Below are 72,089 nucleotides of genomic sequence, written 5' to 3' on the forward strand. Positions count from 1 at the left end.
ACACAAGCTGAAAGTGAAAAGTTAGAAAAAGATATTTCGTGCAAATGGTAAATAAAAGAGAGCAGAGGTGGCTATATTTATATGAGATAAAATAGACTTTAAGTCAAAAACTGTCACAAGAGACAAAGAAGGACATTATATAATGATAAAAAGATCAATTAAGAACATGTAACAGTTATAAATATATATGTACCCAACATTAGAGCACCCAAATATATAAAACAAACACTGACAAACAGAAAGGAGAACTAGAACAGCAACACAACAATAGTAGGAGACTTCACTACCCCACTTTCAGCAACAGATGGAACATCCAGACAGAATATCAATAAGGAAAACAACAGACTTGAACATACTTTAGACCAAATGAACCTAACAGACATAGAGAGAGTGCTCCACTCAATAGCAGCAGAACACACATCTTCTCAAGCACACAGACAACATTCTCCAGCATAGAGTACATGTTAGGTCACAAAACAAATCTTAACAACATTTAAGACTGAAATGATACTAAGTGTCTTCTCTGATGACAAAGGAATGAATTACAAACCAGCAGCAGAAGGGAAACTGGAAAATTCACAAATATATAGACATTGAACAAGTTCTCTACAGGAGAGAAGGTAAAATGTATCAGATATTTTTGGAGCTGAGAGCTTTGGGCAACAATGGGCAGAGCGAATTATTAAAAATACAGTTTTCTAAGTCTTAGTAAATAGTCATGTGTATAATATGAATAAGTACAAGTCATACCAGAATGACCTCATATTCCTGGTAGTTTTATACTAATGTGTCTGAAAAAGACTCATAATAAAGTATATGTGGTGTTCATTGGGATATTTGACAAAATCTACCATAATACCAATCTGCACGAAAGAAGTTTTATTTAGGTTAGGTGTCATTAGTTGGGAGAGAGATCATTTGCTATATGCCAGATGCATTGTCTTTGGTCTCATCAGGTCCCACATTTTAAGAAAGAGAAAGACAAGTATCATATGATCTCACTGGTATGAGGAATTTAAGAAACAAGACAGAGGAGCATAGGGGAAGGGAGGAAAAAATGAAACAAGATGATACCAGAGAAGGAGACAAACCATACGAGACTTTTTTTTTTTTTAAAGATTTTATTTATTTATTTGACAGAAAGACAGAGAGAGAGGGAACACAAGCAGGGGGAGTGGGAGAGGGAGAAGCATGCTTCCCGCCGAGCAGGGAGCCCGAAGCGGGGCTCAATCTCAGGACCCTGGGATCATGACCTGAGCTGAAGGCAGATGCTTAACGACTGAGCCACCCAGGCACCCCAACCATAAAAGACTCTTAATCTCAGGAAACAAACTGAAGGTTGCTGGAGTGGTGGGGGGTGGGAGGGATGGGGTGGCTGGGTGATGGACACTGGGGAGGGTATGTGTTGTGAGCGCTGTGAATTGTGTAAGACTGATGAATCACAGACCTGTACCCCTGAAACAAATAATACAGTATATGTTAATAAAAAATTTAAAAAAAAGAATGCTTCAATTAACATAACGAATTTGTAGATGGCACACAACTTGGATAGCTAATGCATGGAGTGACAGAGTCATACACTCCAAACACTCTGAAATTCAGAGAAAATGAAGAATCTGACAAGATGAATCTTTTAAGTTTGTATTAAAATCTAAACTGAAAAAGTAATGGGGTAGGGAGAATTATCTTAATTTATAGAGGCTCAAGAAAGCACAAGGGGAGGTTCAGTGGCCACGTTCTTTACTTCCACAAATGATTTTTGTGTTTAGTGTAATTACTGGCTTCTAGTTCATCAGGAACTTGATAATGTTCCTTATTAGAACAGTCTTCTTTTTGGGCATTAGAAGCTCTACACCTAACAAAAACAAGATCTTGGGTGAAATAGGTGATGGGGATTAAGGAGCACACTTGTGATGAGCACTGGGTGATGTAAGGAAGTGTTGAATCACTATATTGTACACCTGAAACTAATATTACACTGTGTGTTAACTATACTGGAATTGAAATAAAAACTTAAAAAAAATAAAATGTAAAAAACCCCACCAAGACCTTGGGTAAAGGAAGCAATTTCTTCATGTGGATTTTAAGGTGTAATAATGGGAGGGGGGCACGTTGAAGTTGAATCCTAACTCCATGCTTTGATTCATAGACCTGTACATTCTGTCTATGGCACCAGCTGATGTCACTAGTGTGCCTTCAGAAAGTCATTTCAGCATCCTGCCCAGCAGGTTGCTTATGGATAAATAAATTCTGCAGGCGTGAACTGATTACCAAACTTTCTTTTCTGCAAAATGTCAAATGCAAGGATGTGTGGAAAATCATGACAACAAAGAAGACATTCTGTAACTTTGTGAATGGTGATGCTAGCAGAAGCATCGCAGGTAGAGAAGTCAAATCTCCTCCTAAAGTATGTGATTATTCCTGTGAACACAAAGCACTAGACAGTGCATGATGGAAGATTCTTAAGTAATAGATCTGCCATCAGGAGGTTGGCTGGTTTCCCTCTGAAATCGTGCTCTGCTTTGGTCTCTGCCTTTAACAGGTTGGGCATTTGGCAAGGTTTTAGCAAAATCAGCCATGATGGGGGAGGACCTTATTATCTGAGCTTATAACTTCCATCCTTACTGTCCTGGATCATTTTACAGGTGACCATTTAATAAGGTCCAGGATGTCTGAGATGTCTGAGGAAAGAGGCTGACTGACATCCACAAGATAGGTCACTGTGTCCACCCAGTTATTAATAAATACACCAAAAGTTGAAGACTCTTGGTGAAAAATGTGTAGCAGGAAAATAATAGAAAATTTTAGCCAAAATTGTGCTACTGTAACTGTGGAAGTATCAAATGTAATTATCATTAAGTCACTACTAAATTCAAAAGGCTGATTTTTGCACCTCCAGCTCTGCTGTCCACCTTCTACAGCTCATTCTCTGTCCTGGAAGATTGGCCTGTGGAGACAAACTTGCCCTGTGGCTTCCACATATTGATTTAGGGGCAGGAAAGCAGAGGAATGAGATAGGAGTCAGGCTAATGGGCCCCCGGCCCCCTCTGTGAATTCTGTAAATAAATTCTGCAGGCGTGAACTGATTACCAAACTTTCTTTTCTGCAAAATGTCAAATGCAAGGATGTGTGGAAAATCATAACAAAGAAGACATTCTGTAACTTTGTGAATGGTGATGCTAGCAGAAGCATCGCAGGTAGAGAAGTCAAATCTCCTCCTAAAGTATGTGATTATTCCTGTGAACACAACAGAACAGGACTGGCTGTTCCCAGGCAGGAGTGCCTCCTCCACTCAGCTCTTTCCTCAGTCTTCTGCCTCACCAGTGAAGTCTTCTGGTGGAAAGCTTTCAGTTTCTGTTCTCCATTTGCTACAATGACCAAAGATTTGGAATTTAAGTGTCAAACTTTTAAACTTTATCTCAACTTATAAAATTAGTATTTCCAGAATTATATTACTCTTTTTAGATTGGCCTTGAGGGAACTTTTTAGTGTGATAAGAAAGTGCCAAAACTGGATTTGGGTGGTGGTTGCACACATCTATATATTTGCTAAAAATCAGCTAATCATGTACTTACCATGAGTGAATTTTATGGTATATAAAGTAGACCTCCTTAAAGCTGAGAAAAAAAATCTGAAATTTCTGGTCTGTCTCGTGAATATTGCGCATTCTCTTCAAATACCAGAAAAAGTAATTGAAAAATATGGTTTCTTTCCCAAGTTCTCCCCACTCCCTGAATTTTTTTTTTTTGTATTTAAGATGTCTTTAGAATGCGAAAAATTGCCAGTGTTTATATTATTAAATTATTAGCATGATTTGTAATCAATGTTGTTTTAGGATCAGGAAATTTAACTGTTAGGTAATTACAAGTTATTATATTAAATCAAATATCACTATATTAAGAAGTGTAATTAAAAATTCACGTATTTTGGCTAAACCAAAAATGCCTATGTATCATGTAACTCAACTCTAAAAGGAGTACAATTTCCATTTCCATGACTTTATGGGTTAATCAGGAAACATTTTTTAAAGAACCACATATGATATTAAATTCAATATGTGGTGGACAGTTGAGAAATCATGTGTTATCTAGGTCATGAGAAATAAACTTAAAAAAAAAAAGAAAACATTTCCTCTGAGGTTTTCACCAATAGATGAAATTCTGCACCCTTGTTTGTACTCTGAGTGGACAATTTGAGGACTAGTTCTGATTAACAGCAGACTTATTATTTTTCTTATTACATATCATACTTAAAAAAAAACAAAACGTACATATATACACACATATATTCACCCACATTGAAGATGCAAGATGAAGAAAGATACATGACATTGAATTTACAATTGAAAAAAAGGAGTTCTAGCCAAACGCCGCAACTTAAATTTAAAGGTATGAAATTCAGTTTTTTTTTTAACTGGTGTGGGTTAATATGGGTATGGATTTAATATTGGTTAATATTAATACGAACATGAATGTGGACAGTAATTTCCAATATTCTGTTCTTTTCTGTTCTTGGACTATTTTATTTGCTTTTCTCTCTCTGTCTCTGTCTCGTCTTTCTGTCTGTCTCTCTGTTCGTCTATCCCTCTATTATTTATCAAGGCGAGGGCTAACAATTATTTGCTTATTTTATTTTATTTTTTAAAGATTTTATTTATTTATTTGATGAAGAGAGAGAGCACAAGCAGGGGGAGTGGGAGAGGGAGAAGCGAAGCAGGCTTCCCTCTGAGCAAGGAGCCCAAATTGGGACTCGATCCCAGGACCCTGGGATCATGACCTGAGCCAAAGGCAGACTCTTAACCCACTGAGCCATCCAGGTGCCCCAGATTATTTGCTTTTAAAGTAAGATTTTGTGTCATATAATTTCCTAAGGACATTCTCGGGAAAAATACACAATCAGTTAAAATTAATAAAATTAAAATTAATATTTAGTGCCAGTCATCAACCTTATCATTCATAAAAATGGCATCTTTAGTACTAGTTTTTAATTCAGCATGTCAAAAACGTTAAAATATGTTTTTCACTAGGTGGAAAATTTTGTTTTGGAAAGTAGAGATACTAACCTGAAAGACCACAAAATATAATGGCTCTTCTGTGTAAACTTTTTTTCACACTCAGTTTGTAGATGCCACTCTGAAACCAAAATGTGTTTTGGTTCAGGAAAGGAGCTCAGGAGGCTGCAAATAATAAATGTGCAACCCTAGCTATTTAAGTGGCATATTAATATTCATCCTTTACCAATGTATCCTCTGCTAATAGTAAAATTTGCTAATATTTAGTAAAGCTTACGGTATGATACACATTCGAATCTAATTGACAATTTAAACCCTGTCATTATACACAGGGCTTTTACTTAACTCTGTGACTATATATTTGTATATTTTTTCTCATGTCTTGGTGCTAATGAAAATAAGAAAGTACATTTTTTGCCACTATCTAAAGCTTCAGAATCACTATAGAAATAGTATTACTAATAATATAGCTACTTAAAGCAGATTGAAATGTTTTTGCAGGGGTTTTTTGTCCTTAGTATATATTCCATCAGGCAAGCACAGTCAAATTATGCTTTAAAATTGCTTGGGGGAGCCTGGGTGGCTCAGTCAGTTAAGCATCTGCCTTCAGCTCAGGTCACTATCTCAGGGTCCTGAGATTGAGTCTCCCCACCCTCCCAGTCTCAACAGGGGGTCTGCCTCTCCCTTCGCCTCTTCCCACCTGCTTGTGCGTGCACACGAGCTCTCTCTGTCTCTCAAATAGGTAAATAAAATCTTTTAAAAAAATTAAAAATAAAAAAATAAAATTGCTTGAAATACTTCCTTTCTACGGATTAGGACCCTTTACTTCATATTCCATTTCATTTTTAGGGATCACTTTTTTTTTTCATTTTGACTACTTATTTTATAATTATGTATAAGTATACATATTATGCAATCATCACAATATACATATGCCTATTATATATTAGAATCATTTTATAATTATTTAAAACATTTATATATTTTCAAAGTCAAACCTATATAGCAAGGTACTTCCAGACATCTCCAGCTCCCAAAGATCCAGCTTCTGTCTTGCTGTTTTCACCCTGCTCTCTCCTTCCCACACACTTTAATCCTATATACAGCCTAATATTTCTCTATTAAGTGGATGTACCATAGTTCATTCAACTAGTTTCATTACTGGACACTTAAGATGTTTGCATTCTTTTTCTATTATATCCCTATTACAAATAACATTGCAATGCTTGCACATATGTCTTTTCATATATTGCCAATATGTCACTGGGATGTATTCCTAGAAGAAAGATTGCTGGACCCAATGTAAATGCTTATGTAATTTTGCTAGTTTTCCCCCAAATATCCCTCCACAGGATTGTACCATTCTATGCCACGATAAACATGAGTGCAAACATCTTTTTGAAATACTGATTTCAATTCTTTTGGATATACTCAGAAATGCAATTGCTGGATCATATGGTAGCTCTATTTTTAATTTTTTGAGGGACTGCCATACTGTTTTCCGTAGTGACTGCACCATCTTACATTTTCACCAACAGTGTGCAAGGTTGAATATTCTCCGCACCCTCAACACCAGTTATCTGTTTTTGATAGTAGCCATTCTGTCAGACGTGAAGTTATATCTCATTATGGTTTTGTTTGCATTTCCCTGATGATTAGTGCCATTAAATAACTTTTCACATACTTGGCCATTTGTAGGTCTTCTTTGGAAAACTGTCTATTCAGATCCCCTGCCCATTTTAAAATAAGATTGTTTGTTTGTTTTTCTAATTGAGTTGTGTAAGTTGTAAGAGTTCTTTATATATTTTGGATATAGACCCTTTATCAGAGAGTTATATAATTTTCAAATATTTTCTCCCTCTAGTTTGCCCTTTTTTCTAGTTCCTTGAGGTTTAAATTTAGATAGTTTATTTGAGATCTTTCTTTTAATGTAAATGTAGTTATTTATGGCTATAAAGTTCTCTCTTACAAGTGCTTTTGTTGCATCCTCTAAGTTTTATGTTGTATTTTCATGTTTGTTTCAAGATTTTTTTAAATTTCCATTTTGGTTTCTTCTTTGACTTGTTTTTCAGGACTGTGTTGCTTTATTTGACATATTTGTAAATTCTCCAGTTATCCTGCTGTCTTGATTTGTAGTTTCATACCATTGTCATTGGGAAAAAAATCCTTGGTATGATTTCAATCTTCTTAAATTTGCCATGACTTGTTTTGTAACTTATCATATGATCTATACTGGAGAATGTTCTGTGTGCATTTGAGAAGAATGTGTATTCTGCTATTGTTGGATGGAATGTTCTCTGTATGTCTGCTAGGTCCATTTGCTCTAAAGTAATAGTTCAAATCCCAGATTTTTGTAGTGATTTTTTGTTTGGATGATCTATCGTTATTGAATGTGAGGTATTGAAGTCCCTTGTTATTAGTGCATTGCGATTTCTCCCTTTCACATCTGTTAATATTTGTTTAATGTATTTAGCTACTTTGGTGTTGGGTGCATATATATTTATGATTATTATATCCTCTTGATAAATTGATCCCTTTATCATTATATAATAACCTTCTTTGTCTCTTGTTACAGTTTTTGACTTAAACTCTACATTGTCTTATATAAGTATAGCTACCTCTGTTCTCTTTTAGTTTCCATTTGCATGGGATATCTTTTTCTATGCCTTCTCTTTGAGCCTACCTGTATCCTTAAAGATGAAATGAGTCTCTTGTATACAGCATGTAGTTGTGTCCTATTTTGTTTTTTTAATCTATCCAGCCACTCCATGTCTTTTGATTAGAGTATTGAATCCATTTAGAATTAGAATAATTCTTCATATGAAAAAAACTTACTAATGCCATCTTATTACCTGTTATTTGGCTGTTTTGTAATTCCCTTATTCCTTTCTCCTTCTCCTTCTGTCTTCCTTTGTGAATTGATTTTTCATAGTGGTATGCTTTGATTCCCTTTTCTTTTAATGTGTGCATCTGCTGTAGGTTTTGCTTTGTGGTTACCATGAGGCTTATATAAAACATCTTATAGATATAAGAGTCTATTTTACACTGATAACAGCTTAACTTCAATTGCATACAAAAATTCTACCTTTTTAATGCCTGCCTTTTATGTTTTTGATGTCACGATTTACCTCTTTTTATATTGTGTATTCATTAGCAAATTATTGTATCTATAGTTACTTTTAAGAATATTTTCTTTTAACCTTTATACTAAAGTTAATTAATTTTTTTCCAAACTTTTGTGGAAAACTTCCAGCGTTTCTCAATTAACTTAATTAGACAAAAAAAAAAAAAAAAACTCTTGTGCATATTGAACAAGTATTCATCAATTCCTGCTTTATTTTCTAACATAAAGTTGTTGGATTTTATCAATTGCACTTTCTACATCTATTGGGATGATGATACATTTCTCTCTAGCTCTATTAATAAGATAAAATGAATTTCTTACTACTGAACAACCCGTGTATTCCTAGAATAAACCCACCATGGTCAAGGTATGTTTTGGCTACTATTAGTATATTTAAGGCTTTTGTATGGACATTTAGGAGTGACTGATTGTAGGGCTTTTTGTTTTTAAATTATTTTTATTTTTATTTTCTGATGTTAAAAGATTGGTAAGTTAAATTCTGTACAGGAGAATTCTCTACAACTTCTCTACAGGAGAAAACACAGGTAATGAAAATGTTATTTCCTCCAAAATTGTAAGCCTTAATGTGCCTCAAATTCATACTGTAAAGCTCAATTCATGATACTTGGGAGAAATAATTGAGTCTGAATTGAATCTGAAACAGCTTCCACATCTTTTCTCCTAATGTTTTCTGATAATCATGTGTTTGATTTTTTTAAGTGAATAAATGACATTTTTTTACATGTGTTGAACACTTTGAATTTATTGATTATAAATTTAATATATTAAAATATTAGAAAATAATCTGGGAAATGCAGGGTAGTCATTAATTGAATTATAATAAATCTTATTTTACGATCTTTGTCAATACTATAAGATAAAAACTGTGTTCTCTGACATACTGTTTCATATGACTTATTATGCTTTTTCTTGACAGAGTTTAGCATCTTCAAATGTGGTTTTTTTAATTCCCACAGGTTTAAAGGGTATTTGGAACACAAATTTCAGTATTAATAACTCAATTTATTGACTGAACTCTAAGTTTAATCATAGTTATGGGGAGTGGTTCCTTATTAATTATTGTGATGCATTTATAAAAATTATCTTTGATGACATAAGCTATTATGCAAAATATAGATGTTCATTTACTCAGTATAAACTACTCATACAATTCCATAAGCTAAGTTCTTTTTATTTATTTTTTATTTTTTTTCTTTGTTCAATCTTTTTAACAACATGCACAACAAAAAATAAGTATAATTAGTGCCACTTAGCACTTGCATTAACAGTTATTTATCTTTAAGTTATAAAATCAATAGTTCATTCAAATTTAGTTTCCCTATACTTTTTGCCCAATTCACACAAAAACAATGTATTTTTTAAAAAGCATAATGACATAAAATTTTATCCAAGGTTGCAGTCTTCCATGCCGTCTTCTTCACACATCACATCTAGAAAATGAACTTCATACGCTTGATTCCATAAGTTTTGAAGAAAACCATTATAATGAGTGCCCACAATCCCAGAATAAAACTGCCAGGAGGATGCCAATCTTTCAGCTTTGGTTTCTGGTGAATTATCTGAGCTACAGGAAGTTGTTCAGCTTATTTCAGTGGTTCCATGAGTTCCTCATCCATCCAGTCTTTCTTATATCTGCTTTCCATGATTTCTAAATCTGGTTGCAAACTAATAGTCTCTCTTGTAATTTCCACTTTCTGTACGCTTCCAAAAAAATCAGTTATCAGGACATTTTTAGGATCCCTCTGAAAAAGATCAGTGCAATGTCCAGGGGTAGACACACAGAGACTTCGGACATAACTGAAAAAGGTCATTCATATTAGTTTGGCTAGCTGGATTAATTTCTTCCAAAAATTCCAAGACATAAAATGTGTATCTATCCATAAGGTGGACTCCAATTGCAGGATCAGGTTGATGCGAGAGTGAATCTTCTCCCACTTGGCTACTAGCTAAAGCCATTATGTTAGGAGAATAGAATCGTTCATACATGAATGCTCCTTGATAAGTATCAATAATAAACAGTAACTCCTTGTAGCGTCTTTTTTGCCACATTTGCTCAAAAGCATCTGCAAGTTCTATGTTGGTAATTTCTTCAGAATCTTGAAATTTCAAGAAACCATTTCCACCATGTCCTGTCATGTAAATAAGAATATTGCTTCTATCATCAGAAAGAAGACGTTTTGAGCGAGGAGTACTAGGTGGGATCCTGCCGGTTAATACCCATAAAAAATTCCCCACAGTTACCTCATAACTTCTATAACCCACTTCCACATCATCTCCATACACATTTAGTTCCATATTCTTGTGACTAAACACCGTAGCTGGTTTGGGATTTCTAGGGTTGCATGCCATATCGTCTGCAAGCATCAGAACAATGTGACTGTCAGGAATACCTCGCCTCTTGACACTTCTGTAAACAGAGAGAGTATCTGCAACATGCCGATAATTAAACCAGAACCGGGATGTACATACCAAAACAGCCCAGTTGTTTGTGTGGCCACTTCTAAAGAACTGTTCTGCTTGATCCTCGATCTGACTAGCGGCCAAGGTGCCGAAGGACAAAAGCAACAACCCTGCCAGGGTAGTCAAACCCTTGCTGAGAAAGCAGGCGGCCACCATGTTTCCCGGCTTCAGCTTCCCTAAACTAAGTTCTTTTTGATGAGGTTGAGAAAAATAGCAACATATATACTTGAGGCCCTGGGTGAGACTATTTACTTTCTCTATTATGATATCCTTTTGTTCATTAATAGCCATCACTGAATGCACATCTTATCTCTAACATAGCAGCGTAGGCATATGAACAATAAAACAGTTATCACTCTTAAAGAGTTCACCATCTAATGAGAAGCTGAAACGTCATTACTGCATTGGTTAGAAAAGATTTTAGGATTTTTTTAGGTTAAAAGAACAAGTATCAGGAGTCATATTTAGTTCTGATTTGTATTACATCCTTAGTAGATGAAATAGGTTGAATGACTTGTGAATATTACATTAAAGCAAATTATTAATTAGAAAGTATATACTTATGTGAATATATATGTGTGTATCTGCGAGGCGAACGTGATAACCACTACACTACGGAAACGGGACCATATATGTGTGTATCTGTAAGTGCACATGAGCATGTGTGTGTGCACGCGCATGCACGCTTGGGGAATTATTAGGTGTATACATTAAAATTCTTTATCCACTAGGTCTATTATGTAAAGTATTAGCAATTTCTTAAGATTCAATATAACGTGCATCATAACTGCTCTCCATATGCAGTATTACCATTACTAAATAAAATAGGTATATATTTTCCTATTTATTTAGGTTTTAAGCTTTTGATTGCCTACTACCCTATAAAATTCAAAACCAATATTATATGTAATCTTATTATTACAGTTGCTTTCACTTCTTGGAAATGTACTTTTCTGAGCTAATTCATGTGATTAATCTCTCAGATTGTTCTGTGATGTTGCACTGGTATAAAATCTTATTGGGGATATCTGGAACAGTAAATGGTATTCTGGTTTTGACTTTGATCTCCCTGTCTTTACTGGGTAAGTTAAAAGATCTTAAATAAAAATATAGAAAATGTTTACTATTTTCTTATGACTCTTTTCATATTCATTCATTCATTTGTTCATTTTTTTGTTAACAAAGTCTTAATAAGAAGCTACTATGTATAAAGCCGTATATTCTACTCCATAGCAATGTATTTAATATGTAGGCAAATCAGGTATCTTGTCCTCAAATGGCATACAATCTAAAAGGAAGAAAATTGTGTGTGTGTGTGTGTGCGTGTGTGTGTGTGATGTGTATTGGGAAACCACATTTTTGGATTTCTTAGAAACCTGTGAATAGAATTTCATGATTTTTCTTAAAAATGTTTACATGTTGTATCTAAGATTGTATTTAGTTTATACTTTATCCTACTATACCCCAAGCATTACTACAAATTTCTGAAATTAAAAAAAGCCCTCAAAACCAAAAAACCAAAAAAGGAATAATCATGGTGATAAATCCCTAGTGAAAGAAATAGACTTTAAATAAGTAATTATGGTAGAATGGGCTAAGCACAGTGTTGTTGATTTCAGCAAAATCATGACATTAAGAAGGCATGGAAAGAGCATGTATACTCCCTAGAGTGGAAATTTTGCTTCATTTACTACTGTTTCACCAGTTCTTAGCATGATGCCTGGCACAGAACAGATCCTCAACAAATATGTATTCTATAAGTGAATTAATTATGTAGTATTTGAAATTATTTTTCATTAAATAAAATGAAAATAAGAAACTTTCTAGTTATCCCTTCAGTTGTTTCTTGTTCCAATCATCAGAATCATTCCAAAGAATCTGTGTCTGGAGCACTGCCCAGGGAGGAGATATTTACCCAATGCTAAAATAATTCTGTTTTTAAGTTTCTCAGGGAATATTGCTAAAATGCCAAGAAGCAAAGAATTCAAGTATCACCCAACATGATGATATTGGAAACCTGAAAATGAACAGTGGCACAAGAGGAAATATAAGTAATAAGGACACAAGCTACTGTGGTTCAAAAGCTACAGACCATTCAGGTATCTCTAGAGACTTTGGTCCCATAAAATTCTTTTGGCTTTCTAAGTTTGAAAAATCCTATTTAACAGTTATGCAGATTACATTAACAAATAAAGATTTGATATCAATCTACTTTTCATTCAAAACTTCATATACACATATAATTTATTACTCTTTTTGTGGTGGGAGGATAGTATCAGTGAAAAGAACATAACAAAGAGGCTCTTCCCTTCAGGAATTTAAAATCAAATTGAAACACACAAATACGGAAAGTTAATTGTGATTATAAGGCAGTATTTTAAATACTGCTATTTTTGTCTCTTATTTATTCAGTTTTCAAGTACAAAATGAATAAAAGTAATTATACACAATGAATGATTCATTATGATTTTATGCTTATAACTTCCAATTATACAAAATTTTAGAAAACTGTCCCTTCTACTTCCAATTTTGTTTTAGTTTAACTTTAAAGTGCTTAACTTTTTGGGTCTTCAACAATTTGTTTTATAGTATATGTGAGAAATGTGCAGATTAATTTATTTTATAATTATTTATCAAAGGATTTTCTCTAGGGGCGCCTGGGTGGCTCAGTCGGTTAGGCATCGGACTCGTGCTTTCAGCTCAGGTCATGCTCTTGGGATCCTGGGATAAAGCCCAAAGTAGGGCTCAGCACTCTGTGGGGAGTCTGCTGGAGTTTCTCTCTCTCCCTCTCTCTTTGCTCTTCCCCTGACTCTAAATAAATAAATAAATAAATAAATAAAAAGATCTTTTAAAAAAAGGATTTTCTCTAATCCACTAGTTTGTGTTGTTCTCTTTATCACATATGAAAATGTCATATATATTATCGTTTACTTATTGATACTCTTTTCTTTTGGATTATCTATCTGTTTTACAAGTCCCAAACTAATTGAAATACTGTAATTTTAACACTTATTTTAGACTCTGACTAGCTAATTCGTCATTATGTTGGGTATTATAATGGAACTTTTTCAGAAGTAAGAAAGCTTTGATAAGTAAACGTGGAATCATATAGACACCATTAAACTTTTATTAAAATGTCTAAATACTGTATATCAGGTTGTAAGATATTAATTTCTTATTACTTTTTTCTTCTTTTTTAATTGAGGAAATATCCACAAACATGAAGTTAACCATTTAAAATAAAACAATTCAATGGCATTAGGACATATGAATGTTCAACGACGATATCTAGTTCCAAAACATTTTCATCACCCAAAAAGAAATCCTATTCCCAGTAAGCAATTCCCCATTCCCTCTCCCCCAGCCTTTAGCAACCACTAATCTGCTTCCTGTCTCTGTGGATTTACCTATTTTGGACTTTCATATAATGGAATCATACAATATTTCACTTTTTGTGTCTTGCTTCTTTCACTTAGCATAATGTTTTCAAGGTTCATCCATGTTCTATCATATATCAGCATTTTATTCCCTTTTCTGACTGAAGAACATTCCTCTGTTTGTATAGGTCCACAATTTGTTTAAGATGGCAATACTAATCAAAGTGCTCTGTAGATTCAAAGAAATTCCTATCAAAATTCCAATGGCCTTTTTTTGTGGAAATGGACAAGGTGATCCTAAAGTTCATGTGAAATTGGAAGAAATCCTGAATAACAAAAATAATCTTGAAAAAGAAGAATTAATTTGGAAGATTTACATTTTCCAGTGTTAAAACTTAATGGGATGGGGAGAATGAATAATGATTGCTTAATATTTACAGGGTTTCATTTTGGGGTGATGAAAATATTTTGGAATTAAATAGTAGTTATGTTTGCACATTGTGGGTGTAATAAAATCCATGGCATTTGCACCTTAAGGTGATTAAAATGGTGAATTTATGTCACATGAATTTTACTTCAATAAAGAAGGGAGATTTTTCGGGGCACCTGGGTGGCTCATTCATTAAGCGTCTGCCTTCAGGTCAGGTCATGATCCCAGGGTCCTGGGATAGAGCCCTGCATTGGGCTCACTGCTCAGCCAGAAGCCTGCTTCTCTTTCTCCACTCCCCCTGCTTGTGTTCCCTCTCTCGCTGTGTCTCTCTCTGTCAAATAAATAAATAATATCTTAAAAAAAAAAAAAAGAAGGGAGATTTTAATGGCCATAAGTTTGAATAGTTATACTGACCTGAACTCATATTTATTCATACAATTTACTTTCTCTCGTTATTATTCCAAAGTCTCAGATATTTTCAATTGAAGACCTCAGTTTAATTTAATTTAAGAAAATCAAAGAACTTCAACTTGTAATTATATAGGGGCTGGAAAACTATTATTTTCGATACTATTTAATATCAAAAAAAAGTTATTAAGGAAAGATTTATGCACATAAGACAAGGAGAGAAATCTTAAAGCTTTATATGATTAAATTCTAAGAGAATGGTATAAATAATATTTAATTTCACAAGTAGCATTAATGCAATTTACAGCTTAAATGGTTCATGTTATTTTAGTAATTACATTAGAACTGGGCATGAAAAAGAAATCCTCTTTTGTCTAAGTTTTGCTTCATCTTATGAAATTAATTTCTTAATTCCCATGAATTATCATTTGTAATTTGGACATCTTTTAAATCTGAGCACTTCGTTAGAGTGATTTTATCGTACAGCTCCACTCTTATTTATACGACACAGAAGTATTCAATTTTCATTGAATACACATGTAACTTAATTTTCTTTGTTTCCTCCATTTCCCTATAGGGTTGTGCCCATCTGAATGGCTCAAATATCAAAAAAAGTGTTATTGGTTCTCTAATGAGATGAAAAGTTGGAGTGACAGTTATGGGTATTGTTTGGGAAGAAAATCTCATCTACCAATCATTCAGGACCAACTTGAAATGGTAAGTGGTTTAGTGTCAGGGTTATGACATTAATCTCTGTGCAGTTAAAAATGGTATTCCTCAAGACAATTATCATATGATCTCACTCATATGTGGAATTTAAGAAACAAAACAGAGGATCATAGGGGAAGGGAGGGGAATAAAACAAGACAAAATCAGAGAGGAAGACAAACCATAAGAGACTCTTAATCATAAGGAACAAACTGAGGGTTGCTGGAGGGGAAGGGGGTTGGGGGTGGAGTAGCTGGGTGATGTATATTAAGGAGGGATTTAGTATGGATTTAGTATGGATTTATACATTTTTTTACTGCTTTGTTGATGTAATGAGCACAGGGTGTTTATGTGCAACCGATGAATCACTAAACTCTACCTCTGAAACTAATAATACACTATATGTTAATTACTTGAATTAAAAAAAATTATGCTAAATGAATGAAAAACAAATGGCTTTCCTCAAGGGTGCCTGGGTGACTCAGGCAGTTAAGCATCTGACTCTTGATTTCAGCTCAGGTCATGATCTCAGGGTTATGATCTCAAGGTCCTGACATCAAGCTCCACACTCAGCACAGAGTGTGCCTGGGATTCCCTCTTTCCTTCCTCCTCTGCCCCTCCCCTCTCTCACACACTCTCTCTCTCAGGCTCTCTAAAATCAATCAATGAATAAATGAAATCTTTTTAAAAAATGGCTTTTCTCAAATTTCTTCCCACCCTTCCATTAAATTATCATTTATCTCAATCACTGAGTTTTTGGCACCCTCCTAATTTTTGTGCTCAATGCCAGTGCTTCACTTGACTCATGCTAGTCCTGGGCTGAATATTCTTATTCAATTTACAAGTGATATATATGTATGTGTATGTATGTAATAAATATATAGTGTGTGTAAATAAGTTATGAATTGATTAGTATAAGAATATTCATGTAGGATGCTAATTGTCCAATAAAATTCTAAATCTTAATTAGTATGTCTACATTATTAAAATATTCTGTTCACTTAGTTACTCGTTACTCACTTTTTAGGCTTTTATACGGAAAAATCTAAAACAAACAAACTATGTGTGGATTGGGCTTAACTTTACATCACTGAAGAGGACATGGACCTGGGTGGATGGTTCTCCATTTGATTCAAAGACGTGAGTCCAAAAACACTGTCTGATTTACTGTCTATTGTAGAACTTATCTCCATAAAACACCTCTAAGTCCACCAAAATCAACTCTGAAATAATTTTTGATACTAAGGAATTTGAAAGGATGAAAATTGATTTAATGTTCACTGGAATAATGATGGATATTTTGGTTTTGTTTTCAAAGCAAAAAGATTTGAAAACAGTAATCATTGTGCATTTATTGTTTAAAGACTACACCATATAAAAAAATGGAAAGAAGACTAGAACAGAGATATGGACACAGATTTACTCTTAGCTCTGTCATTTCTAACAGACTCTCTGGGAACTCTGTGCAAATCACAGAGAATAAGACTAAGTTACAGAGATATTGTAACTTTTAGTGAATCAAGGGATTTGAAAATGCCCTAAAATCTGAATGGCCTTTCAATTAAGGGAGGGTATTAGTTGAAAACACAAATGGATATCTTTGGCCACAATGATTAACAATGAATTTATCCCTTCTTCTACAGATTTTTCATAAAAGGACCAGCCAAAGAAAATAGCTGTGCTGCCACCAAGGAAAACAAAATTTATTCTGAAACCTGCAGCAGTGTTTTCAAATGGATTTGTCAATCAATCAATAATCAATGATCAAAGTTTTTTGCCAATTAGGTTCTAATATTAATCTTAAGGAGTAAGAATTTAAAACTACAATTAAAAAATAGAACTGCAATTAAACAACAAAATGTCTTCTCCATTTTCCCTCCATCATCTACCTTGGTTCTAACCTTAGAGTACACCATGTAAACAATCTAAAATATTCCCTTTCAATGTTTTACGTGGTAATATAATCCAGTGTGAGTCCATGCATTCATACTCAAGATTTTTATTCATTTTTCATTTTACAACAAATGTGATCAAATTATATCTGCTTTTCTGTATTGTGCTTGTTTAATTTGTAACAATATCCTATGCAAATTTCATATAATTCTGAGTTGTGCTTTAGTATGGATTTATACATTTTTTTACTGCTTTCTTGATGAGCATTAACTTTGTTCTCAAGTTTTTTCTACTGTAAACTATGCTGCAGTAAACGTTCTGAATATCTTTTTAAAAAGTAATACCTGTTATTTCTTTGATATAAACCTTAAAACTGGATTTTATGACTCAAAAGCATTAAATATGTTGTTTTCTTTAGATTTTATACAATTTTAAACTAAATTTAGAAACTATCATAAACTTATAAAATTACAGGTACAGCACAAAAGCACTTTCCTTCTTCCTGAACCTCTTGAGAATTACTTGTCAGATTGATACATTTTATTATAAAATTTCAAGTATCATTGGATACTTTTGTGTATATTTTCTACAAAAAAAATCCCTTACTTAATCACAAATAATGATCAAAATTAACAAACTAGCATTGACACAGTGCTACCATCTAATTCTCAGACTCTCTTTAAGGTTTGCCAATTGTCTCTAGAGTAAAAGATCCAGCTCAGAATCATCTTCTGCGTTTAGTTATTATGTCTCTTTAATCTCCTTAAATCTAGAAGAGTTCTTTAGCCTTCCTTGCTATTCACAACTTGACACTTCTGAATACTACAGCCCGGTTATTCTGCAAAATGTTCTTCAATTTGAATCTGTCTGATTATTTCTCATGGTTATATTCAACTGCTCCTTGGCAGAAACAGTGAGAAGTTCTCACTGCATCCTTTCTGACGGCACACACATTTATTTGTTCCATTGTTGATGCTATTGACTTTGTTCACATGCTTAATCTGATGTCTATCAGACTTCACTGTAAAGTTTCTCTTTTCCCTTTGTAATTAATTAATATTTTGTGGACAGTGACCAAGATGGTTTTAACATTCCCTTCAGCTTAACTAAATTTTAGAAAAGCTTTGTTCTTCCTGACCTCCTCATTTTTAGACCATTTACTTGAGGAAACTTGTAATTGGAAATTCTGTCTCCGCTTCTTTGAGATGCAAATCTTTCAAAAAGCTTCTTAAAGGCTTTTCAACCCAGAATTGTCTCTCTTAAGGACCAGAGAGTCATTCCTTTGAAATGTAATCATCAGGAAAAGTAGCACCTCTATTTCTGTGGGAAGGTAGGAGGCTAACTTCAGTGGGCATCTAGATCCAAGTTGTAAAACTGTCTCCTATCATGAAGACCTGAAAAAGTTTAATTTGCCTCTGGGTACAGCTGTTTAGCAGACACAGATGGTGTATGATCTCCTCCCTCGCCCCAGCTCTGCAAAACCTTGCTGTCCTCTGTTTCAGCAGATTTTAGTTCAGACCGAGTTTTCGCCTATGTCCCTATTGTCATAACATTGAATGAAGTCTTTTCCTGTGTAATATTGTTTGGTGCAATTTTTGCTTTGACAGAAGGTACTTTTAGATTTTGTAAATATCCCATTCTTCATCAGAATCTCAATGTATTCATTTTTGTATTTGTATCTTTGTGGACTCTCATTTTCATATTTTGTTCAATTTGTATACTCTATTTGGACTCTCAACTTGTTCCAGACCTAGTCGTAAAAGTTACCCTTTGAGGTGACATTGGTATCCTTGATCTCCATGATCCTTTGCTGGTGTGTAGTGTTGTTTATTTGTTTTGTGGTAATAACCTTAGCAGAATGCCAGTAACCATTTTCGCCAATGTTTGAACTGGTCATTATGTTCGAGTCTGATTTCCCGTGACTCTCAAAGATTGGTGCTGGGGTACACTGATGATCACAAACCTAAATCTAATCTAAAATATGCACAAAATGTGAACAATAATTAATTTTTTAGACATATTAAACTTACCATTCACAATTTTATACCATAAATGTAAAACAACACATCTTTATTGAATTATTGAAACAATAATCCCAATAATCCCCCCAGAGAAAATTTTAGGGCAATCACATTAATGAATTTAGGCATAGGAATATTAAAAAATAAGTATCAGAATAAATCAACTTAGAATAAATATGATATAACATCATAGCCAAGTTGAATTTGATCTAGGAATTCAAAATAGTTATTTAATATTAGAAAACTTGTGTCATTTACCACATTGAAAGATTAAGGAAGAACATCAAAATAGATGAAGGAAACAAAAACCTATAAGAAAATTCAAAATCTCTTTCTATTGAAAATTTTTTTTTAGGAAACAGGAACAGAAAAGAACTGCCTTAACTTAAAAAAAGTGCATAAAAATGAAATAAAAGACTGATAATGTTGAAATGTTAGAAGTGGAGTGCCTAGGTGGCTCAGTCAGTTGGGCATCTGCCTTTGGCTCAGGTCATAATCCCAGGGTCCTGGGATTGAGTTCCATGTCAGGCTTCCTGCTCAGTGGGGAGCGTGCTCCTCCCTCTCTCCTTATTGTTCTCTCTCTCTCTCTTAAATAAATAAATAGAATATTTTAAAAAAGAAAATGTTAGAAGAATTTTCTTTAAAATGTGAGACAAATTAATAATGTTCACTGCCAATATTCTTGGCAGTTCTACACATTTTAATTATACAAAAATTAAGTAATAGTTCTAAAAAAAAACTTATTATTAGGTGCTATGTTTTACAATATTTAAAAGAATCCACAAATTATTAGAATTATGAGCTTTCAGAATGTATGTTGAACAGGAGAAGAATAACACAAAGAATTACATTTCCATATATAAAAGTAACTATTATAAAAAATAATAAAATTACATAATTACAACAGCATAAACATCAGATACATTTAATAGGGACACATATAATAAATAACATGCAGTGACTGGTTAGAAAAACTATAAATCATACAAGAAGACAAACACCAATATAAGATATATATTATAAACGAATAATAAATAATATTATAAATACAACACTTTCCAAATTGATCTATAGATCCTGTGAAATTAATTACAGGAGTCTTCTAAAATTGATATAGAAAAGATCCAGGCCTTGAAAAGTAGAAAAATAAGTTGAAGGAAATTATTTTGACAATTATCAAGATGTATTACCAGGCTAGAACATTAAAGCAGTGAAGTGTTGAAAATTAACTTATACAGAGGGAAAGAAAGAAAGAATTACAAAAATCATGGTACCCATGTTGCAATTCCACTATGGAAACATTAAGTTAGTGCATTTTCCTCCTGCAAATCCATTTTCTTTCTGTGTAGCATCTAGCTGTTGCTGCACCATCATCATCGAGGTAAGCACATTTTTCATTTCCTCTCACAGAAAACCTACGATAAAGGGATTAAACACCATGTACCAAAAAAATCCTGTGATTTCTCATTTGCCCAATGACCCCATTTTAAAAAATATCTGTCCAGAGTCCTGAAAAAGTGTGCTGTGGCACAGTCCTCTCTTGCTAAGGGGAAGATATCTACCAAATCAGACCATAAGAGTTCCTCTTTCAAGAATTTATACCTGTTAAACTGACATTAAGATAGCTATGTGTAATCAGTGGAACTACCAGTTTATATAAACCAATAGTTCTTAACACAAGGCGATTTTGCTTTGTGTTCCCCGCCCCACCCCCCAACACACACTTGGCCACATCTGGAGACATTTTGGGTTGTCATAAGTGGAGCTGGGGGGGAGGACTGCCTAATAGGTAGAAGCCAGAGATGCTGCTAACATCCTAAAATGCACAAGACAGCATCCCCTCCCCACAACAAAGAATTATTCAGCCCAAAATGTCAGTTGTGTTGCTGTTGAGAAATTCTATTATAAACTAAGTGGCTAAGTGGCTGGCAGTCACCATTTAGGGTGGTTATGTGGAGGTCATTTGTGCAGTAAATGTTGCAAAGTGGAAGATATGAAGGCCAAATAAAATCAGGTTAAAATGAACAAGTTTAACTTGAACTGTAAAAGATGTAAACAAACAGGTAGCATGAAGTTTGAAGAATAGATATAAATTGGAGAATATAGGTTTAAATCAGGCAAATGTTTTTTGGATTTTTTTCTTTTTTCTTTTGGTCTGTGTTTATGAATCACCGGTCTTTATTTTCAAAATAACCAACTAAGATCTTCCCTCTTATATCCTGATTTCCAACCTCCCTGGTTGATTCTTGGAACTAATCTCAATACATGATACTGTTTTCCCTCTCATTTTTCCCACACACACCCAAACCTTGGGCTCTAGAGAAATGCAGCTAATGCAAAGGTTCTGGAGAAGGCTGTGCTATCTAAATTTAAATAATCCCCCAAAGAAAGAAACTCACCATTTGTTAAATATGGTTCCATTTACCCATCGTCCTGCTTGATTTTCTGTCATCTCCAGCCCAATCCAGTGATCAGAAGTGCATTTGTATCGCTTAAGAAATGCCTTTAGAGATGAAATAAATTTTATATATTTTTTAGTTTTTACTACAACCTATTGTGTCCCCCTTGCTTTGCAGGTTGTGAGGAGCAAGGCAACAAATGCTCAACTCCTGCTTCACCAGAAAATAGCAACGGGATTTTGAAAAAGCATTTTACCTTCTGACCCTTAGTTTTCTTACTTGTAAACAAAGATGTGAGATAAGTTTTCTTTAAGATACTTTTTGATTCCAAACTGATAGATATTCAATATGCAAATCTATTCCTCCAGGATTTTAATACCGTAAACTCCCGGAAAGCCAGCGTTTGCAACTGACTTCTTACATAGCCTTTCTAATCATCAGATACTTATTATAATGTTTTTCTACTTCCCAGTAAATACTATTATACTGATTTTAATGTTATATTTTACTTCAAATTCTCTCGCAAAAGGATCACATGGGCACGCACACAGACACACACCCTCCATATATCCAATTCCTTTAGAATTTAATTCTCAAATTTTATTTTTCTGCCCCAAAATTTCTATTTCTAAAGAGATCATTCAGGGGAAAAATTAATTTTATCTTCATATTTCTCCTTCTCTCCTTATTCATTCAGTGTTGAAATTTCTTGCTGCCTTGGAGCCTTTTTAACCATACAATTATATACAGAAAGTCATTGAGTCTATTATGCCACTAATATCTGGGAAACCACAAACTTGACATTGTATCACTCCATGTTTCAATTTTATGATAAATATAAGGGATAAGTTCACAACATTATGGTCCATTCCTGTCTATAACAGTGACACTAATAATAACTTTTGACATTTTAATATACCATTTTCTGCAGCATTTCATAAATTTATTTGAAAAAAAATTTTAACTCATCGAGCTAAGCTTTGGGTTTATAAAAGAACAGATTAATTAAACACTGTCCCTGGATTCACAGGGTTTCATTTATAGTGAAGAAACTTATGTAAACATAGAGTTAGAAAATATCCTCCTGGATAAGGAGAAGAATGTGACTGTAATAAATACAAAGTGAAATTTTAGCTTATAAGACAGAAGTATCTGAATCTTTATAAGGCACTTGCATATAGGATGTGCTCTAAGAGGTGTATCTGGAGGGGAAGAATAGAATATTACATAATAAATACAGACAACAAGAAAGAAGAGGACAATTCATATTCTAGGCTTAGGGAAGAGCTTGCTTGAAGGCAGAAAAAAATGTGAGAAAGGATAAATTTATTGACAACCAACAGTATATATGTTATTGGATAACTGGGAAAATTGGATGAGTTTCAGTAGTTGTGGTCTTAGTGACAGGGAACAGGGATGTAAGTTTTCTAAAGCCTGTCCTAAGAAAAATGTTAATTATTATTAGCTTACTAAAAGAATACCCATGTGGCTTCTTGTTAAAGATGCAAGATAACTTTACATAAGTGGAAATAAATATGAAAAATATTTCATGAAACAAGCTATATCCCATTTTAACTAAGGAAAACATTTTGTAATTTAAGTAAACATATATAATATTTTAATTAAGCTGTTTTAAATAAACAGTCCTTTAAAATTCTTCTATATATTATTTTTATCACTCCTTCACAGATAGCTTTTCCTCATTTTGTTTGTCACTTAAATTTTGCCCAGATTATGTAGTAATATAGGAATCTATGACTTCCAAAATATATCAGGAAATTGTAGGATCAAAGTCTCTTTTCTTGATTCAAAGAGTACAATCATTCTTAACTGATATGTTTAATGACTTCTCTTAAGTTCAAAACTAATTATTTTGGTATGCTTTGATCTTTGTGTTCTCTGATATTCACTATTTTTGTCAGCCTTTGCTGACAAGATTCTTATAAGTGAAGATTTTTAAAATATTTGCCTTGTTAATTCTTTACCTCTCAAAATTTTTACTAGCACTCATTATTTTTCCATCTTGTTGCAAATTTAGACATTTTTCCCCAAGAGGAACTATAAAGGACAATTTAAGAATTTCTCAGAATGTTCATTGCAAAAGTCTTGCAAAATTCAGCAGTGAAACTACTGACTACATACAGAAGATCTTCCTATTAATTCGAGTCTGCATCTTCCTTGATTTGCTGTGTCTACTGTTCACATACCTAGTTTTTTGTTTTATTTGGATTTCTATACCTTTTGTTTTAACCAAAATAGTTGAGTTTTCTTGCACTATAAATTGTCCCTGTCTGGTTCACATCCATTTAAATTTGAACCAATCTTCGCGCAGATTACATAAATGTATTTTATTGACCCCAGAATTAAGAGAATTCTCTTTTAACAATTTTAAATGCTGTGCTGTGCTGCTTAACATTTTAAACACTTAACTGCAAATTATTCAAGTTATCTTACCGCTTATATTGACCCCTTACCTATTTTTTTTTTATTTGAGTATAGATGATGTACAATATTACATTAGTTTCACGGATACAACATAGTGATTCAACAAATTTATGCATTATGGTACACTTATCACAAGTGTAGCTACCATCTGTCACTATACACGGCTATTACAATATCATTGACTGTATTCCCTATGTTGTGCCTTTTATTCCTGTGACTTATTCTTTCCATAACTGGAAGCCTGTAAATCCCACACCCCTTCACCCATTTTGCCCATCCTATCACCGCTTTCCCTCTGGCAACCATCAGCTTGTTCTCTGTATTTCTAGGTCTGATTCTGCTTTTTGTTTGTTTATTCATTTGGTTTTTTTAGAGTCCACATATGAGTGAAATCATATCTTGACCCTTAACTTTTAAAGAGACTATACAAGAGTAAAAATGTATGTTTATCACATAAGTGATTCAGGGGAAGAACAGATTTCACAAGTGCAGAAGTATGTAGTTTCACAATCCTTTGTTAAAGTTCTAGGATATTTCCTTTACTTATATAGGATTTTTGCCATGTAAATCAATATTTATTTTAAAAAGGGCCATTAAGCTTTTAATTTGTACCTGCCTTTATGGTATAGCAAATGTGGCAACTTCAAATAAAACATAGTGTGTGTTCAGTGGAAGCTCATGCTTCAGTCTAAGACTTTCAGTTACATATCTATTCAATTACTGGTAGTGAGTGCTCTGATGGAAGCTGCTATGGGACTCAGAGAGAGCAAAGCAGGACTAAGTCAGAAGAAGTTTCCTCAAAGGGGGTAGATTGGAGAATCCCATCCTTCCTAAAACAGTTGTCTTTATGGAGTACTGACTTTTAAAAGGATTCCAAATATTATCAAGTTCCTCTATTTATACTCCTTAAAATACAAAGATACCTGTCAAGTCTACTACTTGATAAAAGTCTTACACTATTCAAACCAAACATCAAGTTTTTCAATTGCATCTCACATGGCATGTTCTAAAAATCTTCTGCATAGACAGACGTGAAAAATTTTAAAAATCATATTACCATTTGAATATTCCCAATGCCCCTACTTAAGAAATTGCATAAGAATTGCGTATCAAGTTACCATTTCTTCCTCAGTGTCAATCATAGTTAGGTCAGCATGTTGAGTGACACAGTTGTGTCTACTTGAATTCCAATCCCCTTCTTCTTTAGAGAAATGATAGCATTTGTTTTGGAAACTAATCCAATCATCTGGGCAGGAATCCTGAGTACTCGTAAATACTAAAAGTGGAAATGAGACAAACACATACATTAAGGGCCAGATGAAATAATATGCCTCTGTATTTTGAGATCAATGGGGAAAGACAAGATTGTGATGTAAGTTTTTGATCATGACCAGAATTACATATCTATCATGCAACAAGTTGAAAGACAAATTTCATGTTAGGTTAAATGACAGCAGTTCAGGATTTGACAGGACACTGATATTCCTTTCAACTCCAACTTGTGATACATCATCCTTCATAGGGCTACCAGTGTGATTTTACTTGTGTTGTCACCTATATCACTTTTGGGTAAGTGAAATATAACAAAATCCTAGCATTATCTGGGGGTAATAAAAATACTAATTTATATTAGACTGTTATAATCTAGGACACATGTTTTAATTTCTAAGGAAGCAATTAAAAGAATAAAACAGAATATATAATTAACAATATGTGTGTTTGATTGCTTATTGTCAACTAAGTACCACTATCACTGTATGGCTCTGAGTTAGATGCTGAAAAGAACCCACATGAGATTTTGAAGGTGGAAGTAAAGCAGAAACTTTTATCCTGGGAGACCTAGGGCATAGGAACTTCACAGGCCTTTTAATGAGTTTGCCTTTGGTAGTCTTGGCAGCTAGATGTATTTTTAGACTTTCCTTTAATCTTTGGTTCTACAAACTCATTAACACTTTAAGCCAAAATCATTAGTGACTATTTCTCCTCCAGCTACACAGCTTTCCAGACCATCACTCCTCAACTACTTCCACAGTGATGTTATTCCTAAATCCCATATTAAAGTCCTATTCTTGTAACATTTTTCAGTGTCTATTTTCCTGAAGGCACCCAGAGTGAATCAGTTTTGGGTACCAAAAGTGGGTCTAAAGGAGCAAAACCTTAAGGATGAGATATGGTATTTATTGTCCACATGATTCACTTTAAAGGCATTGACTCAAACACCAGTCATAAATGGGATGCTGGTGATCTATGGTATGTGAAGATAAAACAAATTATCACCTACAGTCATCTGATGCCAAGTACCTATAGAAGGTAAAACCTTTAACACCTTTTTCTTTTTTTCAATTTTAATTCCAGTTAGTTAACATACATTGTTATATTAGTTCAGGTGTACAATATAGTGATTCAACACTTCCATGTATCCCCCCATGCTTATCACAAGTGCACTTCTTAATCCTCATCACTTATTTAACCCATGCCCCACTTCCTTCCCCTCTGATAATTATCAGTTTGTTCTCTATAATTAAGAGTATGTTTCTTGATTTCTCTCTCTCTCTTTTTTCCCCTTTGCTTGTTTGTTTTGTTTTTTAAATTCCACATATGAGTGAAATCATATGGTATTTGTCTTTCTCTGACTGATTTCACTTAACATTATACTCTCTAGCTCCATCCACCTCATTACAAATGGTAAGATTTCATTCTTTGTCATACTGAATTATATTCCATTGTGTATATATATATATTACATCTTTTTTATCCATTCATCTATCAATGGTTCACAAGGGCTACTTCCATATCTCGGCTATTGTTAATAATGCTGCTATAAACATAAGGGTGCATGTACCCTTTGAATTAATGTTTTCATATTCTTCAGGTAAATACCCAGGAGTGTGATTGCGGGATCATAAGATAGTTGTATTTTCAAATTTTTGAAGAACCTCCATACTGTTTTCCGAAGTGGCTGCATCAGTTTGCATTCCCACCAACAATGCATGAATATTCCCTTTTCTCCACATCCTCACCAACACCTATTGTTTCTTGTGTTGTTGATTTTAACCATTCTGACAGGTGTGAGGGCATATCTCATTGTAGTTTTGATTTACATTTCCCTGATAAGTGATAATGAACATCTTTTCAGGTGTGTGTTGGCCACATGTATGTCTTCTTTGGAGAAATGTCTGTTTTTGTCTCCTGCCCATTTTTAATTGGATTATTTGTTTTTTGGGTGTTGAGATTTATAAGTTCTTTATATATTTTGGATACTAACTCTTAATTGAATATGTCACTTGCAAAATATCTTGTCTCATTCCATAGTTTGCCTTTTAGTTTTGTTGATTATTTTCTTTGCAGAAGCTTTTTATTTTTTATTTTTATTTTGATGTAATTTGACACCTTTTTCTTTTTTCTTTTTTTTTTTTTTTTAAAGATTTTATGTATTCATTTGAGACAGAGAGATACAGAGAGAGAGAGCATGAGCAGGGAGAGAGGCAGAGGGAGAGAGAGAAGCAGACTCCATGCTGAGTGAGGAGCCCCAATATGGGGCTCAATTTCACTACCTGAGATCATGACCTGGGCCGAAACCAAGAGTTGGTTGCTCAGCTGACTGAGCCAGCCAAGTGCCCCTACAAGTAACCATTCTTAATGGAAAAATATTTAAAAACTTTCTCATGGATTTAAGAAAGAGATAAGGATGCAACCCTAACTACTTCTCTTCAACCTTGTACTGGAAGTTCAATCCAGTAAAATAAGGCAATACACTGAAAGTTATAAAGATTTCAACAGAATAAATAAAAGCATTTCTATTTGCAGATAATCTGAATGCTTACATATACTTCTAAATGAAGATTGGCAAGTTATTTAAATTAATAATTAACATAAAACTCACATTAACAAATTTAGAAGAAAAGAAATCATATGATGTTTGCTTTCAGATCACAATGGAATTAAACCAGAAGTCAATAACAGAAAGATAGATGAAAGATTTCCCAAAACATGTAGATAAAACAACAAAGGTCTAAATAGCACATGGACCAAAGACGAAATCTCGAGAGAAATTTTAAAATGTTTTGAACTAAAGAAAAATAAAAACACAACTTATCAAAACTTGTGGGATGCAGCGAAAGCAAAGCTTACAGGAAAATATATAGTATTGAAAGCATACTTTAGAAAAGAAAAAGATCTAAAATCAATCATCTAAGTTTTCATCTTAAAAACTAATAAGAGAAAACTAAACTAACTAAACAGAGGAAAATAAATAATAAGGATTACAGCAAAAATAAATGAAATTGAAAGTAGGAAATTAACAAAGAAAATCAACAAAATCAAAAGCTTGTTTTTTGATGAACAATAAAATCAGCTAGCTTCTACCCAGGTTAACTATGAAAAAAAAAAAAAAGAAAAGACTCAAATTAATAATATCAGAAATGAAAAGAGGACATCACTACAGATCTTACGGAAATCAAAAGGATAATAAAGGAATACTATGAATAACTTAGTGACCCAAAATTTGATAACCTAGATGAAATGGACCAATTCTTCGAATAACACAATCTTCCAAAACTCAAATGAGAAGAAACAGACAATATGAATAGGCTATTAAAGAAATTGAATGAATAATTAGTCCTATCCCAAAACAGAAAGCACCAGGCCCAGATGGGTTCACTGGTGATTTCTACCAAACATTTAAGGAAGAAATTATACTAATCCTCTACAACCTTTTTCAGAGGATAGAAGCAGATGGGCTACTTCCTAACTCAATCTATGAGGCAAGCATTACCCTAATACCAAAACCAGACAAAGATATAAGAAAGGGAAACCACAGACCAGTATCTTACATGAACATAGATACAAAAATCCTCAACAAAATATTAGCAAATTGAATCCAACAATATATAAAAAGAGTTATATACCATGACAAAGTGGGATTTATCTCAGATCTGCAAGGCTGGTTCAGCATTTGAAAATCAATTAATGTAATCTATTACATCAACAGGCTAAAAAGGAAAAATCACATGATTCATGATCCTATGAATAAAATACTTGACAAAAACCTAACACTCGTGACACAAACTCCCAGTAATCTAGGACTAGAGGGGGAACTTCCCCAACTTGATAAAGACTATTTACAAAAATACACTACAGTTAATATAATACTTAATGGTGAGAAACTGGAGGCTTTCCCACTAGAATGAGCTTTCCCTTCTCACCACTACTTTTCATTATCATATTAAAAGTTCTGTGTAATGCAATAATGCAAGAAAAGGAAATCATAGGCATACATATTGGAAAGGAGAGATGTTCAGAGATGACATGATTGTTCTATAGAAAATCTGAAAAAACTAAAAAACAAAACAAAACAATTCCTTTGTTCAGAGATGACATGATTGTTCTGTAGGAAATCTAAAAGAAGTAAAAAAAAAACCCAATTCCTTGAACTAATAAATAATCATGGCAAGGTTGGAGGATACAGGTTAACATGCAAAAGTCAATTGTTTTCCCATGTACCAGAAATAAAGAAGTGTAATTTAAAATTAAAAAAATAAAAATAAAAAATAAATAAATAAATAAAATTAAAAATAAAATATGATTTACATTAGAACCCCCAAAATTGAATACTTATGTATAAATCTAACAAAATATATACTATATTATCTATATGAGGAAAAGTACAAAACTCTGATGAACAAAATCAAAGAAGAACTAAATAGTTTTTAGAGAGACATTCTATGTTCATAATTAGGAAGACACCATATTGTCAACATGTTAGTTCTTTCTGGACTTGAGCTATAAATTTGATGAAATCCCAATCAAAATCTAGGCAGGTTATTTATGAATACCAATAAACTAATTCTAAGATTTATATTGAGAAGCAAAAAGTACAGAATAGCCAACTTAATTTGGGAGAAGATAAAATTGGAGGACTGATACTACCCAACATCAAGACTTGCTATAAAGCTACAGTAATCTCTAAGACAGTGTAGTATCAATGAAAGAATAGACAAATAAATCAATGTAATAGAGAAGAAAGATCAGAAATAGACTCACACAAATGTAGTCACCTGAACTTGGACAAAAGAGCAAAGATGATATAATGGAGCTAAGACAGTCTTTTCAACTAATGGTGCTAGAACAACTGGACATTCACATGCAAAAAAATGAGTCTAAACACAGACTTTACATCCTTCACAAAAATTAACTCAAAACATATAAAAAACCTAAATGTAAACACAAAACTAAAAAATTTCTAGAAGATTTCATAGAGGCAAACCTTAATGACCATGGATATGGTGATGACTTTTTAGATACAACACCAAAGTCACAGCCTATGAAAGCAATAATTGATAAGCTGTACTTCATTAAAATTAACCGCTTTTGCTCTGTGAAAAACAATGTCAAGCAAATGAGAAGACAGACCACAGACTGGGAGAAAGTATTTACAAAAGACTCATCTGATGAAGGACTATTATCTAAACATATAAAGAACACTTAAAACTCAACAATGAGAAAAGAAACAACCTAATTAATAAATGAATAAATGGTCAAAAAGCCTGAACAGACACCTCAGCAATGAAGATATATAGATGGTAAATAAATATAAGAAAATATGCTCCACATCACATGTCATCAGGAAAATGCCAATGTAAACAATAATGGGATACTACACACCTATTAGAATGGTCAAAATCCAGGACACTGACAATACTGAATGCTGGCGAGGATGTGGAGTAACAGGAACTTCCATTCATTGTCAGTGGGAATGCAAAACAGTACAGGCACTTTGAAATACAATTTGGAGGTTTCTCACAAAACTAAACACATTCTTACCATACAGTCCAACAATTGCACTCCTTGGTATTTACCCAAAGGAGTTGAAAACTTCTGTCCACACAAAAACCTACATATGGTTGTTAATGCAGCTTTATTCATGATTGCCAAAACTTGGAAGCAATCAAGATGCTCTTCAGTAAGTGAATAGATAAATAAACTGATACATCAGACAATGGAATATTATTCAGTGCAAACAAACAAACAAAAACCTCTCAAACCATAAGACACAAGGGATCCTTAGATACATATTACTAAGTGAAAAAAGCCAGTCTGAAAAGACTACATACTATATGATTCCAACTGTATGACATTCTGGAAAAGTCAAAACAATGGAGACAGTAAAAAGATTAGTGATTGCCAGTGGTTGGGGTTTGAGGAGAGATGAATACATGGGGCACAGAAGTCTTTTGGGGCAGTGAAGATGCTCTGTAGGATAACATAATGAAGGGTACATGTCATTATACATTTTTCCAAATTCAGGATGCACAACACCAGGAATGAACTGTAAAGTAAACTATGGACTTTTCAATAAATTGTTTCAGATCAGAAGACTATTTGAATGAAGAAAAATACATTTGACATTATACCCAAACACTTACAACAATCAATTTCAAAAGCATTATAGTTCTGGATGTGAAATTAGTAAAAATATAATAAATGTTACAATGGAAACTCTAGAGTAATATCTTCATGCATGTGGAGTACAGTAAATTTCTTAAACAGGATGTAAAACATAGTAAAAATAGAGAAAAAAATTTAAAAAATTAAAACTACCTAAAAATTAAGAACTTCCCTTTATTGAAAGACATCATATAGAAAATAAATGTAAGCTTCATAAAAATTTTTTACTATACTTATATTTACATAGTAGAAGATATTTACAATAGAAATACAAAACAAAAAACAAAGAGTTAGCTCAATAAAAATATGGACCAAGTATTTGAATATACCCATCACAAAATACTGTGACTAAACTATAAATACAACAAGGAGCTTAACAGTATTGGTCATCAGGAAAATGTCAACTAAAGTCACAATAAGGTATTAACACACACTCATCAGAATGGCTAAAATAGGTAAAACTGACAACAAAGTGTTGACCCAATGTTAAACAACCAGTATGTCATAAACTTCAGGCTAGATTATCTACAATCTATGGAATTATTTACTAAAGCTGACCTATACATACTCCATGGTTTACTAATTCTTCTCATAAGTATATCTCAAACGATACCCACTATTCACTAAAAGTCTAAAAGTATGAGGATGTTCAAATCAGCATAATTTGCAGTAGTCAAAATGTGTCCAAATGTCCATCAAAAGTAGAGTGATTAATAAATTAATATGTAGCATGAGATACTCTACAGCAAGGATCTGAAAACTACACCCCGAGGCCAAAATCAGAGCTAAAAATGTTTTTATATTTTAAAAATAATCGACACAATAATAAATAATAGAAAATCAAAACAATTAAAAGAGGAGTAATATTTTGTGACACATGAAAATTATACAATATTCAAATTTCCATGCTTAATTTTAGTGAAACACAGCAAGGTCAAGTGTTTACATATCACGTGTGGCTCTATTTTCACTACAAATGCAGAATGGAGTACTTGCAACACAGATTGTATGGCTGACAAAGCCAAATTTATTTACTATCTGGCTCTTTGCATGAAGTTTTTTCAACCCCCTTCAACAATGAGTCAATGAACTTTTGCTACATGTTATGACATGGAAGAATCATACAAACATGATATGGAACAAAGAAAAGATGCAAAGAATATATAAAATTGTATGATCTTACTTATGGAAAAATTTTTAAATGGGCAAAACTAACCTATGCAACAGAAATCAAAGTAGTGATTGCCACTGCTTTGGGAATGTTGGGTGGAATGGGAGATTATCAGGGTGAATGATTTTTTCTTAATCATTTTTGCATCTCCCAATGCTTTACATAGGTCATGTAATTCATAATAATCCATTCATTGATACTCATTAAATCACGAATAATGGGAAAAGAGTAAGAATAATAAGAAAAAATCATGATTGAGGCAGAAAAGAAAATGATCATTCAAAAGAAAAAAATAAGTAAAGAAATAAAAAGTGTAATTTACTCACCTAATACAGTAATTAGAATAATATTAATAATTAAAGATATTGCAAATGTAATACACATGCAAGTTGTCATCTTACACTTGTCCTTTACACCTGAAAAAAATTAAATTTAGAAACAGGTAAAAGAAAGACTAAATTTGCATTCATAACCATAACTAACAAACTTCTTTTGGCAATTTATTCCGATATTTCATAAGATAACACAAACATATTATTTGTTTGATATATGGGAAAAAAACCAACCCTATTTTTTTGAAATTTCTCAGTTCATCTTTACATTCAATCTAAGTGTTACCATTGATTTTACTGTCATAGTCCAAGAAATCAAATATGTATAATTCTTTAGGGTAGAATTTCTTAAGACCTGGAGCTACTTTACCCCCAGGCCTTCAGTATCCTTTTTCTATGGTACAATATCAGTACATCCTAACACTCCTTGAATATTTTTAAGAAAATCTACTTTCTAACTAATGAAAAATTTATTTTAAAGGATAGATAGTATAGCATAAGTTCATAAGTAATCAATCCAAAGATTTGGAATTGAGACTTTTTGCTACAAACGAGCAAAGGAATTTGAACAAGACACTTTTTTTTTTGTTTTTTTCTGGCCTGGTATTATTAGTGTCCATTTGGGGAAAAAATGGTACATAAGTTTTTTTGAAATAAAACTCTTTTGTTATTTTATGTGATTATAAACATCCTTAATGTAAAATTTTATGAAATTTTAAATGTTACAGGAGGTACTTATAGACGATAAACTTATTGAGGGCATTTATCATTCCTATCTTTTTCCTAGTGAAGAGCTATTCTTTTGTTGAATAAACATTTTTCCTTTGTGGATGTATGAAAGATATTAAATTTAAAACACATCTAAGGGCACCTGGGTGGCTCAGTCATTAAGCGGCTGCATTTGGCTCAGGTCATGATCCCAGGGTGGCTCCCTGCTCAGTGTGGAGCCTGCTTCTCCTTCTCCCTCTGCCTGCTGCTTCCCCTGCTTGTGCTCTCTCTCCATCAAATAAATAAATCAAATCTTTTTTTTAAAAGAATTTATTTATTTAATTGAGAGAGAGAGAAATGAGAGAGAGCACATAAGAGGGGGGAGGGTCAGAGGGAGAAGCAGACCCCCTGCCGAACAGGGAGCCCGATGCGGGACTCGATCCAGGGACTCCAGGATCATGACCTGAGCCGAAGGCAGTCACTTAACCAACTGAGCCACCCAGGCACCCATAAATAAAATCTTAAAAAAAATAAAACACATCTAAATTTCTACTACTTAGACATAACCAGCACTATCATTTGGGTTAACATCCTTCCATCCATATATCTCTCTAATCCTATTTTCACACATATAACCTCCCCCACAAATACACATGATTTTAAATGAGTACAATCATCACGTACCCACTGTTTTATATTCTGTTTTCAGTTAACAGTTTGTTTTTCTCATGTGTGGTTGACTGTTAAGAATGGTCCCCAATGAATCATGCCCCCCTGTGTCCACCACCCCTTTGACACATGATCCTGCTCCTCCTCCCATCAAGAGATCTACTGTATTCCCCACCACTTGCATATGAATCACCTTGTGCCTTGCTTTAACCAATAGACTGGTAGAAGTGACACTGAAACTTTAGAGCCCAAGCCTTAAGAGACCTTTAATTCCTACTTTCACTGTTCTGGAGCCCAACATAACAGAGGAGACATGAGCCATTCCTCTTGAATCTGTCCTTATCCCTAAACCTTAGAACCACAAGCAATACAACGATTGTTGTTTTAAGCCACTAAAATTTGGAGGTGCAACACCTGGATTTATACATCATGTTAAAGAATAATTTGACATTATAAATTTAATGACTGATAATACTTTTATGTAGCTATACTGTTTAAAAAAAATCCTTTTCTGATGGGTATTTAGGTTGTCCCACCCTTTTTAGTTTTTTTTTATTTAAAAGATTATTTATTTATTTATTTATTTGTAAGAGACAGAGAGAGAGAGAGAGAGAGAGGCAGAGGGAGAAGCAGGCTCCCCGTTGAGCAGGGAGCCCGATGTGGGACTTGATCCCAGGATCCTGGGATCATGACCTGAGCCGAAGCCAGACGCTTAACCATCTGAGCCACCCAGGCGCCCCGACCACCCTTTTTAGTTTTAACCAGAATTAGAACTATAGTTTAAATGTCTTGCATGCTTATCTAATTATCCTGTTAAGAAAAAAAATTTCAAAGATAAATAAATTGGCATATATTGATTAGATGTTCTTCCAAAAGTATGGAGCTATCTACACTATCATGCGTAACATATGAAAATATTGGTACTTATAAAAATTCATAATAAAGTAATTTTTAAGAAGTACCATAAGGAGGGAGAGGGAATGCAGCAAAGAGACAACTAGCATTGTTTTTGAGCCACCAGACTGTTATTATTTCAACTATGTGAGAAATATAATTAGGAATTATGTCTAACCTGTGTGTTTCTGCCAAATTTCTGAAAAGTCCTGTCATTAGTTCTGCATTTCTTCTGACCGTCTGGAATTTCAAAGCTACATAATAAGCATCAACTGCAATGCTTCACTTGTGTACCAGCATTGTGTTTATTTGTTCATTCTTTGACAAATATTTACTGATCACCTACTATGTGCTAGTTTCCATAAATATAATAATAAACAAAATGACATAATCTGTGCTCTCCTGGAATTTGCATTTGGTGGAAAAGACATAGTCAACTGAAAAAAAAAATTTAAAAATCACAGATTGCAGCAAGAGCTGGAAGGCAATAAGCAGGGTGATAGATAAAGGGAAAATGACCAGAAAAGATAGCGTGTGGGGGGGGGGAGGGGAATTGGGTGGAAGCGACATTAAAACCAAAACATAACAGTGGCCATTTATGTGAAATAAACCAGAGAAAGCATTTTAAGCAAAAAGAACAGCAAGTTCAAGTGCCTTAAATCAGGAAGGAATTGAAAAGAATGTGGCCAAGTAGAACAAGTTTGATAAGGTCGGAAGTAGCATGGATTAGTGACTAGCTAGGAGCAAAATGATGCTAAGCTTTGAAGGCTCTGGGAAAGAACTCGACATCCTTCAAAGTATAATGGAAGCCACTGAATTGTTTTAGGTGGGTGTTTGGCACTGCTACATTTATGCTTTTAAAAGTTCCCTGTGATTGGGACACCTGCGTGGCTCAGTCGTTAAGCGTCTGCCTTTGGCTCAGGTCATGATCCCAGGGTCCTGGGATCAAGCCTTACATCGGGCTTCCTGCTAGGCGGGAAGCCTGCTTCTCCCTCTCCCACTTCCCCTGCTTGTGTTCCTTCTCTCGCTGTGTCTCTGTCAAATAAATAAATAAAATCTTTAAAAAAAATAAAAAGTTCCCTGTGACTAGTGAGTGGAGAGACTATTTAGGGAGCTATAACTCTAATCAATTGAATTATGGGGATCTCGTAACAAGGGTGGTAGCAGTGGAGGTAGAAAAATCTAATGGAGCACTTGGAGGCCACTGATATCCTTGATAGAATGGTTTCAGAGTCACACAGAACAAGGGCATATTGCTGGAAGTAAGGAAGTAAAATCAGCATGTAGACTCAGAGAACTTGTGCTGTGTGTATGAGAGCAAGCAAAGAAGTAGTTAGTTAGAATGAGATGGGTGGTTATTATAGGTTTGTTTTTTTTTTAAGATATAACACATAATGTTTCTTTTATGAATTTGGGGATGATTTAATATGGAAGGGATAGATTGCTAATGCAGGCAAGAAAGGGAGGGAATAATTAAATTAAGAAGAAGAATTCTTGCACAGGCTACAGGGGTTGTGGTCTGAAGTACAAATGGAGGGGGTATTCCTAGGTAAGAGAAATGACCCTCCCTCAAATGTACCAAAGACATAAAGAGGAGAAACAAAACATACACCTGTGTTTTCAGCCTTTTATTTCTGTATATGCCTCAGTTCCAAACTGTAGTCCAGGCTCTGTCTAATGGGGTTTTAATCACCTTTCAAGTGCCACCTTATTAATTTCTCCAATTCCCTATTAGTTTTCTTCAAATATCAGGTATCAAGAGAACAAGTACTTTTCTCCTTTTTCTATATCATCAGTCAAGTCAATGTGTAATGGTGTGTAACACCATTACAATGGTGTTTATAAGTTCAAATTATATATCTATGTATGCTATATATAATATACATATACTTAATATTACTTCGTAAATTACAGACTATATTTGTAATATATATCATTTATTCATACATAAAATATATAAATTCATATTGATGAATGTATACAACACCAGACTCGGTAAGATGCCCGTGCCATGAATGTGGCAGAGAAACAGCATGGCATGCTACGGTGAGTGTAGCACAGAAACAGCGGGACTAGAACCAAAAGGCTAATTGATGTTGGGCTATATCTTTTCACAAATAACCAGAGAAAAGAGATGACTGAAGACTCTCTCGATGCTTCATTGCCACAATAAAGTTAGGAAACGTCATATAACCCAGAAGAACCCTCCTCCCCCACACTCTCAATACCACCAAACAGCATAGATTAAATGTCCTGTCAGTTCCGTGGGATGGCGACTTGGAGGGACTTTTAGTTTGATATACGACACTAATGAATTGGACATTTACTGCACTTCTGATATGCAGATACATATTTAAGCACGATACATGTTCATTCTCTAATCTGTCCTGAGCCCTAAAATCTACTTTTCTACCTTCAGTATAAATGGCTTTCATTTTATAAGTTCCTTCTCTTTATCCTTATACTCAATGATCAATACCTGCACATGCACAAATTATCCAAAAAACAAACAAACAAAAAAACCAGAAAATATTGGTTTCCCACTGTGAATTTAGTAGTGAGAGATGAATTTCAAAGAAGTTGCTCAGCCCTTATAATGTGTTCAACAAAGGAAAGTAAAAACAGATAACATCCCCGGGCAGCTCAATAAAAACCTATTAATAATGTAACTAAAATAGTTCTAAATTCATCCCTATCATAATCTAAACAGTTAAGGATTCCAATTACTTTCCCCATAGAGCTGACTCAAGTAATTTCTCTCCGTTTCTGGTACTGATCTCCTCTGTGTTTGATTCCGCAGCACATATTCTAAAATTGACAATGATCTCCAAGTAGAGATAAGAAGAGAAATCCAGGGTGACCAGTGAATTTAAAACTAAATAAAATACACTTTTTCTTAGCTGACAGCTATGGGGAAAAAAATTAACAAATTACTAATAAGAGAGAATAATATAAAAGAAAATATTAAAAAATAAATTATATCATGCACTAAATTAACTATTACAATGGTGTTTATAAGTTCAAATTATATATCTATGTATGCTATATATAATATACATATACTTAATATTACTTCGTAAATTACAGACTATATTTGTAATATATATCATTTATTCATACATAAAATATATAAATTCATATTGATGATTGGTATTTAGGGTAGAAATTAACATTGATTTTATGAGTGGCTAGAAAGCATTCTTAAACTTTTGGTTCTGATATTTTCATATTATCATATAATATTTGATCCCATTGTCCCCAACCCTTTTTGATCTAACCTTAGACAGAATTATCAAAAAAATGAGGAGTAATTATTTATGCATTCTAATATGAACTGCAGTAACAATAACTTTTGACTGTTGCATGCACTAGTGGACTGAAAAGAAATTAAATGGCAAATGCTTAAAACTAACCAGAGTCCCTAAAATGATTATTGTATTTAATGGATTTAGCCTCTCTTCTTCACCATATTTTGACTATGAAGACCCTTGTTGAAATACCTTTGAGAGATTTTTCTGCTAGATATCAAGTTTGGATCTTACATATTCTGAACTTGCTAGTTAGTATGTCCAAAGCTACCAAGTTGTTTTCTAGTTTCTAGTTTTAGTTTTAAAGTGCATTTTCTTTTCTTATCTTTCTTAAGGTTGCCAGAGACATCTTCAAGGACATCAGAGTACTAGTGATTGTTTAGATAAGAGGAGGATAGGGAGATAATCTTTCTGCTATTAAGTACCCCAAAATCTGGCTTATCGTGACTCCACTCACTGTCCATAAACAATCTTTTAAGACATTAGAAATATTGGCCAAATTTTTCATATTGTGTCTGCATTCTGGGCCTTGAATGAGTCTGTGGATCAAATTTAACATTTTCTCCAGTATTAGTTTTATTAAATACTTAGTAAAAATGAAATTAAATCTTGAATAGTTTTAAACTGTGGTTAATCCCTCTCCACTATCAGTTAAAATAATCTCCATTCATAAGACAAAGTAGCCAATTACAAATCTGAATTTTATTGTCACAATTTTCATTTTATGGAGATGCTAACTCAAAGAAGGTTTTTTCTGCCTTGATGAAAAAAACAACAAAACCCATCCCATACCTTGGAAGGCTTTTAACATAATGTCATAATTTCCATCTATAACTTTCATTCTGAACAACTGTAAATATCCTTACCTTGTTTCTTTTCATGGGTTCCTTGATTCCTGTGATCAGTCTGGGTGGCTATCTGGGGGCTTTGTGTCATCTCTTCCAAAACCTCTCTTCAAAATTTTAAATTGAATGTAAAAATGTTATTAGTATCTTTAATAGAAGCTCCAAACTAGAGTTATTCTACTTTAGAAAAACAAAGCGACATTAAGCAGTATTTCTCAAAATGAAAGTAACAGTGTGTCTGATAGAGTCAAACTATTGTCTAAACACAATTACTTCCTGTAAAATGAAAAAAAAAGAAAAAGCACCATCTGCTGAAGAAAGAGGAAGTTCACTAAAATGTAAAGAAGTAACAAGCTCATAGATTCCTATTTTCTCGATAGAGGATACCCATCAAACAAAAAAAATATTCAAGAGGCTATTTTTTCGATGGTTTCAAGAGTAATACATAACTAGTGTCCTTCCAGGGCCATAGAAGATAAGAATATTAATTAATTAAAAGACATGATTTAAGACATGTGTTTAGACATGTGCTCAGACACAACAATCCTATGTTTAGAAAGACAAACTTAAAGGTGATGAAATCAAAGATAAGAAAGCTATGTTTCAAGCTGGCTACTAAAACAAGAACAAAAACAATTTTCTCTCTTTCTCAGACGCTATCATGGCCATATGCACACCTACACAACCCTAACAAACAGAAAACAGAAAGAGAAAAAGGAAAATAAAGTTAAAAGGTACTCAGAATATTATCATCAATATTCAAGATGGTAATGCTATTAGGCTAGAGTTAGATTATCAGGAAACAATTTTCTTTTCAAATCTGTACTCATCAGAATTTTCAAATGATTTGATATTCTCTTTCAATAAATACATTAAAAATCTACAGAGAGGCAGCTGATGTCCTACAAGCTGCTTCAGGATTAACACCGTATTTGTTCTGACAGGGACACTGTGAAGGGAAAAGGAAATGAGAATGGAGAGGAAAGTAGAAGACAAAGAAATGAAAAGAAAAAAAAATGTGAACAGAATAATCCCATTTAATACAGGATTAAACTCTCCTAGATGGCCTTGAATATATAGCTCCAGTCACTACTACCATCACTCAAAACAAAATTATGCAAGATAAAATGCAGATAACAAAATCATTCCTTCCATTTTGGGACAGAAAGAATACTAAAAGTTTGGGGAGAAATGAACATTTCTACCTATGTTATCATCAAAATATTCTATCCATAAGACTATTAGAAATGCATATATAGGAGGGGGGAAAGATGGTGGAGGAGTAGGGGACCCTATTTCAACTGGTCCCCGGAATTGAGCTGGATATCTACCAGACCACTCTGAGCACCCACGAAACCAGCCTGAGATGTAAGAAGATCTGGATCTCTACAAACAGAATATTGCGGGCGGTTGGTTTTGAGGTACAAAGTGGGGAGCTGTGATTCCGTGGGCAGATATCGGAGGATAAACGGCAGCGGGAGGGTGCCTGGCCGTGGGGATCCTACACCGCTGGTGAGCGACAGTCTCGTGTACTGGGGACGGGCACAGACTCGCAGACCGGTAGTGGCGGGGAAAGGACTTTAGGACAGCCCCCAGGGTGGAAACCTGGAGTGGCGGGGTCGCACCTGCGAACTGCAGCCCCTGGGGCGGAAACCCGGAGCGGCGGGGTCACGCGTGCAAACTGGGAGCAGCTGGCAGTTTTAGAAGCACAAAGGGCAGAGACGTGCCCCAACCTGGAGGCAGGACTGGGAGCGCTGCTGAGGGGCGCACAACCCAGGACGCTGCAGTTTATAGCAGCATGGACAGAAACGGAGACAGTGTGGCCTGGAGAGCTCACTGAAGAATAGACTGCGGTCTCTCTGCTCTGAGGCAGAGGGTTGGAAATGGTCTCTTCTGCTCTGACTCGGGAAAAGACGCGGAAAGCCGCCAGGGAAAGCCACCAGGGAAAGCCGCCAGAGAACAAAAGCCCCAAAAACTGATTCCCGCTGAGCCCATCCCCCGCCACAGGGGCACAGGGCAACTCCGCCCAAACAGGGTTGCCTGAGTAACAGTGCAGCAGGCCCCTCCTGCAGAAGACAGGCTGGGAAAACAAGAGGCCAGCAACCTAAGGTCCCAAGAAAACAGGTGCATCTTGCTTGGGTTCTGGTCAATAATTTGGACTCTATACATTCCCTCAAACACCCATCAACAGAATGACTAGGAGGAAGAGCCCCCTAAATAGAAAAGACTCAGAGATTATGACTTATGCTGCAGATTTACAAATGGATGCAGATATAACCAAGATGTCAGAGATGGAATTCAGGCTAACAATGGTGAAGACAATGGCTAGAATGGAGAAATCAATTAATGGCAACATAGAGTCTCTAAGGGCAGAAATAAAAGGTGAACTGGCAGAACTTAAAAATGCTATCAGTGAGATCCAATCCAATCTAGATAATCCAACAGCTAGGGTAACTGAGGCAATAGAAAGAATAAGCGACTTGGAAGACAATATAATAGATAAAAAGGGAAAAGAGGAGGCCAGGGAAAAACAACTCAGAATCCATGAAAATAGAATCAGAGAAATAAGTGACACCATGAAGCGTTCCAGTGTCAGAATAATTGGAATCCCGGAGGGAGTGGAGAGAGAGAGGACTAGAAGATGTATTTGAGCAAACCGTAGCTGAGAACTTCCCTAATCTGGGGAATGAAATAAACATTCGAGTCCTAGAGGCAGAGAGGACCCCTCCTAAGATCAAGGAAAACAAGCCAACACCCCGGCATGCAATAGTAAAACTTGCAAATCTTAGAACCAAGGAAACCATCTTAAGGGCAGTTAGGGGGAAGAGATTCCTTACGTACAGAGGGAGGAACATCAGAATAACGTCAGACCTATCCACGGAGACCTGGCAAGCCAGAAAGGCCTGGCAAGACATATTCAGGGTACTAGATGAGAAGAACATGCAGCCAAGAATACTTTATCCAGCAAGGCTATCTTTCTGAATGGATGGAGAGGTGCAGAGCTTCCAAGACTGGCAGAAACTGAAAGAATATGTGACCACTAAGCCAGCCCTGCAAGAAATATTAAGCGGGGTTCTATAAAAGGAGAAAGACCCCAAGAGTGATATACAACAGAAATTTACAGGGACAATCTATAAAACCAACATCTTCACAGGCAACATGATGACAATTAATTCATATCTTTCAATAATCACTCTCAACATGAATGGCCTAAACACTCCCATAAAATGGCACAGGGTTGCAAATTGGATAAAAAGACAGGACCCATCCATATGCTGTCTACAAGAGACTCATTTTCAACCTAAAGAGACATCCAGACTGAAAGTGAAGGATGGAGATCCATCTCCATGCCAGCGGACCTCAAAAGAAAGCTGGGGTAGCAATTCTTATATCAGACAAATTAGATTTTAAACTAAAGTCTGTAATAAGAGACACAGAGGGACACTATATCATTCTTAAAGGGTCTATCCAACAAGAAGATCTAACAATTGTAAATATCTATGCCCCCAACATGGGAGCAGCCATCTACATAAGCGAACTGTTAACCAAAATAAAGAGTCATATTGTGAGATGGCTTAGGCTTGTAAGCCCCTTGCAACCGAGGTTATTTGAGAACTGCAGTGGGCTTAAGGAAAATCAGGCAGGCCTGGTTTAGGAGGAGAAAATGTTCTCTTCCCCTTTAACTCACATTGCAAGTTCTGAATGCCCGGTTTTGCAGGGAGCGGCTCTTGCGTATACTCTTTCATAGGAGCGTGTTGTTCCCAGAAGGAGGGTGGCCAGAATCGTTCCGGGTTTAGGCTTGATCAAAACAGGATATAGTTTGTTCTTGTTTCTTCTTGCATGTCTTAGATTGTTCTCGCTGTGCCTCGTGTGCTTTCTTTCAAAGATATTGATGTGATCATTTTTCTTAGCTAAAAGTACATATTGTCATGTTTATTTGATTACTGCAAGTATATAGCTGTGTGGGAAATAAACGGCAGCATGCAGTTGCAAGTGCTGCCTTTGCTCTGCATCCCCTGTGTCCTGGTTCTTTCGCGACCCTTACCCAGGGACCCCAACGCACTAGACGTTGACAATATTGATAACAATACGTTAATTATAGGAGACCTCAATACTCCACTCTCAGCAATGGACAGATCATCTAAGCACAAAATCACTAAGGAAACAAGAGCTTTGAATGATACATTGGACCAGATGGACCTCATAGATATTTACAGAACATTCCACCCTAAAACAACCGAATACTCATTCTTCTTGAGTGCACATGGAACTTTCTCCAGAATAGACCATATACTGGGTCACAAATCAGGTCTCAACTGATACCAAAAGATTGAGATTATTCCCTGCATATTCTCAGACCACAATGCTCTAAAACTGGAACTCAATCACAAGAAAAAATTTGGCAGAAATTCAAACACTTGGAAGCTAAAGACCACTCTGCTCAAGAATGTTTGGGTCAACCAGGAAATCAAAGAAGAACTTAAACAATTCATGGAAATCAATGAGAACGAAAACACATCGGTCCAAAACCTATGGGATACTGCAAAGGCGGTCCTAAGGGGGAAATACAGAGCCATCCAAGCCTCACTCAAAAAAATAGAAAAATCCCGAATTCACCAACTAATTCTACACCTTAAAGAACTACAGAAAAAGCAACAAATGCCTAAGCCACGCATTAGAAGAGAAATAATTAAAATTAGAGCAGAAATCAATGAATTAGAAACCAGAAACACAGTAGATCAGATCAACAAAACTAGAAGTTGGTTCTTTGAAAGAATTAATAAGATTGATAAACCACTGGCCAGACTTATCCAAAAGAAAAGAGAAAGGACCCAAATTAATAAAATTATGAATGAAAGGGGAGAGATCATGACTAACACCAAGGAAATAGAAACAATTATTAGAAATTATTATCAACAACTATATGCCAACAAACTGAGCAATCTGGATGAAATGGAGGCCTTCCTGGAAACCTATAAGCTGCCAAGACTGAAACAGGAAGAAATTGACAACCTGAATAGGCCAATAACCAGTAACGAGATTAAAGCAGTGATCAAAAACCTCCCCCAAAACAAGAGTCCAGGGCCTGATGGATTCCCTGGGGAATTCTACCAAACATTCAAAGAAGAAATAATACCTATTCTCCTGAAGCTGTTTCAAAAAATAGAAACAGAAGGAAAGCTTCCAGACTCATTCTATGAGGTCAGCATTACCTTAATCCACAAACCAGGCAAAGACCCCATCAAAAAGGAGAATTTCAGACCGATATCCCTGATGAATATGGATTCCAAAATCCTCAACAAAATCCTAGCTAATAGGATCCAACAATACATTAAAAGGATCATCCACCACGACCAAGTGGGATTTATCCCCGGATGCAAGGGTGGTTCAACATTCGCAAATCAATCAATGTGATAGAACACATTAATAAGAGGAGAGAGAAGAACCATATGGTCCTCTCAGTTGATGCAGAAAAAGCATTTGACAAAATACAACATCCTTTCCTGATTAAAACTCTCCAGAGTATAGGGATAGAGGGAACATTCCTCAAATTCATAAAATCCATCTATGAAAAACCCACAGCGAATATCATCCTCAATGGAGAAAAGCTGAGAGCCTTTCCCTTAAGATCAGGAACACGTCAAGGATGCCCACTCTGGCCACTATTGCTCAACATAGTACTAGAAGTCCTAGCAACAGCAATCAGACAACAAAAACAAAAATAAAATGTATTCAAATTGGCAAAGAAGAAGTCAAACTCTTTCTTTTCGCAGATGACATGATACTTTATGTGGAAAACCCAAAAGACTCCACCCCCAAATTACTAGAACTCATCCAGCAATTCAGTAATGTGGCAGAATACAAAATCAATGCACAGAAATCAGTTGCTTTCTTATATACTAACAACGCAACTGTGGAAAGAGAAATTAGAGAAACGATTCCATTTACAATAGCACCAAAAACCATAAGATACCTCAGAATAAACCTAACCAAAGAGGTAAAGGATCTATACTCTAGGAACTACAAAACACTCATGAAAGAAATTGAAGAAGACACAAAAAGATGGAAAAATACTCCATGCTCATGGATCGGAAGAATAAACGTTGTTAAAATATCTATGCTACCCAGAGCAATCTGTACCTTCAATGCCATCCCGATCAAAATTCCAATGACATTTTTCAAAGTGCTGGAACAAACAATGCTAAAATTTGTATGGAATCAGAAAAGACCCCGAGTTGCCAAGGAAATGTTGAAAAAGAAAAACAAAGCTGGGGGCATCATGTTGCCCGATTTCAAGCTATATTACAAAGCAGTGATCACCAAGACAGCATGGTACTGGCACAAAAACAGACATATAGACCAATGGAACAGAATAGAGAACCCAGATATGGAACCTCAACTCTATGGTCAAATAATCTTTGACAAAGCAGGAAAAAACATGCAATGGAAAAAAGACAGTCTCTTCAATAAATGGTGCTGGGAAAATTGGACAGCCACATGCAGAAGAATTAAACTGGACCATTCTCTAACACCATTCACAAAGATAAACTCAAAGTGGATGAACGACCTCAATGTGAGACAGGAATCCATCAAAATCCTAGAGGAGACCATAGGCAATAACCTCTTTGACATCGGCCACAGCAACTTCTTTCAAGATACATCTCCAAACGCTAGTGAAACAAAAACAAAAATGAACTTTTGGGACTTCATCAAGATAAAAAGCTTCTGCACAGGAAAGGACACAGTCAACAAAACAAAAAGGCAACCCACAGAATGGGAGAAGATATTTGCAAATGACACTACAGATAAAGGGCTGGTATCCAAGCTCTATAAAGAACTTCTCAAACTCAACACCCAAAAAACAAATAATCAAGTCAAAAAGTGGGCAGAAGATATGAAAAGACACTTCTCTGAAGAAGACATACAAATGGCTAACAGACACATAAAAAAGTGTTCATCATCATTAGCCATCAGGGAAATCCAAATCAAAACCACATTGAGATACCACCTTACACCAGTTAGAACGGCAAAAATGGACAGGGAAAGAAACAACAAATGTTGGAGAGGTTTTGGAGAAAGGGGAACCCTCTTACACTGTTGGTGGCAATGCAAGTTGGTACAGCCACTTTGGAAAACAGTGTGGAGGTTCCTCAAAAATTTAAAAATAGAGCTCCCCTATGACCCAGCAATTGCACTCCTGAGTATTTACCCCAAAGGCACAGATGTAGTGAAAAGAAGGGCCATATGCACCCCAATGTTCATAGCAGCAATGTCTGCAATAGCCAAACTATGGAAAGAGCCGAGATGCCCTTCAACAGATGAATGGATAAAGAAGATGGGGTCCAAATATACAATGGAATATTACTCAGCCATCAGAAAAGATGAATACCCAACTTTTACATCAACATGGATGGGACTGGAGGAGATTATGCTAAGTGAAACAAGTCAAGCAGAGAAAGTCAATTATCATATGGTTTCACTTATTTGTGGAACATAAGGAATAACATGGAGGACATTAGGAGAAGGAAGGGAAAAATGTGGGGAGGGAATTGGAGGGAGAGATGAACCATGAGAGACTGTGGACTCTGAGAAACAAACAGGGTTTTAGAGGGGAGGGGGGAGGGGGGATTGGTTAGCCCGGTGATGGGTATTAAGGAGGGCACGTACTGCATGGAGCACTGGGTGTTATCCAAAAACAATGGATCATGGATCACCACATCAAAAACCAATGATGTATTGTATGGTGACATAATAATAAACATAATAAAATTAAAAACAAAAAAAAGATTGGCAGAATAGTCCATTGGAAATGAGAGAAGGGCAAAATAAAACTAACCATCGCTACTTAGGGCTGCCATATTTGGGTCAAGCTTTGTTCTATTTGCTTGTTTTCAGATCTGTCCTAGGTTCTATAGATATGTTTAATAAACAACATACTGATGTCTAAATTCAGTCTGTCTAAAATGAATTTGTAAAGCAATCCTGTTGAAATAGCCATGATCTAAGCTGGGATGACATGGGCCAGGAATTTGAAATTGCTGATCACAACCACAGCTCTGCCATCTAGACTTTTGCTGAACCTCTTCATGTACTATTTGTTTCCAAATATCAGGAAGCAAACACATCCTTTTTCATTAGTAACTTAGACTGATGTAGTAAAAAACAGACAATTGGAGTCAAGTTGACTAAATTGGACCCTAAGCCCCACAGACTAAATGCCACCGCTTTGGGGGAAATCTTTTCATCTTCTTAAATCTCATAATTTTTACTTATAATAAAGCCAACCTCCCTTGTGGTTGGTTATGTGGATATTAAACTAATTACTATCTTTTCTTTAATTTCTAAGCCACCTTATAATAAAATGAGTAAAAATATATAGAGTCTATGTAGATAAAATATGAAATAAACATCCATTTAAATTATGAGTGAAAGGATAGGACTAGAAGCATAAATTAGGCCTGCAATTAAACAAAAAGTATGTAATATCAACATATTTGTGCTTGTTACAAATTTGTTTCTAAGCTTCTTTTGATGAGTAAGAGAAACATTGCTAATTTTTCAGCTGCATTGTAGTTACACCTATGCTTAAGACAAATATGAATTAATCCTGGTACTAAATCCAAAAAGAAAATTTTCCATCATAAAGCAGATATAAATAACACAATAGTGTTCTTGCAGGAGCAATAACACGTTTCACAGAGTGATTGCTTAATATTACCCCACTTAGGCCAATGGCAATTCCAGAATGGACCAGGGCAATGCACTCTATGTACACAGCTCTCTGTTCACCTGACTTTATATATGTATGTATATTTTGATTTATATTAAAAAAATATTGATTTTTAATTTATAACTATAATCTTATTTTGGAATGAGTTTTAAATTTCCCTTCCTAGCAAATATGGAATCAGTAAACTGCAGATCTGTATGCCTAGGGTTGGTGTCCCTCATAAAACTGCAGAAATGTATTTTGAGGATTTTCAGCTAAGTGGAGGTCTTTTTACTTTTGCTTAAGCAGAAGGAATAACCATAGGCAAGAAAAAAAAACTTATTTTGGATTTATTCTGTAATACAGACAATTAGTAAATTTCAAAAGTTTTACTACATACAGGACATTCTGTAAGTGTGTACTATACATATAATCAGATGCATTAAGTCCATAAAAATGAAAGTAAAACATACACATATTACCCAGATTTGAGAAACAGCACTTTTTATTATGACTTAGAAGATAAATTATATGTGAAATGCGCAACCAAGGTTATGGTATTAAGTGATTGTTTATTTATAAGCTAATAAAAACTGGGGAATAATTATCTGAGTATCAGATTATTTGACTTTCTCTTTGGCCACTAGGATGACAAATTGGCTAGAATGGCTAGATTGAAATAATATTCCTATGGTATCTGCATGTAAAAGGATATCTGTGTTCATTTTGTTTGTGGAAAGAGTGTATATATCCAACTTATTCAGAAGTGCTCAGATGTGGAAGCAAATACATAAAATTGAAAGAGAAAAATAATATATGTATAGACCTGTTCAATGTCTTTGGATGCTCCCTGTTTCCTCCTCTGTGAAGAGATCATTCCTGCCAACTCTCATCCAAGAGAGTACTATGGCATAAATTCTATATAAGCACCATTAATCAGAGATCTATGATGCTTAGATTGACACTGATTCCTGTCCAAGAGATCTATGATGCTTAGATTGACACTGATTCCTGTCCAAGAGATTTATGATGCTTAGATTGACACTGATTCCTGTCCAAGAGATCTATGATGCTCAGATTGACACTGATTCCTGTCCGAAAAGTCAAGCAGGAAAGTACAATATATCATATATACAAGTGAAATAACATGAATATTACCAGTATAGTGATTGGTACATAATAGAATTTCAATAAATGTTTTTTCCTTCTTTTATTTCTAACAGTGGATCATTAAAATAAATAATACATATAACATATATGTGCTTGGCAATGAACAATCCAAAAATAAAATTAAGAAAAACAATTCCATTTACAATAACATTGTATATATTATATTTAGAATTATTCTGTATAGAATTATTCTATATATAATACATGTATACAATATATGATATGTTCATATTATATAATATGTAGTATTCTATATAGGCAATATGAAAATATATTTCTATTATATTTTATATATTAATACAAATACATATAATATATAACTCTACATTATCAATTATGTACACTATTTATATAATATAATACATATAAAATTTAATAAATCATTTTTAAGTCATCAAAAACATCACCAAATAATTAACAAAGCAAAACAAGGACAATACAACCCAACATATTAAATAACAATAGCATCTCTTTGTTTTTGGACTATAAATATATTTCATTTTCAAATTTTCAATTAATCATAAATTTTAGTGTCATATGAACATGATTATCTTTTAATAAAAACAAACAGGAAGGGGCGCCTGGGTGGCTCAGTCATTAAGCATCTGCCTTTGGCTCAGGTCATGATCCCAGGGTCCTGGGATCCAGACCCAAACTGGGCTCCCTGCTCCACTGGAAGCCTGCTTCTCCCTCTCCCACTCCCCCTGCTTGTGTTCTCTCTCTCGCTGTGTCTCTCTCTGTCAAATAAATAAATAAAATCTTAAAAAAAAAACCAAGAAAATGGTTATAAAGTGAATAGTCAAGTGAGCTCTAAAATACACCAAAAAATCTCAACATTTCAGATTTTTCCCTGTATCCACGATATTATTGTCTTATGCTAGTATGTGGTTGTATTGGGATCCTTATTTTCATGATCACACTGATTTGCCTGAACTTTTGGGGTGAGTATGGAGTTTTTATTTACTTTTGCACTTTTAGAACATAAATATTGATTTTTAATTTTTTGAAGATTTATTTATTTTAGAGAGAGAGAGAGAGAGCGCCCATGCACAGGTGGGGGGAGGAGCAAAGGGAGAGGGAAAAAGAGAATCTCAGGCAGACTGCCCACTGAGTGGGAACCCATAGGGGACTTGATCTCATGATTCTGAGATCACAACTTGAGCCAAAATCAAGAGTTGGATGCTTAACCAACTGAGCCACCCAGGCCCCTGATTTTTAATTCTTCTTAATATCAAGATCAACTCCACATTGTAGCCTCAAATTGGTAAATTAAACTGATCAGCTGTATATGTCATATTCAAAATTATTTTAAATTTAAGAAAAATTAAGAAACAATCAAATATAAAATTAACATTTATTCAACATATTTTCTTATGAAGAGCCTCCACTGGAAAGTTGACTTATTTTATAAAACATTAGTGATATATTTTTAAAAAAGAGTATGTGTTCATTGGTACTATTTTCAGAGATAATGATTTATATGTACCACTGTGATGGTTAAAAAAGACAAAGGACCTGTTTGAAAACCATTTTAAATGTACTTCTGCACCATTTTTTTTTTTCCTGAAGTGATATTTAATGTGCATAATCTATAGTTATTTTTTTGGAAACAACTAGATCAATTCATGAATTTCTTAATTTTCTGTTTTTCTCTTGAAACGGCCATTCTTAAAAACGTAGGACTAACATGGGATCTGTTTTATATGTAATGCTGACATGGAAACATATACTCTGGTGGTCTTTGATGAGATGTCTAAATATAAGTGAGCTCCAAGGCATCTTCTCTGAGGGAGACAAAGAAGTAAAGGGTCTATTTTTGTATTGGGCAATTTAGTTTCTTTTTGTGTTTTTCCCAATACAACAAGGGGAAAATACCAGGTATTTCTAAAACTAAATAAATATTCTACTTAATGTAATTTTTCTGTACTTTGCCCAGCATTTTGGCTGGGAAGTTGGCAACCAATCATATCCTTCAAATATGTTCAACTTTTACTTGAAAGCAAACTCTAATAATATGAAATTCTCCACCTATTTAACAGTCAATATTAGGTGACTAATAGTTTTCATGAGTCCATCTAAGTAAGCATTATTGTCTGTTAACCAGCAATTCTAGGAAGTTGTACATACTGCAACAATTACTACAGCTTTTTTTCTTTTTTAAGACTTTATTTATTTGACAGAGAGAGAGAGACAGCGAGGGAGGGAACACAAGCAGGGGCAGAGGGAGAGGGAGAAGCAGGCTTCCCATGAAACAGGGATCGCGACATGGGGCTTGATCCCAGGACCCTGGGATTATGACCTGAGCCGAAGGCAGACGCTTAACAACTGACCCACCCAGGTGCCCCAGTACAGCTTTTTTTTTTTAAGCCCTTAAAATTCAAGACAAATGGTTTCTTGTTAGGCACTAAATATGGTAGGTACAGGCTACCATTGACCTCTGTGACTCAGTTCTCTTTTCTGTAATATATAAGTGATAAAATAAACAATTGGTGCAATAATCATTGTTTTAGAGAAAGATACCTTTGAGAAGAAATCAATAAAATTTGACACATTGATGAGATATTATTAGGGACAATATTTTTTCCTGGTGATATTATTTTAACAAATTAGTAACAATTTCAATATTTGTGTTTCTATTAAGTTTGTGCTTACACTTTGACCAGTTTGAAAATATTTTCCATGGCTTCCAGTTCAAAACAAAGTATTGATTATAAATATTTACATCTGCTCTCTCCTAAGATTCTGGATTAGACCAGTAAAAGATATCAAAATAGAATAAATTAATAAGAGCACAGAGTATGGAAAGGGTAGAAAATTGCAAAGGAAATGAGAAGCAGAAGGGATAATGCTATTGGATTAATCAATGAAGAGAATCACAATGTAGAAAAAGCACAGCAACAGCCCAGTGTAGGTGAAACTATTCCTCATGGCAAATCCAGGCAGGACTCTTTTGTCAGAGAGGAGAGTATAGATTATAAAGAGAAATCTACAGAAAAGTAATTAGCTGGAAGACTTTCTAAGGAATGCTCTTTTAGATTATTGTCTTGACAACCTCTTACTCCACTCACATGGTAGCATTTGCCACTATATCATGCCAAAATCAAAAAACAAAAACAAAAACAAATCCTTGTAAAACAATAAGATACATATCTAGAACTAGCTAGGGCTCCTCACTTAGAGAGTGGTGGTTGGTGCAACAGGCATGTACCCCCTTATTCTGGTTCTGGAGTGGGAGAGGGGAGTAATATAGTGGTTTACTGCACAGCTTGGCTATTTCCTGTGTTCTTTCTATCTAAAAATTCACAGTAGCTAACAAAATATCCCAGAGTGTAGAGAAAAGTATCAAGAAAAAAAAACCAATAAATATAAGAAATCTGAGAAAAAACACAAAATATTGTCCATCCAGAAAGATAATGTCTAACAAATTCCCAGAAGAAGAGAAGAGGGGAAAAAAGTAGATGTGAAATAATAATAATATATATATATATATATACATATATATATATATATAATTTTGAGGAGAAAAAAACAAGCCCCAAACCATGAGTTTCTGGCTTATAAGAGCCTACCAAATTCAGAATAGGATATGCAAATAGATATAGATAGATAGATGATAGATGGATGGATAGATATAAATAGGTAGATGATAGATGATAGAGATGATAGATAGATAATGAGAGAGCAAGAGAGAGAGAGAGAGATCCTCATGATATTTCAGGACACCAAGGGTAAAGATATGATCTTAAAGGTTTATATAAAGAGCAATAGGAGGAGCAAGATGACGGAAGAGAAGGAGACCTAAATTTCGTCTGGTCCCAGGAATTCAACTAGATAGGGATCAAACCATTCTGAACACCTACGAACTCAACAGGAGATCGAAGAAAAGAATAGCAGCAACTCTTTAAACAGAAAAGCGACCACTTTCTGGAAGGTAGGACATGCAGAGAAGTGAATCCAAGGCGATACTGGGGAAGATAGATGGCGGGGGGAGGGAGCCTCTGTCAGCTGCTACCGGCAAGTGATAGAGCAGGAGCACAAAATCAGAACTTTTAGAAGCCTCAGGTCTGAGGGACGTCCCTCCAGTGGCTAAGCAGGGGGATGGAACACTCACTGGGACAGTGTGGTCTCAGGACCCTCGGGGTCACAGGAAGACTGGGGGTGTCTGAGTGTAGCAGAGCTCCCAGGTATCGGAGCAGGGAAGCCAGCTGCAAAGGGTTGCCATAAACCATGATCCACGGCAGTCAGGCCACTGCTCTTCCAGCAGGAACCCAACAAGCAGCAGATCCGGGGAGACTCTCCTTCCTCCCCTGGGGAGGAGCAGTGTGGGAGCACACCACATGGATCTGCTGGGTTTGGAGATGCCACACGGGGTCATGTGCCAGAGATAGAAATGCTGGGTCACAGGCCAGCTGAGCACGGAGGGCAGACGGAGACCAGGGAGATGGGAGTGACTGACTGCTTTTCTCTGGGGGCTCACTGAGGAGTGGGGCCCCAACTTCTCGGCTCCTCTAGGGCAGAGATTGGGAGGCCACCATTTTCACTCTCATCCTCCTAAGCTGTAGGGAAAGCTTGCAGGGAACAAAAGCTCCCGAGAGCAAACCTGAGCAGATTACTTAGCCCGGACCAGCAAGCATGGGGCAATTCCGCCTCTGGCAAAGACATTTGGGAACCACTGCAACAGGCCCCTCCCAAAGAAGATCAGCAAGAACAGCCAGCCAAGACCAAGTTTACCGATCAATGAGAATGGCAGAACTCCAGCACTAGGTGAATACCGCACATAGAATTCATGGCTTTTTTCCCCATGATCCTTTAGTCTTTCAAAGTTAATTTTTTAAATTTTCTTTTTTTTCTTTCTCTTTCTTTTTTTTTGAATTTTTCTTTTTCCCTTTTTCAACCAACACCTTATCAATCCCTTTTTTAAAAAAAATCTTTTTTATTTTTCATTTTTACAGTCATATTCTATCCCTTCATAGTAGTTACCCTTATTTTTGGTATATATATATATATAAGTTGTTCTCTCTTTAAAATTTTGGGATACAGTTTCTTCTAACAGACCAAAATATACCCTAAATCTCTAGTGTATGGCTTTGTTCTAGTCTCCTCCCTGATCACATTCTCTCCTTTTTAAATTCCTCTCTTTCTCTTTTCAACCAACTTCTTATCAATTCCTTTTATAAAATCTCTTATAATTTTCATCTTTAAAGTCATATTCCATCCCTTCATCATATTTACCCTTATTTTTGTACATATATAAGTTTTTCTTTCTTTAAAATTTTGGGAGGCACTTTCTTCTAACAGACCAAAATACACCCAAATCTAATGTGTGGCACTGATCTATGCACCAGCCTGATCAAATTTGATCATAGTCTTTTTTTTTTTATCTTGTTCTTTTTCTTTTTTCTTTCTTTCCCTTTCTTTTCCCCCGGTTTCAGGTCTCTTCTGATTTGTTTAGTGTATATTTTTCTGGGGTCGTTTTTACCCTGTTAGCATTTTGTTCTCTCATTCATCTATTCTCCTCTGGACAAAATGACAGACGGAAAAAAACCACCTCAAAAAAAAAGAACAAGAGGCAGTACCGACTGTCAGGGACCTAATCAATACGGATATTAGTAATATGTCAGAACTAGAGTTCAGAATGACGATTTTAAAGATACTAGCTGGGCTTGAAAAAAGCATGGAAAATATTAGAGAAACCCTTTCTGGAGAAATAAAAGACCTAAAATCTAACAAAGTTTAAATAAAAAAGGCTATTAATGAGGTGCAATCAAAAATGGAGGCTCTAACTGCTAGGATAAATTAGGCAGAAGAGAGAATTAGTGATCTAGAAGACCATATGATGGAAATTAAAGAAGCTGAGAAAAAGAGAGGTAAACAACTACTGGATCACAAGGGCAGAATTTGAGAGATAAGCAATACCATAAGATGAAACAATATTAGAAAAATTGGGATCCCAGAAGAAGAAAGAGAGAGAGGGGCAGAAGGTATATTGGAGCAAATTATAGCAGAGAACTTCCTTAATTTGGGGAAGGAAACAGGCATCAAAATCCAGGAGGCACAGAGAACACCCCTCAAAATCAATAAAAATAGTTCAACACCCCGACATCTAACAGTAAAACTTACGAATCTCAGAGACAAAGAGAAAATCCTGAAAGCAGCTTGGGACAAGGGGTCTGTAACCTACAATGGTAGAAACATTAGATTGGCAACAGACCTATCCACAGAGACCTGGCAGGCCAAAAAGGACGACTGGCATGATATATTCAGAGCACTAAATGAGAAAAATATGCAGCCAAGAATACTATATCCAGCTAGGCTGTCATGGAAAATAGAAGGAGAGATAAAAAGCTTCCAGGACAAACAAAAACTAAAGGAATTTGCAAACTGAAACCAGCCCTACAAGAAATATTGAAAGGGGTCCTCTAAGCAAAGAGAGAGCCTAAAAGTAACATAGACCAGAAAGGAACACAGACAATATACAGTAACAGTCACCTTACAGGCAATACAATGGCACCAAATTCATATCTTTTAATAGTTACCCTGAATGTAAATGGGCTAAATGCCCCCAATCAAAAGACACAGGGTATCAGATTGGATTAAAAAACAAGACCCATCAATATGCTGTCTGCAAGAGACTCATTTTAGACCCAAAGACACCCCCAGATTGAAAGTGAGGGGGTGGAAAACCATTTATCATGCTAATGGACACCAAAAGAAAGCTGGGGTGGCAATCCTTGTATCAGACAAATTAGATATTAAACCAGAGACTGTAATAAGAGATGAGGAAGGACACTATATCCTACTTAAAGGGTCTATCCAACAAGAAGATCTAACAATTGTAAATATCCATGCCCCTATCATGGGGGCAGCCAATTATATAAGCCAATTAGTAACAAAAGCAAAGAAACACATTGACAACAATACAATAATAGTGGGGGACTTTAACACCCCCCTCACTGAAATGGACAGATCATCTAAGCAAAAGATCAACAAGGAAATAAAGACTTTAAATGACACACTGGACCAAATGGACTTCACAGATATATTCAGAACATTCCATCCCAAAGCAACAGAATACACATTCTTCTCTAGTGCCCATGGAACATTCTCCAGGATAGATCACATCCTAGGTCACAAATCAGGTCTCAACCAGTACCAAAAGATTGGGATCATTCCCTGCCTATTTTCAGACCACAATGCTTTGAAGCTAGAACTCAATCACAAGAGGACTGTCAGAAAGAACTCAAATACATGGAGGCTAAAGAGCATCCTACTGAAGAATGAATGGGTCAACCAGGAAATTAAAGAATTTAAAAAATTCATGGAAACCAATGAAAATGAAAACACAACTGTTCAAAATCTGTGGGATGCAGCAAAGGCAGTCCTAAGAGGAAAGTGTATAGCAATACAAGCCTTTCTCAAGAAACAAGAAATGTCTCAAATACACAACCTAACCCTACACCTAAAGGAGCTCCAGAAAGAACAGCAAATAAAGCCTAAACCCAGCAGGAGAAGAGAAAGAATAAAGATCAGAGCAGAAATCAATGAAATAGATACCGAAAGAACAGTAGAATAGATCAACGAAACTAGGAGCTGGTTCTCTGAAAGAATTAATAAGATTGATAACCCCCTGGCCAGACTTATCAAGAAGAAAAGAGAAATGACCCAAATAAAATCATGAATGAAAGAGGAGAGATCACAACTAACACCAAAGAAATACAACAATTATAAGAACATATTATGAGCAACTACATGCCATCAAATTAGATAATCTGGAAGAAATGGATGCATTCCTAGAGATGTATCAACTACCAAAACTGAACCAGGAAGAAATAGAAAACCTGAACAGACCTATAACCACTAAGGAAATTGAAGCAGTAATCAAAAATCTCCCAACAAACAAGAGTCCAGGGCCAGATGGCTTCCCAGGGGAATTCTACCAAACATTTCAAGAAGAATCAATACCTATTCTTCTGAAACTGTTCCAAAAAATAGACATGGAAGGAAAACTTCCAAACTCATTTTATGAGGCCACCATTACCTTGATCCCCAAACCAGACAAAGACCCCATCAAAAAGGAGAAAAATACAGACCAATATCCTTGATGAATACGGATGCAAAAATTCTAAAATAATCTTTCATTTGCTCATTATTTAAGAAAAATTGAGATGAAATATTCTCAAAAGAGAATGTTTGTAAATGTAAAAATATAGCCTAAAATATTAAATATTAAAATGTGCACAGATTTTTAATGAAAACTAGATGTAGACCCTCACCGTCGGCTGGTCCCTCGGATTCCTATTTAAATGTGATCTGGGATCTAAATCCCACGGCTTTGTGAAAGACCAGAGAAATCTTCATGATTTCTTCAAGTTACCAGGGCTTCTTTCCTCACATTCTGCTTCTTCTCTAAATACTCATATTTTGCTCACCATGACTCACATCCCAAAGCCTGATTCCTTCAGTGGTTTCAGCAACAACAAATCCATGTAATGTAATTCTTAAGCTCAGTAGCTTGAAAAAAGATCTAGGAAACTGTGAAATATTGTACAAATTTTTTTTTCAGGGGATTTGGTCTTTGATGGTGATGCAAAGTAAGAAATCCTAATTAATCTCTGAATACTTCTCCCATGGCCTTCCTTCCAAATTCTAAATGAGCTACATACCACTGGAGGCTGAGTGGAAGATACAGTGCTCACCTCATGCTTCATCTCTCATCTCTTGCAGGCAGATTTAATTCAATTTCAGATAGAGGAATCTTTCACTCCTTTCTCTTTACCCTCCAATCTCTTCCACTGAGCATGCTGTTGAATCAGTTGTTAACAAGACCACTATTACACCCTTAGGCTTAGACACACCAATTTATGTGGCTAAGCAACATCATGTAAAAATTCAGTTTAGTTTGACTTCTTAGATAAGTTATTTAAATGAAGATAGAAGTCACTTAAAATTTTATCGAGCAACTTAAAACATATGGTTGATGGGAAGGAAAATGTATCCATATGAATTTATAATGCACAAAAAAATATAGTCTTTCTTTAATTACTTTATTTACTTTATTATGAGGGACTCTTTAAGGACAAAGGGATTCTCTGCTGCATATATAATTTATTGCATCATCACAACTGGCACTGCTTATTGCCCTTCTTAAACATGAAGGCACACGTTCCATTTCCTTCAATATTAAACCTGGAGCAAAATAAGGAGGTTAATTATTTACCAAACCTCATGAAAAATAACTATGCACAGCCTAAAACATGTAACTTTTGTGACCATGTTTAGAAATGTGCAATGAAAAAGGAGTAGAGGGAGTGAAATGAACTGCTTCTCTCCTCTTCAGCCTGCAAACTTCAGGATGGTGGTGTGGGAAGAAACGAACACCAAGGAACTTCACTGCAGTAACAAAGAATTCTGGAATTTGATTTTGTTTTATACTGTAGTAAACATTGAAAAATCACTTTGTGAAGGATTGGATTCTTCCTTTTATACATAAGAATAAAAATAAGAAAATAAATACATTGAGCCATTAAAGATCATATACAGAGAGAGTATAACTGAAATTTTATTGACCCTCACTTATCCCCCCACCACACACATTTAAAAAATTGGTCTAAAGGCTGAAGTAGATGTTAACTCATCCATATTTTGAAACCATTGGTATAGTAATACTGAAATAGGTATTCTTCACTTGATGAACTAAGAAACACGTAAATAATCATAAATAAAATATCTAGAAAGGATTTTCTAAATTCCTTTTTTAGGTCATATAAAACATATGAAATTGAAAATTCAAAATGAGGAAAAGAAAAATAGAATGTTGAGTTACAATGGATTTCTGGTTAGATGACAATTAAAATGCTTTTAGCACTTCATTTTTGGGGAACTTTGTAGCACTGGTGTACACTTTCCCAACTTTTAGGGTACCTTCAAAATTTTATCCTGTGTATTTCCAAAATATATGCCCATTTCTGTGTCTACCCTAGTGCCAACTGTGATGGGCTTATTTATGTCCCCCCAAAATTCAGATGTTTAAGATCTAACCCCTAGTAGCTCAGAATATAACCACATTAAGAGATGAAGTGTTTAAAGAGGTGATTAAGTTAAAATGAGGTCTTTAGGGCCCTAATCCAATATTATTGGTGTCCTCACAAGAAGAAATTTGAACAAGATAGGCATGTGCACAGAGGGAAGACCATGTGAAGAAACAGAAGGAGAAGATGACCATCTACAAACCAAGGAGAGAGGACTCAGAGGAAATCAACCCTCCTGACACCTTGATCTGGGATTTCTGGTCTCGAGAACTGTTGTTTACACTGCCTAGTCTGTGATATTTGCTGCAGTAGCCTTAGCAAACTAATACACCATCTTTAACCAACTTCTAGTTTTTGCTTCTTCCTCATTTTTTATTTTTAAGTGGGACTATATATAATATATAATATCCTATTAAACTGCCAATATTTTCTCTAAAGAAAATATATAATAAATATATAAAAAATATATATTAGGTTTGGCAGTCAGAAAGTTTAATTTATGTCATACTTTTTCCAAAATTGGTTATATTATTATCCTTAAATCATTGTGTATTTTCACCCCAAATTGGATATAAATACAATGATAACAGAAGTCTATTTTTAGAAAGTCCTGCTATTTCTTTAGCAGGTCATATGCCTCATATAATATCTAGCACAGAATTAGTAGATGCTAAATAAATTGTAGCTAGACGTTCCCTTCACAGGGAACTCAATATTCTTTCTTTTCCTTTCTCCTCTCTGAAGTTGGAAAAAGTCAAATGTTTCAAAAACAAAAATGGAGTGGAGGGGTATAATCAGTTCTTCAAGCTAAGGAACATAGAGAAGTTTGCAAATTTTAAATAAAGATCACCCAGAGCCTACATTTTCTCTTTCTCACTCATTCCCTTCCGTATCAGGCCACCAGTGTGTGTGGTAAGTGTAAGCTTGAGTACACTTTGTCAGACTCCCCTATAAATGACATTCCAAAGCAACAACAAACAAACAAATAGAGGCAAAACCCCAAGTGGAAAGAGGCAAGGATCAAACTAATTAGATTTTTATATAGTCTCAGATAAAAAGAGCACTTGTGGTACACATGTGGTATATACAGTCCATCTTACCAGATAGAAGTAGATGTTGATATTTGATGCCAAACCCTCACTAAGGGCTATATATTTGTTTGACGATTCTCTTTGGTATCTATATATATTGACAGTCTTTGGGGGAGATGATGTGGAGGAAACTATAGGGGTAGCTGATTATAGACTTAGAATCCTTACCATGCTTAACACATTTAATAATAAATGTTATTAAGGCTTACCAATTATCGAATGCATCTCCATTTGCCCACATCCAGGGTGCACTTGCATTTGGCTTCTTTAGTCCAATACAATATGAAGAAGGTCCCAGATAGGGCATCAAAGATTCCTTTTATGAAACACAGCGTGCTGTAATGGATCTCTCCTAGTTTTCTCATTCTCACTACCTCCAGTGCTATGGTCCTTCTTTTGGCCCATTAATCTCTTGCTAGGGTTATTGCAATAGCCTGTAACATGGCACTCTACTTTTATATTTGCCACTCACTAGCTCATCACAGCAAAGAAAATGATTCTTTTAAAGCTTAAGTCAGATCATGTCTCACTTTTGTTCATAGTTCTGCAATATTTCCCTATTTTACTTGGAGGAAAACCAAAGTATTTACTATAGTCTCCAAGACCCTAATCAGCCGCATTTTTCACTCACTCCCTCCTTCTAGGAACACTGGCTGATTTTTTGTTGTTGTTGTTCCTTGAATACCAGGCATATACCTACCGTAAGGTCCATGTTCCAGATGTTTCTTCTTCCTGGGAAGCTTATCCCCCAGATAGTCCTCTAACTCTCTTTTCTACTCTACGGTTTTTCTCAGTATCTTCATCTCACTAAGACTATCTTACTTGCAGCTTACCCACTTAGAACACTCAGAATATCTCTTATGCATATCTATATCATCTATATCATGCATATCTATATCAGATACACATATATACATAAATCACATATATGTATATCAGAATTTACTAACTTCTAATATACTATATAATTTACATATTTGTTATGATTATTTTTCATTCCCTGTCTCTTCCTCTGGGGTGTAAGCTCTATAAAGGCAAAGATCTTTGTTCGGTTGGCTGATATATCACACCCTTAAAGCATACCTGTCATATAACAGCTACTCAATAAATTAAATGTGATTTATATTGCAAAGGAGAAATTTAACCACTTCATTCTCGGAGTTGAATACGGCCAGAGATCCACGATAGGCTATGCAGTTTGCTTGGCCATCTATCCAAGTTTTTTCATGTTCAGATTGAAAGAAGCAATTATTATTGATTTGGTTCCAGCCTTGTGGACATATAGTTTCAACCTCAGAACATGTATTGTCTTTAAATATCCTTGGATTTTTAACTAAAATTAACACAGTGGTAGAAAAAAAAATGAAGAAAGTGTAAGAGAAAGGAAGAGTCTTACCTTCAGGGTAAAAGATATATTTCAGATTGGGAAAATGTATTTTACTTCCATATTCAATTCAAATGATTTAACTTCAAACGTCAACTCAGAAAAAGAAAAGATCAAGAACATAGCATGAAGGAAATCTGCATTAAAGAATGCAGGTGTATGCAGTAATTATTTAATATAGCAACAGTAGAGAAATAAACAAAAAAACTCAATCTTCTCTAGCCAGTTTCCTCCCATTTTTTTTTTTTATACTATTAGCGTTTTCTCTATTCATCCATTTCCTTTCCTATAATTTACTAAGGTGCCTGGGACATGTCTACTGTAAATAAACAAATTGTCTGTTTCCATAACCTCAGAGGGCTAGCTTCCTATTGCTGGCTTAATTGAGACTACACGGTCTTTCAAGAACAGCTTTTCCCTAGAAGCTGAAGTTGTTCATTTGTTTTTAAACACAAAACAATGCAAGGAAAAAAGTTTGGAATTTTACTACCTTTCTGCTATCCACTTTTTACTTTCCAACTTACTGCAATTAGACAGATGAAGTTACTTGTTAAGGTATAGCCCTGAGGAAAACGAGGCTCACCAAAAGGACACCTCTTCACAACTGAAATAAATGACTAGTTCATAGTCAAGCCTATGAATGAGAGAATCTTCAAATGTTACAAGATACCAGCAGTGTATAACTATTCACATGAGCCCTGGTATAAAAGCCAAGTGGAAAAACCAGGTCACCAAAATTATCTGACAGTATCAAGTTCAAAATGATTTTAAAGTTTCAAGTTTAAATAAATAGTTAGTACAAAACTCAAGTATTTGGTTCAGAACTTGGGTTACCAGAAAACCAAGTTTTGTCATTCATTCATTCAATCATTCGACAACTACCGTTTGAGCTACTATCATGTGCCGGACATTTCTGCAGGTCTAGAAATACAATATTGTATATAACATACCAAAAAATCCTTGTTTTATGGGACTTGCATGTCTAATAAATTATAAGTCTGTCATAAAATATATCAGAGTAAAAGGGATTAAGATTATTGGTGGAGAGTCTTGCAATTTTAATGCACTAACCAAGATAAGATTCAGCCAGAGGGTGATTTTACCAAAACTTGAAGGTAGTGAACTAGTGAGGGATATGCATGTATAGGGGAAGGTCTTCCATAGCAAAGAGAAGAAATAGTACAAAGGACCAAGGTGAAGTGCCTGGCTTGTTCACAAATAGTGAGGATGTTTGTACGACTGAAGAAGACTGAGTGAAGGGGCAAGTGGTAGGAGATGAGATCACAAAAGTAATTGGGTGACTGGATCCAACAGAACCTTGTAGACCATCGGCAAGACTTTGGCATTATTCCAAGTGAAAGAACAACCATTGCAGCATTTTAAATAGATCTGATTTGTTTTTGAAAATTTGTTTAAAATATATTCTAGAAGTGTACTGTCCAGTATGGTAGCCACTAGTTACACGTGGCCATCGATCATTTGAAATATGGCTAATCCAACTCCAAATGTCCTGTAAATATAAGATACACACTGAATATCAAAAACTTAGTACAAAAAAACTTAAAAATATCATTAATAACATATTGATACATGGTGAAATGATAATATATTGACTATACTGATATTAACTTAAAACTGTCAGGAGGCAATAACTAAGCAAAAGCATTTTTTTTAATCAAAGAATTGCAATTCAGGGTATATAGATTTGAGTGGCAATCCAAATAGCATCCCACTAGGGAGCAAAAGTCAGGGGTTTTTAAAGACAAAAAGGGAAGGTTTGTATATATTGTTTACAAAGAATTCTGATTGATGCTGGTAGCAGAAAACTAATCTTGGCTAAGCATAACTGGTGGCTAAGGCTTTCAGTGAGCAAAAGTCCGTTAGTGTAGCAAATCGCAAGAGTTCTTGCAGAGCCCTTGGAATATTTGGGGTTTGGCCTGGTTCAAAAGTTCAGGAGGACGTGCATCTTAATGGCCTCCTGGATACATTTTAAAACACCTTGACATAAATGACTCCATTTTATTTTATTTTTCACACTGGGTTAAATAAAAAATACAATGAAAACTATTTTCATTCATTTGTTTTTAACTTTTTCAGTGTAGCTTCTAAAATATAAATGACATTTGTGGCTCACACTTTTTCACTGGACAACTTTGCTCTAAGAGGTAAAGGGTGGAGGAGGGAAGAACATTTAGAAAAGAGGATGTTGGCGAGGTACAGAGTGGTAACAGTAGAAGTGGTGAAACGTACACAGATTCTATTTTGAAAGACCAGGAAGAACTTGTTGATAATTGCGGGGGGAGGTGTGTGGGGGGGAAGGAGTCAAATATGACTATAAGGTTGGTTTGAAAATTGGAGAGACAAAGTCGCTATTTCCTGACATACGGAAGACCACAGATAGAAGGGGTTATAAGAGAGAGCCAGACTAAGATTTCAGCTTGGACAATGTTATGTTTGAGAAGTTTATTAGACAGTCCACTAGGTGGATTTAAAAATTTGGAATTCAGAGAAGAGACCCAGATTGGAGATGTGTATTTGGAGGTCATCAGAATTTATGTGACAAACTTGTAAGCATGGTTCAGATTGCCAAGGGTAGATAAAGAAGGGACCTGCTCAGGGACTGAGCTCCAGGGCACCCCAAAGTTAAAACATCAGGGAGAAAAGAAAGAATAAGAAAAGGAAAGCTGGAAGAAGCAACAAGTTAGGTAGAAAGCAAACCATGGGAGAATGGTGTCTTGGAAGACAAATGAAGAAATTATTTCCAGGAGGAGAGACTGCTGAATGCTGCAAAGATGTTAAGTAAGATGAAAACTGAGAATGGACTGGATTTAGCAATACGGAAGTTGCCAATGAACTTGAAAGACAAATTAGGTAGAAGAAAAAGGAAGTGGAGCCTGATCAGAGTAGATTAACAGAAAATGGGAAGATAGAAATTAGAAAAACTTAGCAAAAAAATTTTTTTCAAGGAGGTTGCTGTAAGAGAAGAAAAAAGAAATTGGTAGCTAAAGAAAGAGTGAGGGCTAATCAATTTTTTTTTTTAAGGTAGGAGAGATATCACCATTATGTACGCTGATGGGGATGTTTCAGTTGAGAATGGAAAAACTATAATGTAGGAGAGAGAGAGGAATATTATTATAGTCATATAACTGATCGGGTGAGAGGCTATAGAAACTAGTGCAGAACATGAATACTCTATCTACAGTACCAGGATTCTAGACAGAGTATATTATGGGGAGAGAGAGAGGTAAGAAAGTAGATGTGGTCATGAGAATATTTAGAAGTTTTCTAGTAATTGTTATAATTTATGAGGTAAAATTGAAAACAAAAATATAGACCTGAGAGTGAAGATGAAGAACGAGGCATTAAAGTTCTGGAGAAAAAGGAGAAAGTATAAAATAATCATCTATAGGATTAAAAGAGTTAATGCACAAGGGAAAGGTGATACAAGTGCTAGTCCCCACCCCACTTCTTTTGAACTCTATCACATTTAGACCTGCTGTGATTCTCTGACACTCCTGTTCTTTCTTTCATCTAAGGCACTCTCTCACAAACGCCTACTTGACCTTAAGGTTCAGCACAAATACCTTTCTCTTCACAAAGTTTTGCTTGACTACCAAAAGCAGACTTATAATCTCCTCTTCCTCTTCAAATTGAACATACTTCTATTTAGCAATGATTTTATTGTTACTGTTTGCTTACATGCTTGTTTCTTCTGTCAAAGATTGATTCTTTTCAGGCCAAAAATCCCCCCTCTTTTTTTTTTTTTTTTTCATTTTGGTAGCATCATCACCTAGTACTATACCCGAAGTTTAATAGATATTAAAAGAATAATCTTTCTACGGGGCGCCTGGCTTGCTCAGTCGGTAAAGCATGCAACCCTTCATCTCAGGGTTATGAGTTCGAGTCCCACCTTGGGTGTAGAGATTACTTTAATAAATAAACTTTAAAAAGATTAATCTTTCTAGAAGGCAAAGCAGGTGACTAGCTTTGTAAAGGAATTAGATGCTCTGGCGGGGAGAATGCTTTCTGATTCTAATTATTCAATGTTAGGGAAGAACAGGCTAGTCATTGGTATCAGACTGAAGCAACGATAATACAATTAACATATTTTAAGCAGAAATTGGTTACTTACATTTTCTAGGAAATCCTAACATTGCCCAAAGAAGAAAAGCGATGCCTCCACATATCATACTTGACATGACTAGCGTTTTCTTCGTTACTATACCTAAGGAAGATGCATGTCATTGTTTATATTCTAGAGAAAAAACAACAAGCAAACAAACCGAAAACTCAAGTAAGATTTACCTTTTTCTCTATCTTCTATATGTGCAACTCTTCACAACACAGCAATTAATATCGGGAAAGTGAGAAAGGGTACTCAGAGCTAACTTCTCAGCAGCAAGAGTCTCAAACGTGCTGTGGCTCCACTTTTTAGTGCCATTTCTGACAACTATTTGACTTACTCAGTTTTCTTACCTTGGGCCCAGAATAGAAAAACAAACTTCATCCCGAGGCTTTTTTATTGCTGCTTCTTCCAAGGGGGAAAAATCTGGTGGAGAGGGGTGGATCCACCATTTCTTTGAAGTCTTTGTTTTATAAATGAATACTGCTTTTATTTAAGGGCATATTATGGACAATTAAAAACAAAAGTGCTGAGGACGCAAACTGGGATCAAGAAAGGATGCTAGGATAGTCACGGGAGGCTTAGTTTCTGTACCCAAGGACAATCTCTGTGCCCCTCCTTACCTGGCCTCTTGACATTCTGCTCCACAGCCTCCATCCCATCCCTAGTCTCAATCCCTTCGCCCTCCATCTCCAAAGCTCATGGACAAGGCTCTTCTGTTACGAGACTGGAACAGTAACGGCTTCCAGGCAAGCACCCACGGCTACCCTTGTCCCAGGGGTGTGGGCTCAACAGCCTGGGATTGGCTGGACCACAGAGACGACTCTGAGAATTCAGTCTCTGATTGGCTCCTTACCTCCCACCTGCCAACTGCTCAAAGCCGAGTAGGGAGAGGCCCATACTCCTCATTTTGGGCGCCTTGCTGTGTAACCTGTAATATGGAGCTAGTATCTTTTTTATGCTGTCTCAAACTTTCATACTTCTAAGTTTGAATGGCCTTTCAACATTTTATTTTTTGCATTTGGAATGTCATGAAATATCTCTGAGAATCCCTTGTATGTAATAATTTTTTTGTGGATATAACTTCTCTGGGACATCGCCATCCTTTTCATCACAACCATGTCCCTTATTTTTGTTGATGATTGCCTTCAAAATTCCTCTGGCTGCATATCTAGAGTCTCTTCAAAAGTAGAAGTATCAATATACTCATGATCAGCTATTTCTTTCTACTTCTCTATTTTCTTTCTTTTTTTTTTTAAAGATTTTATTTATTCATTTGAGAGAGACAGACAGACAGAGAGAGCACAAGCATGGGGAGAGGCAGAGGGAGAGGGAAAAGCAGACTCCCTGATGAGCTAGGAGCCTGATGTGGGGCTCGATCCCAGGACCCTGAGATCATGACCTGAGCAGAAGGCAGATGCTTAACCATTTGCGCCACCCAGGCGCCCCCCTACTTGTCTGTTTTCTATCTGATGTTGACCTTCAGCATTACCACTTTTTGTTTCTTTGTTGCATCTTAATCATTATTGACCAGTTCTCTCTTTTGATTACTTATTTTTGTAAAATATCACATGAATTTATTACTGTGAGATGAAGAGGTAACATAACTTTACACTTAATTGTCTATGTGCTAACTAAAGACAGATGCACACGAATCAATCATTGACAGACTTACAAGAACGTGACATGACTGGTCATTGATCACAATGCATATCTGTTTTATATATAGTGACCTATAGGCCGAAAAACTAGCAGTGAAGTTTGTATTTTATACAATTAGAGTAAATATACTGTAAATATATTATAAATATGCATAAGTATACTGTAAAACTAAAATTTGAGACATGTAGCTGGAGCATGGTGTCATTTAATTAAACCAGGCAAATGAAATTTGTGCAATCAGACCAGGAAAAATAATGCACAATCACCCCCAACACATACATGCATTCTCTTGCAAAGGTACATATAAAAATAAAAATATATACACACACATATATAAACATACATCATGTACATATATGTTATGGGCTGTCTGTGTACTTACAAAATTCATATGTTGAAACCCCCCCAAAGTGATGGTATGAGAAGATGAGACCTTTGAGAGGTAATCGGGTTTAGATGAGATGATGGGGGTAGAGCTCCCATAATGGAGTGTGTGTGTGTGTGTGTGTGTGTGTGTATTTCCTACCTATGTTTATGTTTGTCTACTCAATCTGATGATTAGGGCATATTGAGGATTCATTGCTACAATGCAGACACTATGCTAAGTATTGGTGGGAATGTAAAATGGTGCAGCTGCTATGGAAAACAGTATGGTGGTTCCTCAAAAAATTAAACATCGGATTGTTGTATGATCCAGTTATTCTATTTCTGGGTACACACTCTCAAAAAATTAAATGCAGGATTTTGAAGAGATATTTATAAACCTCATGTTCATAACAGCACTATTCACAATAGCCAAGAGGTGAAAGCATCCTAAGGATCCACTGATGGATGAATGAAGAAAATGTGACCTATACATACAAAGGAATATTCCTCAGCTTTAAAAAGGCAGAAAATTCTGACAACATGGGTGAACCTTGACGACATAATGCTAAGTGAAATAAACCAGTCATGAAAAAACAAACACTGCATAACTCCACTTATATGAGGGTCCTGACTAGTCAAATTCATAGAGACAAAAGTAGAATGATAGTTGCCAGGGACTGGGGGTAAGAGGACTTTTTGTTTAAGGGGTATAAAGTTTCAGTTTTGCAACCCGAGAAGAGTTCCGGAGACTGGTTGCACAACAATGTGAATGTACTTAACACTACTAAACGGTACACTTCAAAACAGTTAAAACAGGAAATTTTATATTATGTATATTTAGCCACATTTTTAAAGAATAGTATCCAAGAGGACTCTAGGCAATGACCCCTAAAAATGAGAAGTAAGAAAAGTATCTTCCAGCTCAAGAGAAATATCTCTGATGGGAAGTAAGAAACAGTTAAATAAGGTGATTTCTAAAAAAAAAAAAAAAGCCAAAAAAACCCCAAAAAACAAAAAACCCCACAAAACCACTCAGTAATGAAGCCATCAGCAGCACACAGCTGTGCTTATTTTCCTTCAGTTTTCTCTCCCCCATGGCGGGGCGGGGGTGGGGGTGGGGGGTGTCAGAAAAAAACAGCACATCCCATTTTCTATACGCTACCAGGTCTGGAATAGTACAGGCTGGAGGAGGGTAGTGGTTTTAAACTGAGGTTTAAGTTTGAATAGAAGAGTTTGGAGTTTTGAGATTATGCTGGACATAATAATTTCTGAAATGAGACTATTCCTAAATTACTGAAAAGAACTACAAAAGCTATGAGACCGGCCCCAAACTATCCAGGTGTGGGGAATTAAAAGTCTCAGAGAGTTTAACGGAATCAAAGAAGAAAGTTAAGTTCTGTGTGTACATACAGAGCTACAGTCCTTATAAAACACCAGATCCACCTGTTTCCCTAATCCTCTGATCCCTGCCTATGGGTTCTTCCCATTTTCATAAACATGGCTGAAGGTTGTGGGTTAATGGTTCTTCCTTGACAATAAACGGGTATCAGTTCCTGTTAGGTGGGAAGGGAGGGACACAGAACCTTACAAATTACTTTTTTTTTTTTTTAAGATTTTATTTATTTATTTGACAGAGAGAGACACAGAGAGGGAACACAAGCAGGGGGAGTGGGAGAGGGAGAAGCAGGCTCCCCCGCCGAGCAGGGAGCCCGATGCGGGGCTCCATCCCAGGACCCTGGGATCATGACCTGAGCCGAAGGCAGACGCGTAAGGACTGAGCCACCCAGGCGCCCTACAAATTACTTTTTATATAAATAGTTTTCTAGGAATCTCATGGCTGAATGTTTCTTCTATTTATTTCATTAACTCTTCTTTAAGGAAGTGTTTTCAGATTTTTTCAGGATGTACTGTATATTTTAAACCCTTTTCCTCATTTTACTCATGTTTCTAGTATTTGATTTTGAGATGAGTTACTTCAGGATGAGTATTTAAATGTTTTAGATACAAAATAGAAAATATAAAACAATTATATTATTAATAGCAATATTTTGTGAAATTTGGAATCCAACTGCTTTGGATGTGGTAACCAAGAATATGGCGGCGCAACAGGTGCTGGAGTGAGATTGGTAAAGAGAATGTTGCCAGGCAACAAACCTGACCAGTGTCTAGTGAGTCACATCTAAATAGGGTCTGGGCTTGAGTTTGTTGCCTGGCAACATTTCCTTGGCCAATCTCACCTCCAGCAACCACTGCACTGCGCTTATGGAGTGCTTGTTCCCCACCAGATCCCCAGTTGCCTTGAGAAATGAATAAAGGTGGAGATGTTCACTACTGGATAAAGCATATTGGTACATAAGTACATATGCTTCTCTTAATCTCAGGAAACAAACTGAGGGTTGCTGGAATGGTGGTGGGGGAGGGATGGGGTGGCTGAGTGATGGACATTGGGGAGGGTATGTGCAATGGTGAGCACTGTGAATTGTGTAAGAATGATGAATTACAGACCTGTACCCCTGAAACAATACACTATATGTTAACAGAAAAAATAATAAAAAAATTTTTAAAAAGAATTAGAACGCCAAAAAAAATACTATAAAAAAAAGTACATACACTTCAGTTTTGTACTATTTTATTCCACTTGCAGTGGCAGCCTGGATTTAGAAGTTTGTGCTATGAAGTTTCTTTTTCTAGCAAACTGACTTGGCAGACCCCTCAGCGGCTATGCGCCTGCTTCATTCAGTCCGTTGTCTGTGACTTCGTGAGGCCAGAGCCTAAAGTAGCGGGAAGCCATTCCATAAACACAATGACTTTCCTGAGGCCTTTCAGTCATTTGGAAAATATTACTTGGGCACCTAAATACTTGACTAAATTTGATGAAGAAACAAGGGACTGAGGAATGGGTAGGTCAACTGATAGGTGTGCAGAGGGGTGGTGAGAACATACTTCAGGGTGGGTGGTCAGGATAAAGCTGCCTTCTCACTGAAAGAATTTTTGCAACCTATACATATTTGTCTCCATTTTTCTAGGCAACCCACTCCTTAGGCTTATGTATAGCGCTGACCAGAATTAGCAAATTAAAATATAGAATTCCCAGCCAAATTTGAATTTCAGATCAACAACAAATATTGCAAATACAACAAATGAAAACATGGCGTTAGGCATTCTTACACTGAAAATAAACCACTTTTAATCCAAACTTCAAATTTAACTAGAGATCTTACATTTTATCTGACAACCCTACTTAGGTCACATTTTTTCTCATCTTTTAATTTTTTATTTTATTTTATTTTATTTAAGATTTTATTTATTTATTTGACAGAGAGAGACACAGAGAGGGAACACAAGCAGGGGGAGTGGGAGAGGGAGAAGCAGGCTTCCCGCTGAGCAGGGAGCCCGATGCGGGGCTCGATCCCAGGACCCTGGGATCATGACCTGAGCCGAGGGCAGACGCTTAACGACTGAGCCACCCAGGCGCCCCTTTTCTCATCTTTTAAACTGGTAAGTGCTCCAGGGCTTGGTTTGGGGTTTTTCTCGATTCCCTACTTAGGCCTATCTGTAAAGCCTTAGGTAGTGGTACTGCACAGGGACTGAAGATAGGAGAGGAATATGCAACAAAGGAAAGATAGATCGGTGTCCTTTCAAGGGCAGGAAGGACTGAAGAAAGGAAAAATGGAAAAAGACAACATGAGACCTGAAGAATCTAGTGCAGGCTGTTTATTTGGAAGGTGAAAGAAACAGCAAAGAAACGTTCATGAAGTGAGACAGGATGTGTGTCAAGCAAGTAGCCACTGGGAATAATCAGTTTCATTCTGCAGAGCATGTCTGGCAGCCAGTGTAAATACTGTCAGTATGCTTTCCAATCTTTCCCCCAGGAGTATAGAAACA

General features: G+C 35.4%; 2 protein-coding genes and 1 pseudogene across 5 annotated transcripts; 1 reads left to right on the plus strand and 2 right to left on the minus strand.

The window, feature by feature from the left end:
- The first annotated feature begins 4,223 nt into the window (after window positions 1-4,223).
- Window positions 4,224-17,684, plus strand: LOC118519164 (killer cell lectin-like receptor subfamily F member 1). Of its 2 annotated transcripts, XM_036066425.2 has the most exons (6): window positions 4,240-4,388; window positions 11,600-11,698; window positions 12,560-12,715; window positions 15,409-15,548; window positions 16,567-16,679; window positions 17,183-17,684. In XM_036066425.2, the coding sequence occupies exons 1-6, from the start codon at window positions 4,304-4,306 to the stop codon at window positions 17,301-17,303; spliced, it is 714 nt and encodes a 237-aa protein (XP_035922318.2). In that variant the 5' UTR covers window positions 4,240-4,303; the 3' UTR covers window positions 17,304-17,684. The 2 variants fall into 2 exon arrangements, with proteins under 2 accessions (XP_077931712.1, XP_035922318.2); XM_078075586.1 differs by lacking the exons at window positions 15,409-15,548; window positions 16,567-16,679; window positions 17,183-17,684 and adding an exon at window positions 13,822-13,923 and having other exon boundaries at window positions 4,224-4,388.
- Window positions 9,384-11,004, minus strand: LOC118519163 (GPI-anchor transamidase pseudogene; annotated as a pseudogene).
- Window positions 17,685-19,471: 1,787 nt separating the features above from the next.
- CLEC2B (C-type lectin domain family 2 member B) lies at window positions 19,472-39,936 on the minus strand. Of its 3 annotated transcripts, XM_078075587.1 has the most exons (6): window positions 39,692-39,936; window positions 33,241-33,330; window positions 25,416-25,573; window positions 21,853-21,956; window positions 20,728-20,868; window positions 19,472-20,040 (listed from the first exon to the last, which is right to left on the minus strand). In XM_078075587.1, the coding sequence occupies exons 1-5, from the start codon at window positions 39,759-39,761 to the stop codon at window positions 20,760-20,762; spliced, it is 531 nt and encodes a 176-aa protein (XP_077931713.1). In that variant the 5' UTR covers window positions 39,762-39,936; the 3' UTR covers window positions 19,472-20,040; window positions 20,728-20,759. The 3 variants fall into 3 exon arrangements, with proteins under 3 accessions (XP_077931713.1, XP_035922321.2, XP_077931714.1); XM_036066428.2 differs by having other exon boundaries at window positions 19,472-20,868; XM_078075588.1 differs by lacking the exon at window positions 33,241-33,330 and having other exon boundaries at window positions 19,472-20,868.
- Window positions 39,937-72,089: the final 32,153 nt, after the last annotated feature.

The sequence above is a fragment of the Halichoerus grypus genome, chromosome 6 (genome assembly GCF_964656455.1).
Source record: "Halichoerus grypus chromosome 6, mHalGry1.hap1.1, whole genome shotgun sequence".
Taxonomy (NCBI): domain Eukaryota; kingdom Metazoa; phylum Chordata; class Mammalia; order Carnivora; family Phocidae; genus Halichoerus; species Halichoerus grypus.

Coding starts and splice junctions, on each gene's coding strand:
- LOC118519164 (XM_036066425.2), top strand. CDS start 4,304: ATGCAAGATGAAGAAAGATACATGACATTGAATTTACAATTGAAAAAA. Junction 4,389..11,599: donor GCCGCAACTTAAATTTAAAG/GTATGAAATTCA, acceptor TTAATCTCTCAG/ATTGTTCTGTGATGTTGCAC. Junction 12,716..15,408: donor AAAAGCTACAGACCATTCAG/GTATCTCTAGAG, acceptor ATTTCCCTATAG/GGTTGTGCCCATCTGAATGG.
- CLEC2B (XM_078075587.1), bottom strand. CDS start 39,761: ATGACACAAAGCCCCCAGATAGCCACCCAGACTGATCACAGGAATCAA. Junction 25,574..33,240: donor TATTCTAATTACTGTATTAG/GTGAGTAAATTA, acceptor TTCCACTTTTAG/TATTTACGAGTACTCAGGAT. Junction 21,957..25,415: donor TTGACACTGAGGAAGAAATG/GTAACTTGATAC, acceptor TCATCTCTAAAG/GCATTTCTTAAGCGATACAA.